General features: G+C 39.9%; 1 non-coding gene across 1 annotated transcript; it reads left to right on the top strand.

Annotated features, from left to right (window-relative positions):
* The first annotated feature begins 36,114 nt into the window (after nt 1-36,114).
* Nucleotides 36,115-36,221, top strand: LOC136121736 (U6 spliceosomal RNA). The gene has a single exon (XR_010655757.1). It is a non-coding gene; the product is annotated as a U6 spliceosomal RNA (small nuclear RNA).
* Nucleotides 36,222-72,089: the final 35,868 nt, after the last annotated feature.

Raw genomic sequence — 72,089 nt, forward strand, 5'->3', positions numbered from 1 at the left:
GCTAATGGGTACGAGGTTTCTTTTCAGGATCATGTAAATTCCCTGGAGTTAGATAGTGTTAATGATTGCACAATCTTGTAAATATACCAAAGGCCACAGAATTTTACACTTTAAGAATGTGAACTTTACAGTATATGGATTATATTTCAATTTTTTGAAGTGTATTTTAAAAAGCAGTGAGGAAGAATCATCTTCTAAATGAACTTGCCTCATGTGTGTTTATGTTGTGTGTATGTCTGAGTGTTGAAAATGAATATTCATTATGAGACTAAAATAGAAATACTGAATGTTAATATTTCAAACAAGTACACCATCAGAATCCCTTCTCTTTTCCCAGTCGCTATACCTAACCTTACATTAAGCTTTTAAGGATTTGTCATCCCTAAATAATCAATAGAAAAGACACAGGGAACTAATATGCGTGAATAAACCTTTTCTGCATCACATTATCAGAGATACACACATCTTCTCAGGTACATAGCTTATCTCACCTGTGCTTCTCTCAAGCTTTATGTTATCCAGGAAAGGGGAAAAAAAAGGAGAAGGAGGAGAAGGAGGAGAATAAGCAGAGGGAGAAGGAAAAGAGATCAAAAAAGAAAAGGAGGGGAGTCATCAACGTGCATCCCCGAAACTAAGCTTTCTGGCTTCGTGCTTTGAAGCTACTGCTGGTTTTCTCCAACACCTTCTTGAGATTAGGCATTTTGGCTGCAGAGCATATTATAGTACCTTCCATAAAACATTCTGCAATATTCATTTGTAGCTGTTGAGTTACATAGCCAGTAGTTTGGAAGGAGAGAAATAAACCAGAGAGAAATAAACTGCTTTGCATAAGAAAGAAACAGGAAACTCATGGGTCAGAGACAAGCAATTAAAACAGCCTAAGGAGGGGTGGGAGAATCTCTTTAAAAGACAGGGTCCCAATAAAATGGTGAGATGTCCAGCTCCACGGCAGGGACTAGCCATTGAGAATGCGGAGGGACTTTTTAAGAACAGGATTCTCTAATACTATTGAAAGTCACTTTCTGAGTGGTGCTATAGCAAATACCACTTGCTTTCCCTCGAAGTCTGCTGAATGCACAGCCTTGTGCATGTGGTAGTGTGAGGGGTGAATAAAAGCCAGGGGTCAGGGAGAGACATCAGTATACAGGTGAGGCAGTGTGTGGGTTGCAAATGAACTGCACATATAATGAGGTGAGAGAGTAGGGATGTGTAAAAAGCAGGAGATAAACCTGATGAGGGGATATCTTGACTGTATCAGAAGGACCCCTGCATTTCCCAGTCTGTGTTCTGCTCATCTTCCTTCTCAGAAGAGATGGTAATAGGGCCTCCTATGAGTCAACAAAGAGTAAAACTGAAAATATTAAGCTTATATGTTTCTTACCCTATGGACCAATTGTGATTATTTCTGGTCTGATCTTGAGTAAGGACTTGTAAGAATTCAATGTGCAGCATGTCACATACAGAGGATGACCCAAGTCCATGCCAAAAGACCGGGTTTGAGCCGGTACACCCTGGCCTGCCCATCCAGCCATATTCACTGGGCAACTACAAAGTGTTTAATGCCTTGATCCATGTTTTGGCATGAAGATCAATAAAAGATGGTCTCTGCTATTAAGGAAATAGCTGATCTGTGTTTAAAATGCAAATATAGCGTTAATGGTGCTCAAGTTCAGTGCTACTCAGAGTGTGATCTGAACACCACTGCTAGTCCACAGATGTTTATTGTTTCAAGATAAGTACAGAAATTGAAAATAAGTGTTTAAAACTTTTATTGTACATTGACAGAGTAATTTTGTATCCGTTGAATCTAATGATTAATAATTGTGATTGTATTTTACATCTTTTTATTTCATTTTTCTATGAATTTATTTGTATTGTATTTTACAAAATTATTAGTCCATGATAGATTGGAGCTAAAGAAAATACTAGTCCTTCACCACTGATACTTTGCAAAATTCTGTTCTAAAAGAGAGATGTGGGACGCACTATAAACTTTCCCTGGAGAGTCAGGGTAAACCTCCCAGAGGAGATGATTCTTCAGGAGAAACCTCAAAGATAAATAGATTTGTCAGTCAGAAGAGGGAAGAAAGGCATTGCAGGAAAGAAGAAGCGCTTATACCAAGGTCGAGAGTCATCAGACAGCAAGGTGCTCTCAGAGAACTGCAAATATTTCAGCATGGTTAGCATGGGTGCTGGGTTGGGGGGCAGGGGAAATTACCAAGATGAAATTGGAAAACGGCCTTATACCTAAGTTTGAATTTCATATTGCAGGCAATGTGTGAGGGTAGCAGGTAGGAAATATAGCTTGTCTTAGTCTGCTTGGGCTACCACAGCAAATTACTATAGGCTGGATGGCTTAAAAAACAGATGTTTATTTCTCACAGTTCTGGAGGCTAGGAAGTCCAAGATCAAGGTGCTAGCAGATTTGGTTCTTGGTAATAGCTTTCTTCCTGGCTTGCAGACCACCACCTTCTCACTGTGTCTCTACATGGCAGAGAGAGGAAGCTAAGGGCACTGATCCCATTAAGGAGGGGTCCATCCTCATTATCTCATCTCCCAAAGGCCCCACCTCCTAATACAATCACATTGGGGGGTCAGGACTTTACACATGAATGGGGGTGGGGGGCACAAATGTATCTCCAAACATTCAGTCCATAACATAGCTAATGAGTTGGCCATATCTTATTAGAGCAGTAATTGTACATCCAGAAGAGCTGTCCAGTAGGCAACTATGTATACCAGCAAGGTACACTGCAGAGACTCAACTAGGTTCAAGATTCGGTTTGTAAAGTCATCAACCTAAAGGTGATAGTTAAAGCCAAGGAAGCACTATGATGCTACAGATAAGAAATATAGAGTGAATAAAGAACAGGGTCAAAAACCGTGGCAGCTCCAAGGTGCAGACAGGGAAAGAGGAATCTGCTTAGGATTCCATAACACTCTGTCAGAGAGGGAGGAGGAGAATGGGAATGCAGAGTCAAAGAAGCAAAAGAGAATTCCAGGGATGGGGAAGGGCTATTCAGGAAGCACTAAGAAATTGATGTACCCCCTAGTGCCTCCTATTGGCTGGCCTTGTTGCTTAAAATTTCATCATCTGATCATCCCAAATGATGGCAACCTGGTGGTGGAAAGAGACAAGAGTATCTTGACTCGGCTTAGTTTCAGTTCAGACTTTGCTACTTATTGTGTCACCACCAGCAAATCATTTAGCCCCTCAGAACCATAGTGTGGTCATCTACAAAAATCAGGATACTATTGGGTTGGCAAAAAAGTTCATTTGGGTTTTCCCATAAGATGTTATAGAAAACCCCGAACGAACTTTTTGGCCAACCCAATATTTCTAGCCGTCTTCTCCTTCATGGGGTTGTCAGTATTGAGTGAAACCATATGTGTGATTATTAAAATGCTATATCTGCAAAGTGATAATATTTTAAAAGTCTCCTGCTAAGCTGCAACATCTTAACTGAGAAGAGTTAATCCATAATCATATTTATGGATAATTAGTTCTCATCAGCTTCCGCTCAGTGATGGAACATATGCTTAGGTGATCATAGGAAGTGTCCACGGCAGGGAATACAAAGCTGGGCATCAGAGGGACACTGCGGAGATGGATGACAACTAAGGACAGGGGCTGTTGAAGAGGAAAATGGTCCTGGGCCAGAATCACTGGCAATAGAATGGGTCATGAATTCACAGCATTCCAAAGTCCCTGCAATCTGGTGAAAGGACAGGTGGTCCTTTGAACTTAAGTTTTAAAGTTACATTTAAAAGGCACATGCAGTAGAATAGGCCCTTCAAAAGAAATAATAGCTTAACTGTTGGCACAATTACCAGGAGGTTTTCTAGTGTTAAGTATACATTCTGAAAATAGAAAGGACATTTCATAAAACTTCCTCTCTAGCCAAACAATCAAAAGCAAGTGTTAAAACTCTCAGACCTTTGGATGACAGAATTACTGAACTCAGGGAGGAGATACATTTCTTACCCTGGGACCTCTAAAATTACTGGTAACATGACTATGGAAAACGTGTCAAACAAAAGCAGCAACTTCAGACAACATAAGTTCCCAATTTCCCCATGAAGAATATCAAATGTTTTAGACTTACAGGGCCAAACATACGCTCAAGTTAGGTAAAGAGAGTGTGTTATAATATTTTTCATTTCTCTTGCTGTCCATTTATTGCTAATATATTACAAGGAAAATGAAGGTGATAAGTTGACAAAATACAGACTAGATGTCTTGATGGTCAAATTTAGTTCTGATTAAGGCAGCTGCTATTAGGGAATTTCCCATAAAGGGACTTAAGTCTTCCAGCCTTGGGCTTAAGGAGAAAAGAAGTTATTGATGTAGAAATAAATGAAATAAAAGAATAGGGAGATGCCCTGCCAAGTGAAAGATTCTAAAGGGAGACAACTTTTCTTGAAAGCATGTATTCATTCATAAAACAAATCCACACTACAATTATTAATTGAGCCCTTTTATGTGCCAGACATGTTGCCAGTGCTGGGGAGAGAGCAGGAAGAACTTGGAAGGGGCCCCTGCTCTTAGGAAGTTCACAGTATAGTTGGGAAGACTTAGATCAATCAAGCAATTAAACAAAGCATCACCTAACTGGACAGACAATGCAGTGTTGGTTGGAGATGAATGAAAGGTCATTTGAGGGTGTGGATGTTGTTAATGTCTATAGCATCCCCTTTCCCTCCGATTGCTATTTGCCTCACACACTGTGACTCTGTTCCAGCCTTCCTTTGCTTTTAACAAAAAAAATCTGAAAGGTTTCGGTTGCATGTCAGAAACCGAAGAAGCTCCTTGGCTCATCATAGAATCAAGTGCAGGTTCCCTCGCGGCAGCCAAAGTTAAGCCGTCAAACTAATGACATGCGTACTACCTATCGTGCTTCATAGTAATTAACCTAAATGGTTCAGGTAAATCACTTTAACTTGTATTATGCTGACAGACTCAAACTACTTTTTTTGCTATTTTTCTCTTTACCTTTTAGTTTAATCTTGTCTGTTGTTGACATCATAGATCATGCTAGGAGACATCACTGTTTCTCCAATTTGCTACTGTCTGAAATTCCTTCCAAAACGATAAGAGAAAGGAGTGGTGTCTTGTATCCCATCAGCAGGGCTGGAATGAGTGAAGCTGAAGAGTCAGAGCTCCATATGCATGGGCCCTTCCAAGCAACTTTTTGTATTTGTAACTGTGTATTCTTTTTTCTTGAAGAGTGTCCCCCAAACCTGGATCCACCCTCAAACAAGATTCAAACTAAAAAACTATATGCCCCCGAGAATAAAAAATGTTGACTAAAGTATATTCCTATCATATCAACAGGGCATCACAATAAAAGACGTATTTGCAGGTGGGTCAGGACTGTCCAGGGAGGGAGGAAAAGGTATAGAAATAAACTTTACTGGTCTTCTTTACTCTTGCTTGGGGCGGACACTGTTCAAACATTCAATAATTCAACAAATAGTTATTGTGTGCTCACTCTGTGCCAGGCAGTGTCCTAGAAAAGTGGGATTTATCAGGAAAATGAAACAACTAATAATACCTGACTTGTAGAGCTTACGATCTAGCAAGGGAAGACAGACAATAAACACTAAGCATAATAAGTAAACATCTATTACCTTAGAAGGTAATAAATACAATAGGGGGGAAAGGTAGAGCAGGATAAGGGAGATTGAGAGTGTAGAGTGAGAAAAAAAGTTCCACACTGATAGGAAAAGACTGGTTATTTTTGTAGCTCTAGTAACAAGACAACTTCAGTGAATCAGGGCAACTCACCTCTGTGAACACACTTTTACAAGCCAAGCAATCAGTGTCAATCCCTTTCTTCTAAAAGTCAGCCAATCAGAAAGGAACTCCTTCCAAAAAAACATACCTCTGAGTGCCAACCCACCAATCAACAGCAGTCTCTTGGAGTAATCTTTCTTCTACCAATGAATTCATGCCTCTGAAATTCTGCCAATCCTTAAACTTCATGTTTCCCAAAACTTTAGGTAAGATTAACGTTAACAGTCTGCTCTCTGCTTTGCTTGGAGAAGCTGTGGGTGATCTGCATAGCTCTCTCTGACCATAGTAAGCAAAACAGTTGAGCTTTGTCTTTTTAATCTCTGAGATCCTAACGAATTGATGGGTAGACAGTATCATGTGGTGGACAATTGGACAGAGTAGATCCCATTGAGAAGATGACATTCGAGCAAAGATAAGAAAGCTAGAGAGTTGGCCAAGCGAGTCACTGGAGGCAGTACTAAGAAGGGATGAAAAAGGAGTTCACTCTTCCCTAGATCAGTTCCTGAGTTCTTCTCAGCAGGAGGTTAATGTTTAAAAACGTGGACTTTTTAATGACACGGTTCTTACATGCAAACTTACTACGCTACTTGGTGTTTAATCAGAGAAACAGGAATCTATTCCAATATTGAAAGAAAAATTGACAGTGTTAGACATATTGAGAGATGGGCTGTGGGTCTCCAAAAAGGTAACTCCTTGAGGATTTTCATGGAAAATTTGATTATATTTAAATATCACTTTACTTACTGATTTTCAAACCTTATCACCAAGTAACATACAATTCCATTTGTATGGAGACATAATGCTGCTAACACTATATTTCAGGTACTATTAAGTAAGTTAATTTATTTAATCCTCATAATAACTCTATAAACTTATATGCATGCATGCCTATACACATACATAAAAATCCTATAAAGTTTTCATTTTACTTATGAAGGAACTGAGGAGCAGAGAGGTTTAGCAACTTACCAGTGTTACACATGTGGTAATAGCAGAGCTTGGGTTTCAGACCCAGGGAGTCTGGCTCTGGAGTCTGAACTTCCAGAAGACTAGGATATACTACTCTCTGAATGCTTTTATGATTAAGTACTGACTTTTGCAAACTCAAAAATGGTTACTTTCTTCCAAGCAAAGGAAAAGTGTCTTCTCACCAGGCAATCTGAAGTCACTGAATTCACTGTGTAGCCAGAAAGGTGGTTAAGTGTTGAGAGAGTCAAAAGAAATGTAGAATGTACAGACGCCTGATGTTTAGATAAAACGAAACTCTCTAAGACAATAGAGAAACCTTCCTTGGCCTCCCCAGGTACATGGAGGTAGCATTTTCTGGGAATTAATAATCTGCTCATTCACCATTCTCCATGCCCCTCTGCACCTGCTGCATCCACCCTGCCCCTCCAGAATGGGGGCATCTGAGAAGGTAGAAATCTGCTGTCTTCCTCATAAAATCCTAGGTGCCTAGTACGGGACCTGGCACAAAATAGAGTCTCAAAGTTGTTTTGAATGAAGTAATTAAATGAATGGGGAGAAAAGGAATAAAATTGTCATTTACATGATGATTGAACTTTCTGTTCTTTTTTATATCTATGTATGAGTCAAACATGCAACCATATATTATTCAGTAACCTTGAGGCTGCGGCTTGTCACTTTCATGGAGCCCCAGGTAATTATGCTGTCCTGAAAACACCCATTACTTATGTAAAATCTTCAGATGTTTATCTCTAGGGGCAGTCAATTTTAGGTGACCTAAGGCAATTTTTGGAAGCAGTAGCTACTAAAACTAGTAGAGAGTGGTTGCTCTCTTTTATGTATATGGTAAATTTGCTGTCTTTAGTGTTGCCTTCAGAATAAGAGAAAGTATGTGCTTTTAGGCTGAAGAGTAGAGATAATGAAATGGTGAGGAAAAGGCCAACTTCTTTGCCAGCTTCTAATGATAAGCGATAAAGACAGTTAAAGTTCAACGGTGTGGGTGTGCCGTCTGAGGCAGAGTCTTTCACCTCAGGGCAATCTTTGCTTCTTTGTGAAACCAAACTGCCTAATTGGTACCCTCCTCTGGGTCCCTGGAGCCCTGTAAGTATCTAGGGCTCCCAGCTATCTAGCAATAATGGGGACAAGGGGGGAATAAATTATCATTAAAGACTCATTGTCCTCCAAAGCTGGGAGTTTCAGCATTTGAAAACATCAAAATGTGCTAGGTCATTTAATAATTCACTTCCTGAAGTGCAATCTAATTTTAATTGAAGTGTATGTTCTAATTAGCACCTCGTGAGAAACCCAAAATAGAACCACACTTCTAAAGGTACCTCTTTGAGGAAGCCTGGCTTTCCTTTTATTGAACAGCTTTCCCTTCATCTTCATAACTTTGTAGTTCACATAGATTTTATAAAGATAACTTTATTTTATAAAGATAAATCTAAGGTGGGATTTTTTTCCTTAGGATTTGTTCTCTCTCAGAATTCAGATGCCCGGCTCTGGAACAGAAAGTGAACATGAGTGCTTTGCAGATGATTTTTACTTATACATATGGCTATTATGTTGTACATTCTAAACATTATATTTAATGCAGTAAATTCAAGTGCTTTCCATATATTTTTTTCCCTCCAACTCCATGTGGGTTAGTTCTTCCTCTACTATTTCATAACCTTGAGGGATATATTAATAGGCCAAAGAACGACCACCTACCAGCTGCAAATTGTATATAGTTAGGACTCTTTTGGCTGCAAGTAACACAAGACAGGTTAAAGCATTAGGACAAATACTGTCTCATTAAATGGAAAGTCCAGAGTCAGGGCAAACTCCGAGTTTGATAAGCAGCCCAACAATGTCACCAAAGCCCTAGGTTCTTTCTTTCTCTCCTCTCTACTTAATTCAGTGTCAATGTCATCCAAAGGCTGGTTCCTCTTGTAGTACCAAGAAGGTTGACAGTGTTAATCAGGCCTTTATTCTTTCTTATCCTTGTCCAGCAGGAGAGAGAAAAGAGAATCTCTACCCACAAGCAAGGTCTCTGCTGTCAGCCTGGCTAGGCAATCTTAGGCTCCAGACGAATTATAGTTTCCAAGGAAATGTAGTCAACTTAGACCTTCAGTGACCAATATGGTGGCTGCTAGTCACATATGGCTGCTGGGCACTTTGAAATGTGGCTGGTCTAAGATGATATGTGCTGTAAGTGAAAAAGATACCCTGGATTTCAAAGACTTAATATCAAAATTATATCACATATCTCAATAAGTTCTATATTGATTATATATTAAAATAATGTTAGATAAGATAAAATATATTATTAAAGTTAATTTAACCTGTTTATTTTTACTTTTTTTTTTTTTCTTTTTTTTTGCGGTACGCGAGCCTCTCACTGCTACGGCCTCTCCCGCTGCGGAGCGCAGGCTCAGCGCCCATGGCTCACGGGCCCAGCCGCTCCACGGCATGTGGGATCCTCCCGGACCGGGGCAGCCCTATTTTTACTTTTTTAAAAAATGTGACTACTAGGGCTTCCCTGTTGGCGCAGTGGTTGGGAGTCCGCCTGCCGATGCAGGGGATGTGGGTTCGTGCCCTGGTCTGGGAGGATCCCACATGCTGCGGAGCGGCTGGGCCCGTGAGCCATGGCCGCTGAGCCTGCGTGTCCGGAGCCTGTGCTCCGCAGCGGGAGAGGCCGTAGCAGTGAGAGGCTCGCGTACCGCAAAAAAGAAGAAAAAAAAAAAAAAGTGACTACTAGAATATTTTAAGTTACATATATGACTCTCTGTATCTCTTTTGGACAGTGCTAACTAATCTGGATTCCGCCTGCGGGGTGGGGAGGTGGGCAGGTATACATTAAAACAAAATTCAGGGATTTTTTAGAAAGAGAGAGAATTGGTGTTCAGTAAACATATGGCCTACTACATCTGGAGAACTAGTTCTTTAATTACTCTCACTATTTTTATTCTAATTGCTAATTGGTGGCTAGAGGATATAGGAAAATCAGTAGCCAAAGGTGGGTTTCATTTGGGATATGACAGTTTTCTCTAAGCATTCCAAACCTACAACCACTGTCCTGTCCGGAAGTTCCGAGAGAGCAGAGATTTCGAATACTCTTCCTCATTTACCTGCAAAACCACTTACACATGGGAACAAAACTGGACTGAACTCATAGGCTTGAGTTCTCTTTGACTACTGATGCCGAAAAGTTGGCCTTTGTGCACCAGTGCCAAATTGAATCTCGGAGATAGAGTTTGGGGTGAAGTAGCAAAGAATATCTTTATTCTTTGCCAGGCAAATGGGGGACACAGCGGGCTTGTGCCCCTCAGAATTGGGTGTCCCAACCCAGAGGGTATTTGGTGAGGAGTTTTATCACGATGGTTCCAGGGTGGGGTTTCTGATAAGGATCAGGGTGTGAGCAGGGCCTGCACTCCTTTAATCTGGCCTCAGGTGGTCTCCTGATGAGCTTCTCTGGTTCCTTTAATCTGATCTCAGGTGATCTCCTGCTGAGCTTCTTGAAGTTATCAAACTGTGGCCTTCTCTGGAATGAAGAATGCTAACATCTTCCATTTCTTCGGGGTTTAAGTTCTGTAGAAGAGCTCAGAGATATTGTTATGTGTATCCCTTGAGGCATAACCAGGACCCTGCCGCAAGGTTGCACTATTGTTTCTTGACTGCTCCTGCCTTGTCTCTGCATCCCCTCCCTTCCCTGATTAGCAACAGTTGGAATCTGCCTTTTGGAACTCAGGGAATGTCATGGAGGCTGGAGTCTATTCCCTACAAACAAGAAACAGGAGACAAAGAAAGGCTCCCAAGCCCAGGAGCCCCACAGGATCCTGCTCGGTTTCACTACTTAGGCCTCAACAATTTTATTTTGTTCATATGCAGTATTTATTGTTACTAAAGCTATATGTAACAGCAGCACCAAATGCATAACATTGATTAAAATGCTGTGGGGACTGGAAAATCATTGATGGGTATTGCTTCCTGCTTTTCTCCTCGGCACTATTTCTCTTTCTCCCCTTCTGTTTTCTTTCTCACACTCATAGGTAGAAGGGTTCTTTTCCACACTTACCTTATTATGAGGTTATCCTTGTCTCTCTGACAGCTAATTGCACAACTGTTCTAAGAACAAGGATTCAAAAGAATTTGTAATCAGGAGAACTTTAGAAATTGGCAAAGAAAAATCAGTGTGAATTCTCAACAAATTATATGTTATGGTCAAGATTCTCAGTCATAAAGTGAAGACACTTCCTTTGAGAAATTCTCCCCTCTCTCTTCATTCAAGAAGTGCACATGGAGCAGAACGACATTCTATTTTAGAGTCAACTATACCCAGAGCTGACATTCAGCTGGTGCAGAATACAGCACAGGCTATGCCATGAGCTACAATACTGAAGTATTTGTGTAGTAATCAGTAAGTAACCGTGGCCTCAAGCCCCCAGATGCCCTTTTTGCCACCCTGACTCTCCTGGCCTCTCACCTGCAACCGTGTTTTTTTCAAAAAACATAATTAACTTCCAAGATTAAAAGAGACCTAGTTAACCATGAGCATATGAATGCTGTAGACTCAGGTCATGAGGCCATAATGCCTGGGTCACTCTTCACCTAAGAGCTTCCTCATAGAGCAGGCAGACAGCTGTAATTAGAAGGAAAAGAATCAAGTTCTACAAGTGTGCATGCCAACCTAAGCCTGCAAAATGATGGCCAGCATCCCAACAATACTTTAGCTTTAAAGTTGGATTGAGAATGAAGCAGCTCTTTGTTAAAGCCAAAGTAGAACAAAGCAATTTTTTTTCAAAGCATTTTTTTAAATCATGCTTGATGTAGATAACAAAAGAAATAAATCCAAATTATAGCATTTGGTTGACCTTTTTTGGAGTGGGGGTGAGGATGGAAGTTGTTGAATGTAGACTTTCCAAATGCATGTTTGTTGCTTAGTAATATAAGGAGCAGCTTTTTACTAGAGGGGAAGGAAGATGCAGGTGGGGAAGGCTTGAATCTGCTTTCAATAGGAACAGACAGGATGTATCTTCTCTGACCTCTTGCTACTCTCCTATTTATGTCAGGCCTTCTGGGTGATTGTGCTCAGATTCTTATTTAAATCCAATTAAGTCTGAGACTTGAGTAAACACACATGTATATCATCTAGAAGATAGTATTAAAGGATTCTGCACTTAGGCCAGAGCAGCTGTATCTTTTCTTCTATTTAAGATTTGTTCTTTTTCTTGGGATCTTTGGGGGAAAAAACTTTGCAGTAAATATTGGGGGGTTTAATTTCATACAAAACCAAAGTGTTGCTCTTTTCTGGTCTTTCCCCCTTTTTGATCTAGGCCAGACTGATTATATTAAAACAGAGTCTGATTGGGTCTCCCTTTTCAGAGTCTCCCCATCACCCACAAAATAAAATCCAGCCTCCTAGGGGAACTTCAGATTCCCTTTATGTTCTAGTGTCTCCTTGCCTGTCTAGCTTTATGTCCTGCCACTTCTCACATAGAATATTTCATCAAACCCAGACTCTTGCGATTTCCCCTGCTCAGAGCTATTTCATACCTGCATGCTTTATCAGCCTTGTTTATCTTACCCACATTATTACCATGTGTGTTTGTGTGTGACTGATCCTCTTCTAGCTGGTGAGCTCTGTAAGGGATGGTCCTCCCTCCTAATTGCCTTATACTCCTCAGTGGGTAACAGAGTAACCAGTACATACATGGTTGATGTTCTGTGAACGTCTAATGAAAGAATAAGGAATCGTGTTCCTGAGGTATAGGAGCCTGTAGACACTTTCATTATTATTGGATAGTTTCTAGAAAGAAGATGATTGAGGGCTACCTGTGAAGGGCAAGACTGAATTTACGATACTTGCTTACTCGCTTTGTGCCAAAGTAAATGATAAAAGGTCATCAGAAACTACAGGACTTTAGCTGGCATACAACTGTTTTGCACTTCATGGACATGGATGTGGAGGGTATCAAGTAATCAAGAACTAAACTGGGAGCGTAACCATCCTGAGAACCAGCTAAGTGACCTTGGGCAAGCTGCTTAATCTCAGTATCATCTAATCTGTAAACTGGGAGCAATGATAGACTATTAGCATTCCCCACCTTAGGTGGAGGTGTTAGAAAATGAGAGAATATAATTTTTGTGGACATTTCTGAAAATGTAAATAAGGCAATTCCTAGCAAGGAGTGATCTTGCCCCATCCCCCAGAGGATCTTTGGTAACGTGTGGAGACATTTCTGGTTGTTGCAACTGTTACTGGCAGTGGTCACTGATGCTGGTAAAAAAAAAAAAAAATCCACAATTCACAGGACAGTCCCCGGACGCTCAAGAAATAATTACCAGGCCCCAAATAACACTAGCGCTAAAGTTGGGAGATCTCTGTGTAAGGGGCACTGTGACATTTCTTAACATTTGGTTCTGTTAATATTTTTTCTTACATCTTTATTAAAGACAACAAAGGATGACAATAGTACTTAAGTTTTACCACCTGTAACTTGGAGACACGCTGGATTTATTGAATTGTAGATTGTCAACATGGCATTCTCTGCCACCTTGGTTAACTAGCTGCTGTCATTGAGCCAGGTGCTATTTTAAGCACTTTACCTGTATTAACTCATTTAATCCTCACCACAACCCTATAAGGTAAATAATTTATTATTATCCCTCTTTGACAGATGAGGAAACTGAACCAAACTGACAAAGCCGGGTTCGAACCCAGTCTTGCTCCAGGCGTCATGACAAAGATTCAGCTAAGACTAAGTCTCTCCACCCTCCACTACGAGTATCTCACTTCTGGTCTTAATTTTTTTTTTTTAAGCTTGTGTGATTTTCTTTTCATCATCACCTTTGGCAGGGAAATTAACTCTGGTTTCTCAGGTCTTCTTAACGGAGGACCTACTGGTTTGAGGTGCTTGACTAACTGGAGAGGAAAACAGCAACAGCACGGAAAAGGACATAAGGAAACAAACCTCTGAAGAATCTGGGATTTGAGCCTGGTAATCTATGGAAAAGCACTTCACAAGTGGCAGGGCAGTGGTTTTCAAACTATAGCATATTCAATAATTACCGGGGGAGCTTGTTAAAAATGCTGATTTCCCAGCATTACCCTAAGAGCTTCTGAATCAGAGGATCTGGGAGACTCCCAGGAATCTGCCTTTTTAACAAGCTCCCACGTGAGCCTGATGCAGGTGGTCCAAGCGCACACCTTGGGAAACACTCTGGTATATGCAGTGCTTGGGAACAGGCACTAGCTGATCCCAGAAGACTTGGGTCTGCCTGCACATTAATTCAAACCACCTGCGAGGGAGCATATTCGTGCTGTTCTGGTCCTGTAATTCGCTAGCTTTAGGCCAAGGACGTTGATTGAGAGGGCAGGGATGGGGAGGACGGAAAGGAGAAGAAAGGAGTAGGGCAATTACAACCACTTCCAGGGAGGTGATTGTTTCCCTGCTGACAGAGAAGGAGCTGTCACTGGAGACCCTTCTTCCTTCAGTGTCCCCCTAATTGGCTGTTGTGACTATCGTTCTGCCCCAAGGGAGTTTAATAGAATCAAGAAGAGAGAAGAAAAGGATGCCAAATAACTTGGAGCAGGAACAAAAGAGGAGCACGGCTCATTTCCACCAGCATGGAGAGAAGCCCTGATTGGTCCCTTTCCCCAAGGTCCTCTTTCGCACCATCTCTGTCCGAGACCTTTCCCCTCTTTTTTCTTTTCTCCCTCCCAGGGACCAATAAATGCAGGTTGTCTGGACAAGCACAGCTTTATAATTATACAGGGAAAGATCCCGATGGCCCAGAATTCTGCCATGAAGTCATGTTGTACTATTGCAGCCGCAAAGCCGGGGACGTTTTAACCTTCTCTCTGAATCACATTGTTTTGCATATGAACACCAGGCAGAGGCTTTTTTATTCTGAGCATCTTTTCAAGAGATCAATTGAGTTATTTTGATTTTAATATCTGAGCAGTATATGACATGCGTTAACAATGTAGGCAACTTCCCTTTCCCTGAACTGAGTAATTTAAAGCCATTTCAGCAATATAGTGTAGCGCAGTGATTAAGATTGCCTGGCTTCATTCCTAGCCCTGCAAATCCCTGGCTGTGTGACGTTGAAGATTACATATCTAAGTTGCAGGTACTAATCTGTAAAACTGAGATAATAATAGGACCCCACTTCCAAAACACACAGGCGCGCGCACACACACACACACACACACACACACTTCAGTGGATTGTTGTGACCACCAGATGAGACAATATATTTAAGATATTCTTCCTCTTTCACAATAAACCCACAGTGTTTGCCTCCATCATTCAACTTGGTTTCCCTGAATTATTAATGTTTGATATTTTAATCCCATCTCTGGACAAAAATCAGCAGAAAAACGTAAGGAAAAGAGAAACAATGAGAAAGGTGTTTCCACTCTCTTCGCATTGAATTTCAAATGCTCGTTACTCACTGTGAGCTGGACAACAGATGACTTCCATCCGAAGGGAAGTACACAGAACTTGAGAAGCAGACAGAGGAGAACAAGATAAATCACTCAGTTGCCTACCACACACATCGTGAGATATTCAGTGTGGATTAGAAGTTTCTTACCAACAGTTTGGCCTCCATTTCTTGAGTGGTTTTATATTTCCAGACTGCAAACAAATGATTATATGTGTGAAAAAAATATGTAATAGGCTGGAGGACAGATTCAAGTGAGCCAGAAGACCAGGGGCTCTGGAGTTGCAGCTCTCTGCACAAGAAATCCTCTGAGTGCAGTGTTGCCGCCAGGCATCTCATTCATGGGCAGCTTCCTCCCGGTGGTAGCTCTTGAGAGTAACAGCCCCCAGTCAGTGTTGGGGTTAGCAAGCAACTCATTCCCACTTCGACATTCCAGGAGAGAAAGTCTTGATTTTAAAAACAAAAGAAAACCAAAAAGCCCTGCTGAGCAGACTTAATAATACACACACACCCCCTTCTCCTTTAAGTAAATTAACCCTCTATATTGTACCTTTACCAGATAGCACAACCTCCCAGGGAAATCGAGTTAGAAAGCAAGCTGCAATTTTACAAAGTAACTTCAAGCACTGTCCTAAATTACTGCTAATAAATTTTATTTTAAAGTGGAACCTCTTCTAGTGAATTATATCATATGCCTCATCTCTCAATTGGGTGCCTGAATGAAAAGCAACTATCGTCTGAATAATAGTTTTAGCAACTCAATTAGCCAGTTTTTACTTTTGGACTTAAAATTGCTCTATTTTTGTGTGTGTGTGTGTATTATCCAAGTCATACATGCTTATGGCAAAAATTATTACATTTAAAGTAGTTAATGCACAGATGATAACAATGAATAGTTGGCTGGATCATGAGCTTATTTTAAGAATTATAAATAGATCTGTACATATTTGCATGTTCCCTACATACCCCCTTAGGAGGACACAATGAAACATTTTTGTGTTCTAATTCTCACTTTGATTAGCGTTTATTAAGCATTGATGTGTGCAGAGTACTGTGCTGGACTCTAGGGTTGAAGTGGGAAAAGGAAGAAGAGACACCATGTAATGACATAAGGTCCAGCCGCTCTAGGAAGTGTACATTTCAATGGAACAAATAGACTCATGCATAGATAAAGCAAGAGGTGGTGGGAAGAGGAATGAGAAGGCTCTTACTTATGTCATAGTAATTAAAATTCCTAGCTTCAAATAGCCAAGTGATAGCATCACTGTTCTAACCTTTCCCAGGATTGGGCAGGAGAGCAGTACAGAGGGAGTGGGAGAGAATTAGAACTCCCAAGTAGAAATGAGCCTGGGCCTGACAGCAGGCTGTAGTACCTTCTGACCTTTTTCACATCATGGTATATTACGTAAAAAAAAACAAAAAAAAACGTAATTTCATTTTTACAACGGATCGCGGCAAAAGGACTTGTGTTGGAGGAGGATGAGGCACCAATGACCCAGGTCTTATCCAGCTGCTTCCAGGTCACCTCTGGAGCCAGACGTACCCATGGGAAGCCCTGCACATTCAAGACATGCTGCTTACGTGGCTTTGCCCACTGGGGAGCCAGAATCTTCAGCATAACGTGAAGGAATGTTGTCCCTACAGAGCTAACTATGGTCTGTGGGATGCAGTGTGCTTAGCAAGGCAAACCGAGCTGGGATGGAACCCCAGCCTGAACACTCACTAGTTTACATGAATTGGGCAAGTTAGCTCACGTCTCTAAATTTAGGAAAATGTCTAAATTTAGGAAAATAATATGTAGTGCCCTGTTGAGCCATGTTGGGGCCTGAAACAAAAGGAAGAATATACCGTCCTACATACACTTATCAAAATACCCTTCCATATTTTGAATCAAGTAGAAAAAGTTAGCAGAAGGTCTCCAGCGAAAAAACATGCCTTTTTATAAAGTTCTGTGTTGCCCAGTCCACTCACGCCATTACTAACTCTAATCAAGTGGCTGGTGGAAGATGTGCTGACCGGGAATGACTGTTCCTATTGCATAATAGTACAGGGTTGTGAGACACAACCTGAAATTTTTATTTAAAAAAATTTTTTTTGAATTTTTTAAAAATTAAATTTTTTAATTTCAAATTATGTTTTATTCTTCATGCAGTTTTTGTATTAGTTTTGATTTTTAAAAAACTATTACATGAAAATATTTTGTTAAGTACTGAGTTTTTTGATGCCCCCTTAATTTTTGCTTCTGTAGTGAGTACATCACCTGCCTCATCGTGGTCCTGAAAATAGGGACTTTGAAGGACTATTATAATTCGGAGTAAAGACTGTGAAATACCTTCACAAAATCAGTACTTAAAAAGAGTAGCCGTTGTGACTGTATTTCTACAAGACCTGCAGAGACTCTTGTAGCTATCACAGGACACATTGGCTGGGAATCCCTGAAGCAGCAGTGTGAGAACCTGCAGCTTAGTCAACAGCCTTGAGAAGATGGTCAGTGAGTTCTACGATCAGACCCCAGACCCTGCTCATCACGGAAGTGTTGATGATTCTTAACCAGAACCTGCAGGAGACGGGGTTTGGACCAGCTGGGATTTCTCTTAGGTTCTGGGGCATCTCTTGTGGATCCCAAGCTGCATGCACACCTGTCGCTTTACACCGTAATGATTACACTCAGAGAGCTCTCGGTCTTTGCACCCAAAATAGTCTTAAGTACTGAGTTTACCAGTAGACGTCTATAAAAAGCTCTGCTTCTCTCCTTCACATTCAGCAGAATGCAGACGGCCTGCTTGACTATGCTGTAGGCCTTCTGTCTCTCCAGCTAGGGAACTCTTCTCTCTGGCCCAATATTGGGTCTCAGTGGCAGACCTGGGGATTTTAAATCCCCCTTTGGCAGGAGGAACAACTCCCTGCTAGGAGTCTGCCCCGAAGCCTTCCCTGTTGGCAGCACTGGGCCTCTTCTTCCTCAGCAGGGGCAGCAACTCAACAGCTCTCCTGTCCAACCACTTCCCTTCGGATGGTGTGAAAGCTGCAGAAAACAAACTGACGCAAAACATCACTTACCTCTGCCTCTGAGAATATATTTTGGGGGGATTTGATGGAAAGCATCGTAAAGGCACCAGTGTGCAGTTACATTCAACAAACACTGGAAAATTTGCACACTGACTGCCTCTAACTACCTCCACTTATTCTCTAACGTGGTGTCTAGCCGAACAGTTCCTGGGTAATTTTGCGATATGCTACTTCCAGCTTAAGAAGGCAAACAAATAGGTACTTTAACTTTTCATTCCCTGGGTTGTTTGCAGAGAGGGAAAAAAAAGAAAAAGTCAACCTATTCAATACTGAAAAAATTTCAGGCATCAAGAGAAAGCGCTTACCAAAGGAAGGCCTTGACGAAAAGTAATATCTAGACACAACACAGGCCTTCTCGCTTCTGGTGCATTTGCAGCCTAAATAGTAAAATATGCTCTTTCCCATTTCACCTTGTTTCCTCAGAGATCAGGCGCACAAACAGCCCATCACCAACAGTTATCACACTTTGTCTGCCCCGGATGCCGAGGGCTCTGTAAGCAGAGAATGAACAAATGTGAGATAAACGTTAGCTGCTGATTTCATTCTCACTCGGAACCGTCTCTCTCTCACTTCTGAGTCACTATGGAGCTCTCAGATTTGCCTCAATCGGACTCATTTTACACTCTGGCTTTTCTTCGATCTGCTTTTTTCTCTTGGTGTGCAGTAAAGATAAAGTGCACTACAAGACGGTGCTGTGTTCTGCCTTTGCTTGTTTACGTTTTAATTCCAATTCCTTTATTATTTATTCTCTTTACGGAGGCAATCTATGTGCTATAAGCTGTTCCAATATACAAAGATGGGAAAAAAAAGTGGAAAAAATCACTGATAATCTCATCATCAAAAAATAATCACAAAAGGGCTTCCCTGGTGGCACAGTGGTTGAGAGTCCGCCTGCCGATGCAGGGGACACGGGTTCGTGCCCTGGTCCAGGAGGATCCCACATGCCGCGGAGCGGCTGGGCCCGTGAGCCATGGCCGCTGAGCCTGCGCGTCCGGAGCCTGTGCTCCGCAACGGGAGGGGCCACAACAGTGAAAGGCCCTCGTACTGCAAAAAAAAAAAAAAAATCACAAGCAACATTTTGATGTACATTCTTCCAGATTTTTCCCTACCTCCCCTTCTTTATTTATTTATTCTCTATCTATTTTCTTCCCCTGCTTATTTGAAATGCTAATTATATTACATAGCAAATTCCCAACGATTTGTCAGTGTGTTTTCTAGACTCCGTCCCAGTCATTTTTTTGTACTGACTCAGAGTTCTGAGGGCTCTTCAGAGCCCTTGGGGTGTGGGCAGGAAGCAGATCTGTCCGCTGAGAGCTGGAGGTTCTGGGTGTCCCAGTCCCCTTTTACCAGACCGATTTTTTTTTTTCCCAGACATTTGGGCTTGTGTGTGAGGTTTTGTTAGAATAAATAATTACGTGGCAAAACCAAAATCAAATTCAGACTTCACATATTCTGCTCCATTTTCCCATCAGGGTAGACTTTGATACTATGCTTTAGTAGCAGTCATTTTGGTGTGAATGCATTGATGTGACGATTTTGAAGTGAGGATGTTTCTCTGTGGCCTAAAAAGCAATCATTCCGTGGATAACTCATCAGTGAGTACTGTGTGAAATAGACGTCCTCACCAAATTCCTGAGCCATCCCTGGGCACGGTTTTCCTTTTCTGATGTCCCCTGTTGGTGCCTCTCTCCATCCCAGGCAAAGAAGAGTTCTCACAAGGTCTCTATTCGTTCCTGGCTGCTCTCCCCTCCCATTCGTGGTGGTGTGAAAGTTGGACACACCTCATAGGACTAGAGGCCTCCACAGTGGCTAAACCTGACTTGCTACCCGGGGACTACCCACCTGATACACTAGTTTTCTTGCTGTAGTAACTGCCTCCATGCACAGATGGGACTACAGGGCCCCAGTTGCTCTTTGTCTGTTTTCATAGGCCAGGGACAGCTCACCAACCCCGTTGTCATACCCTCCCCCATCGCATTCCTGCACTGGCTAATGAAACCTCTCAATGTCTCACTTCTGCCCCAAGAGTAACCGTTTCCCAGGATTACTGAGAGTAGGAAAGAACCCACTTTTATCAACCAGGATGTGGCCTTGCCTCATGACCAAGAAGGAAAATAACAGACAAGTTTTACATTGGTATATATTATATATTTAAAGTGTGGGTTATCTGTCCTACCCATGACTACTTCGTCACGTAAGCAAAGTAAGCAAAAAGTTTGTACGTTTTCTGAGAATTTATTTGTATATTAAATGGTCTACCTTTCAATACTTTCATTTCTCTATTTACTATGGCCTTATTCATGTACATTCAATTAATAAGTTATTGAACTGTTTACTAATGGCACTTATTTGAAGATCTAAAAGATATACCCCTCTTTTTGTAGACTTCCTCCTTATTCTAAATCTATCTAAATCAACATAACGTAGATACAAGAGAGTAGGTATGAGAAGGGGCGGAGAGGGACTCAGACCTAACACTAACATTTATACAATGCCTCAATGATATATGTGAATTATATGAAATTTATAAATGTGGTTAGAAGAATAGGATTAATATATTTGGGGAGGCTGGCTTACTTATAACAGGCTTTTGAAATATTTTATTGAATTGATATGACTATAAAATTAATGCATATGTAATTTTTAAAATCCCAACAGTGTAGCACTGAGTAAAGTAAAAGTTCTCCATTTTTGGTGTAAGGGTTAGAGATAGAATAAGGGTAAAACGTGTCTTTGGTACAAATTTCTTGGAAATAGAAGAAAAAAAGTAGGATCACTTTTGTAGGATCATTTTGGTGTGATTATGCAAGAATATTTCAGATTGGAGGTCTACACCAAAACCACACAGTTTTCATTGCTGTAGCTTTGTAATATGATTCAATATGTACCAGGTCAAAGACCCACTAAATTACTCTTGCCCCCCATCCCCCCACCCTCAGGATTTTAGTGATGACTCTTACTTGTTTATTGTTCATTTAGAATCATTTGGCTAAGAATTGAATTAAACTTTGACTTTACAGAAATAGCATTTTTAGCAGCTAAGAGAAATGACAATAAAGTCCTAGTCTTTCAATGCAACTCTGTTATAGGCTATAGGCATTTTGCTTCTGTGAGCATCACCAGAAACTATCTTGACCTTTAATGCTTAACATTTGTCCTCATGATAAATTAGAATTTGTGAACACAGTTGGTGGTTCATTCTATTTTTACACTGTTTTTCCCCCGGGGAAGGTTTGAAAGGAGTGAGTGCGTTGTCCTGATCAATTAGCACTTTATTGGCACATAAGTCGACTGCAGCTCTCTTAACAGGAATCGTTGGTTATAAACTGTTGCTGGGGAAAAGAGGAGGAAGAAACTTCACATTACAAAGTGGGAAGTGGTCTCTTGAAGGCTAATTTTGTTTTTCCTGCAGGTTGCTCTTTGTAACTTCAGAAAATTTATTCAAATGTATCTATACACACAGTTTCTAGGTGGCAACACAAACGTTTCACCCATTCCCCTTCCTCTTCTCCTTTATCTTATATTCTTGTAGGTTGCGATGAGCAGAGACCCACTCAAAGTACTCAGGTTATGGGATTTTATTTTAAAGATATATGGGAAAATGAGGACTCTTTAAGCTCTTTCAGGTTACAAGGAACAGAGAACCTTGCCATGGGGGTTAAATATAAGGATGCCCACTGAAGTAAGAATAACAGGGGGGGAAAAAAAGTTTTATATCAGCATATATGACATATTTTGAAGTATGCGTTAGCTGTCCTACCTATGAATATTTTGCTGCATAAGCAAAGCAAGCAAACAAAAGCATGAATTTTCTGAGAATTCATTTGTTTATTAAATGATCTGCCTCTCAAATACTTTGATTTCTCACTTGATTTTACCATGGTTTTATTCATTTTTACTCAACTAATAAATTGTTTGAATGTTTACTAATAGCAGCTACCCATTCAGGCCTCAAGGAGCTAGAACAGCTTCTAAAATGGCCTCAGAATAATGCTTCCTACCCTCATATGTCCTTCTAATGGGTCTCAAATTATCTCTGCTTTCACTTCTTCTGAGACAACTTCACCACTTCAGACCAGCGCTCTCTACTCTTTTTTATTTATTTATTTTTTTTAATGGTACGTGGACCTCTCATTGTTATGGCCTCTCCTGTTGCGGAGCACAGGCTCCAGACGCGCAGGCCCAGCGGCCATGGCTCACAGGCCCAGCCGCTCCGTGGCATGTGGGATCTTACCAGACCGGGGCACAAACCCGTGTCCCCTGTATTGGCAGGCGGACTCTCAACCACTGTGCCACCAGGGAAGCCCAGTGCTCTCTACTCTTATCCTCTTTGCTTGTGAGCACCTTCTTACTCCTGGTACATGGCATCTCCCCATTGCCTCCTTTCTCTGTCTTCCTCAACCCACGCTACTCTACACTGCCAAGTCTCTCTGGATATCTGGCGTTCAAATTCACCCAGAGGGAGAATCTGATTAGTTCAGCCTGTCACCATCCTTACTAAAAAGCTTTTGTAGTAGCCTCTAAACGGACTGCTTTTGTATCAGGCATCAGTCCCTGGCCCAGTTAACTGTGACCAGGGCAGGGTCACCTGGCAGAAAGCATGAGTCTCCATGCCCAGGGAATCCCCCTGCAGCTGCTTTTCTCTGAAAGACATCATGCGTATGACAGGCCTTCAGAGTGGAAGGGCCTGATTAGTATGGGAAATTTTTAGATTTTTATTCATGCTCACTAAAGGGGCCAACACTTATACGGCCACAAATACAGGTCTTGACATTGGTCATTGAAATGATAGAGCGCCACGAATGCAGCTCAAAGTAGCACATGTTGGCAGCAAAGATTTCTTGGCCTTTACCACTCAAATACAGCAGTGAGTGATTCCAGCCAGAAAGGCGTAGCTGGTGGGGAGTACATGGTATGTGATCTAGATTTCCCCAATCATACCAGCCTGGGAAAAGACATCAATACCAGTAGCAAAATAGCATTTGTCAGAGTCCATCGTTTTGTGCTCAGAAGGAAGTGTATTTTTCACCAATGGAGCTTGCATTTCCCAGAGGATTTCTCCCATGTGCTAGCAGAAATAAGCCTCTGGACTACTGTGGCGTATTTGAATTCTATCCCTCTTTTGTCGTGACTCCTTGTGATGAAGACCCTAACTGCAGCTGATGCCAAGAGTAGCAGCTGTGCCGCCTGCCAAAAACACCATTGCAGCTGCTTCTGCTGCTGCCACTGCCTTCCAAACAGAAACTGCTCCTGCCTGCAGAAAAAGACGTCACTACATCTACACCAAATGTAACTCTGCCCACTGTAAAGACATGACAAACAGCCACAGCTGCAGCAAACTCCACTTCCACTAATGTTGCTGCTTTCATTGCCAGCAATGTTGTCACCACCACCAGTGCCACTCTTGGTGTCTATGGGCCAGATGCCTTGCACTCTTAACGTCCCAGAGAGATGTAAGAAAAAATAGCTTTTTAACTTTTACTTGTTAAGTAAAAGTAACTTTTACTTTTACATTCAAATTTTATCCTCCATAAACTTGGCCATGAGTCCATAGGAGCTGGGCCAGGGCATAATCTAGGTGACACATTGTGTCCAGAATCATCCCTCCCTTCCAGTATCAGCTCACTGGCTCCTCTCCATCTGCTCATTACTTTGGGATGAGCTCTTTCCCACAAACTTCTTGGTGCCTCGTGTGTATTGGAGTATGATCGGCCTCAGGCAGCCCACAAGCTGCAGAGTAATTAGCCACTTCAGAGGAATTAGCTATACCTTGTTATGTGATTAAGTAATTTAGAGATCACCCAGACTAAAAGATAGAGTCTATAAGCATGTGTTTAAGGAGATTAGGGATATCTTAACATATATGATTGATGTGAACAAGAATTCGAATTTCATCAGCTGTATTCTTCCCAGTCTAAAGAAAGAAAGAGAAGGTAGGTGGTCTCCCTGCATTACAGAAATGGGAAGACCAAGATGCAGAATTTTTGCATTTGTTCAACATCTTTCAAAGGAAGAAGACGCTGAATCTGACAAAGATATCCCAATCATTACGAATGCATAGTCTATTTTAGCATAAAAATATCTTCTTCTTCACCATAGCCTGAGTAAAATATCAATACTTCCTCAAGATTATTCAAGTATTTGCTCTACTTCTGTGTTCATCAAGACATTCTTGTGGACTATTAAATACATTCACTTTGAGCATTAATAAATTTGGGACTCTGCAGGGAAATCCATCCTCATGTTTAGTGTTGGACACAGTATTAGTTTTCCGTATAATATTGAGTAAGTGTACACTATACTTACTGACTATATCATACTTTACAGTTTTAGAAAGTTGCTCAAACTAAACTCTTTACTGCGAATTACAGGCACTCTTGATTCATAAACATCGTAATCACCCTAAATTCATGTTCTTGTATATGATCCTTGTTTTAAATGGGAAATTAGAGAGGCATCACTTAGTTTCTTTAAAAATAATACTTTTTCTGAAACTATAGAGAATGTGTCTTTTGTGAAAAAAAGTATTTATGCTGTCTTTTTATTTCCCCTAGGGCTATTAAACACTGTGTGCTAGTCCTTTATCATCAGTGTTTATACTGCATGATTTTGTTTATTTAGATGCTTGTATAGAGTGTAAAATTATGGGTTTGGTGGTTTGCAGCTAAAATTTGCTTCCCCACTTTCATTCTTGCTTTTACTTGAATTTTGAAGGTTTTTTTTTTTTTTTTGGTATCTTTTGTTTTCCTCTGTAAAGCAGATAAAGAGTGTGTAAACTCCCCAAGGAACTCTCTGCAGATTGATAATTGGGGAGAATTCCTCTCCATTTGGGAGGTGCACAATTTTCAAGTCCAGTCATATCAAAGGAGCATAGCTTAGGTTAGGCTGGGAATTGGCCTTGTAATGTCTGTATCTTTTCCAGACCAGGGTAGTTCTGCTTGCCCTTCACCTCTCCCAGAAGAGATCCTATTCTCTTTTTAGTTTAGGAAGCAACTTAGGAAGGCTGATTGGCTCAAAGCTGTGGAGAATATGTTTTCAGTTCATTTATTCTTTACATGAGTCAAATATAAGCCTATTTTGAAAGAATAATCTAGAGCTGAGCTGTTCACCTCTACTCCTTTAAATGGGTATTTGTTATGCACCCTCTGACAGGGGAACACCAGCCTTTGTCAACTTCTTAGATTGTTCTCAGGCCATCCTGATTTTGTGACTTCTACACGTTTAAGTCTCATGGACTCTTCGGAGCTAAAGTCAATTTGGCTTTCAGAAGTCTACATGAAGTTACAATTGTTGAACCTAACTCAATCATGCACAGCTATACAACATCAATTATATCAGTTTTTATTTTTGTCTTGTTTTGGAGGGCTAGGAAGGTCTGTTTTTTGTTTTTGTTTTTTGGTTGCAACTAACAGAAAATCAACTTGAACTAAGCCAGGCAACCAAAATAGGAAACGGGATTTATTAGTTCATCGAGACTAAAGACTGAAGAAACAGAAAGGATACAAATGCATCTGGGTCTTAAGTCAACAGGAAACCTCCATCTGGATTTTGCAAGGTCTCTCTCATTCTCATTCTCTCTCTCCCCCTTTCCCTCTCCATGACTCTTCCTGGCTCTTCTCAGGGAGTTGCCTTCATTCTATTTCATGGAAGTCTTCTCCATGGGGCAAGAAACCACTGATGGCTTTTCATTTCCCTGTGTGGTTTCTATATACCAGAGAGGGGTACTGAGTCTCTTCTTGGTGGTTAACATTGCTCAGGGAAGAGTTCAGAATGGCTTAGCTGGGAAGGTGCCCACCCCTGGACTAATCAAAGGACTGATCAACAGTACTGCTTTGTAAGAATTTGGTGGTTTCCATGGGAACCACGGGTTAGATGGGGAGGGAAGGAAGGAGGAGGAACAAGTCCCCCAGAAAGAAAGGGAGTAAGGGTGCATGGTATCCACAGAAAGGAAACAGTATATGCCCATTTGAGATATGTGGTATAGATGTATGGACACAAGGTTATTCCTTTTCCTTATTGGAGTAAACTGACATATGTTTATTTGTCACTGCCTCACATTCAGTCCCAAGATTAGATTTTCCCCCTTTGCAGTATGTGGGAAAAATAGGCTTATCTGTATGTACTTAACAATAATTAAGATCTTTTTTGTATTGTGAGATAAGTTATCCGATTAAATTCAACTTTTTACTTCATGAATTTGTCAGCTGATTGGTTGATCCTGCATCCACAAAGGAGTTTGAAGTGGGTTAAAGGAAACGCATTCAGACTCCTTCCATTGTGTGTGATATGCCGAAAGTAAAACAAATTTTCCACATAGCCAGTGCTGAAAATAAACTATGATTTCAATCGCAGAATCAAAGCGTCATCCAGAAAACCACCCTTTAGAAGTCTCATAAAACTGCCATTTGAGTTACTTTTTATTTTCTTCTGACTTTAAAGGTTATGTAAGCATTGTGTAGCCCATGGCTCATCCAAATATTGGACAAAGGAAAACTTCAGAAATCTCCCAGGAATTTCCTCTGGTTGTAAATTAATAGAAAGGATGGAATTTTTGACAGTCAATGGATAAATTTAACAAATGATTACTCATTAAAAACACATACAAAAAGAAACCAAAGCCACCCTGGCTTTGAGCATTGGCCTCACTAGCAAGATATTTTTCCCATTTTCTTCCCCTTTTGCTCTTATTTAGATGGCTTTGGAGCGAAATGCACTGTTGGAGATTGAACAAACCAGTTATCTCTGCATACACTGCTTGCTTCCCTTTTCCCAAAATCCATCTTTGAATGCATGCTTGCAGAAAGGGTCTGTCTTGATAGGCAGAGGGACATTTTCCACCAGAGGGCAATTTGGCAATACTTCAGCCACACAATCTACAGACACTTAATGAAAGAAAGCCTACTCGGTCCCAGCGACAGTACTAGGTGCTGGGTTACAGCACTGAACAATCAGGATAAGGACCAATCTTCATAAAGTGCATAATATTCTCCAGTTTCTCTTCTTCCTCCTGCCATCAAAGTTCTGTCCTTGAATTTCTCTTTTTACTTGATCTCCTTTGATCATCACACGTAATGTTCCAGTTGTATAACTTCCGAATCTATAGCTTTGTGTATTAAATAGAGTCCCATAGATCTAATGGCACGTATAACTTGTCTGTGTTTCTTTTTACCACCTCACATTGAATATGTCCTGAAAAATGAATCATCGCCATCTGCCTTCAGTGTCCTCCTTCCTCCACTTCTGATCATTTCAGTCCCATTATTCCCACCCCATCACTCAGACTTAAAATCCCAAACGTCATTGCAGTGGGTTTAACAGGTCTTTTGCTCCCAATATTTCCTCTTTCTTTGATCCAGATTAAATTTTGATGTCAGAGGAAAATTCATGACTAAAAACCAATCATTAACTCTGATCACATATAGGAAAGAACTTAGTAAATTACAAAAGTGTACCGTGTTGGTTCTTTTCCATGTTCGTTATCATGTTACTACTCAGCTGAGGAGTTTTCAACAACTACCTACACTTCTCAAATTCTAAACTCTTGGACTGGACATTTGAGGCCCTATAAGATCTACCCCTTGTCTATTTTTCATACTTATTTGCCTTCGATTTTTCTGTGCATTGGGCAACTGGAATTGTTCACTGTTCCTTCACAGCCACATTGAAGAGCCTCGTCACGCATGCTTTTCCTTTGTCCTGGAACACACGTCTCCCAGTCTGTCCCTTCATGTCTCTCTCCTTGTGACCAACAATTGAACTCTGCCAGGAGGAGAGGCCCTAACATGGGAGTAACGGAATTCCACAGGGCATAGGATAACTGTGGCTTCATGGACCAGTTAATATAAACCTTTGTTTGAAAATGCCAGGCACGAAAAGCTACGAAGAAGTATTGTAATTCAGGGAGGGAAAACGGGCAAAAATTTTATGGGGCTTGAGGAGTAGGACGCCAGTCAGCATATTGCTACTTTCAGAAGTGGGAATAGAGGGACTGATCTTGGAGTCTGGGTGTTTGGACAGTCTGGAGTTTTGATATCAAGAGCTGTGGGGAAGATGAGTTAGGGGATACAGTCATTTGCGAGGAGATATAGGGGTGGGGAGGAACAGCTGCAGGGACCCAGGACATGTGAGAGCTGCCGTGGAAAATTCTCAAGCCTCAGGTCCTTCCGGGTCTCTCCCAGTAGACTCATATCTACTCCACTGTGGATTTGCCCTAGATCTGAGAGCTAATACGGCCTCCTCTGAATCACATAAACTGGCTACAGAATTTTCAGTAAAGAGAAAGATGAATAAATTAAACTCTACCCTTCTTTGTGTGTGTGGTTCATTTAACTTGCACAAAGGACAACTGAAATCTGGAAACTTCCCAAGGACTTATTGTTTGTGCTTGTCAGCACACCTGAGTAAAATCAAACTCCTAAGAATTATCTAATCTAACTTTACAGGTGGCTACAGGGAGGAATAAATATCTAAATGCTTAGGGGCAAGTCAAGTGTAAAATATGCTTTGTGAAAATGCCTGATGAATTATGACATGATATGCTTCATTATAATAATGAATGATCTGAGAGTAAAGGACCCTCGGGCTTTTGAAGCTCATTGGTGTCAATTTGGGGAACAAGGGTAAAAGATTTAATCTTCAAGCTTTGCTGTTACGCTTTATATTGGGGTCTTTTTAGAAATGTTTATAATTGTTATTCAATAAAAACAACAAAAAATAGATCTGCTATAGAATTTTTATATGAAAAATTATCAAGCTATAAATTTATCTTGTGATATTTAGTCTATGTCAACTCAATTTTGGAAAATAAATATAGAAAAGTTAGAAGTTTATTTCTTGATTATTCATATCAACTTTCCATTTGTAGTTGTGACAGATTTCTCAAATTTGGTATTTCTTACACTGAACTCCTGCTCTCCCTCCACCAGCCTGATCTACCTGAATACATACATGTCCAGCTCAGTAAATGGTGACTCCATCCTTCCAGTTGTTCAGGCCATGATCTTGGAGTCACCCCGACTTCTCTCTTTTTTATATCCCAACATTCAAGTGATCAGCATATTCCATTGATTCTATCTTCACAATAGATCCAGGATCCAATCAATCACTCCTCATGTCCTTCATCACCACCTTCCTGGTCTAAGCAACCATCATCTACTGTTTATTGCCGTAGCCTTATCCTTCTTTCGGCTTTCCTGCTTCACTCTTCTTCCATGTAGTCTACTCTCAAAAGGGCAGCCAGAGTGATCCTCTAAAATCTCATATTCTTCTGCTTAAAACTTTTCAATATTCTCCCATTTCTCCCAAAGTAAAGATCCTTCAAAGTCTCTCAGAGCCTCCAAGGCCCTGCGAAACCTACCCCCTTATCTCATATCCTGTTTACCTCTCTGACCTCACCTCCTGGGACTCTCTCCCCTGCTGAGCTTCAGCCACATTATCTTCCCCGCCCTTCTTCCATTCTCAAGGTGCTAGTGGTAGCCTCTGGGACTCTTCCCTCCAACGTGAGTTTTCTGTTCCTGACCCCATAGGAGATGCATCCCCTGCATAAGAACTCCAGCCTTGAAGCTAGCAGTGGACAGTCAGCAGGAGAAAATGGTTCCTACCATACTCCTTTAAATTTCTTCTATTGAAGTCACCTTTACTCTAAGTATGAAGAACAGCTAAATCATATGTGATGGAAAGAAAAGAAAGGGAAGGTGAGGAGACCTAATGGAACTATAAATTTATGAGAAGGGAGCCTTAAGCCACAGCTGAGATTAATTCCCAAAGTACTTCATATTATTTTATATTCTTACCTTTCATTAAAACCAGAAATTTCATATGGACATTTCTGTACCATTTAGAAGAGAGACATGAATATATAAACGTGTAGGCTGTGGTTCCTAGGCACCTGACTGAAGCTGCCAGAGTGGGTTCTCTTCCAGATTCTGAGAAACACTGGTCAGCTTTGGAAGATAGAAATATTTCATCATTGATACCTCTAGCCTAGGCAAACAACTGAATTAAGATTATGAATTTTAAGGTCCTAGACACTGACCGAAGAACAAAGGAAATCAAAAAGCAAAAAAAATGCATGTTCTATGAGGTCCAGATTAAGAAACATTGATGAAATTGACAAAGCAAGCCTTGCTATTTTAGTATGTATTACACATTTTCTTAATAAAATAAGACTGTCCACATGATTCATCTCAGGTTTCCAGCACTGACTGCAAATATGTTCATCCTTTGGGAAAACAGGAAAGGACATCTAATGATGCAGAAATAGTCATAGAGCAGCCAGGAAAGAAAGAGACCAGAAGGAGAAGTGTGGACTGGATGGCAAAAGCTACACCCAAAGAGCTTGAAGATAGCAATCAAACATCTCTTCAAACTATGCTTGATGATTTCAAGGGGTGGGGGGAAAAAAGGAGTAACAGACATTGAGCCTCACTCGTTTTTCCGATGTACTGTGATTTTTGCTTGACTCATCAGTAAAAGTATGCATTACCTTTTATGGTCTTTTATGGTCAATTCCTAGACTATTTTAAACTGATCAAATTTTGTCCAGAAACTGGCATTCTTTTCCTACAATTTCCATATTTTCCAAACTCCTGGAGTTTCCTGAAATTCCTACCAAGAATTCTATATATCATAGTATTAATTTTACTTCTTGTTAAAAATATTTTGCTCCCACCATCCATCCCAAATCCCCTTCACATTCCTTTTTTTACTTGTTTGTTTTATTGAGGTTTTGGTTTTAATAGACAAGATTTTAGGATATTGAAAGGTAAAGATATTTACCTTCCTTGATTCCTGAATAGAAACACTTTTATCTATTTTTTGATTCTTCTATTGTTTCGTCCTGTATCTCTAGATTATAAATTTACCTGCTAGCTTTTGATTTGTTCATTATAGTCATAATCTGCTATTAGCTTCCTGCTATGATGCATTATGATTTAACACATTTACATAATTATATTGCCAAATTTTATTTTTCTTTTAGTTTGCCTTTGTTGTTTATTTTTGTTTCTATCAACTACCAACAGTATTCTTGACTCTGCTTCACTACTGTTCTTCCCCACTTTCAACCATCTGTACTTGTTATACGTGTATATTGTCAAATTTAATAACATTTCATTTTGTTCTGTGTCAAGAAGTACTTCTATTTTTTTAATATATGGTTTGTTACTGTTTGGCTAACACCTGTTGAGGACTTTCTATGTGTTAAGCACTGTTACAAGTGCTTTGTGTAAATTAACTCAAGCCTCACGTGACTATAAAATAGATAACTTATTATTTCTATCTTACAGAAAGGAAATTGGGTAGTATAGAAATCAAGAAAATTTCTTGATTCATATAGCCAGTAAGAAATTTAGAGATGGTGCTCGTAACAGCTGTGTAATACTATCTCTTTAGGTTGTCTGTTCAAGTTGAAAGTCATTAACCGCTATTTACATTCTAGTAAGAAATCAAATGGAATCCATGGCAATGCCAAGTAGTGTGCTAGGATTGTACTTAGTTTCTTATCTGGTCTGTTTTCTTAGAGTTCCTAAGTGCTTTTTTTTTTTCTTACTTTACCTTCCTTTTCTGTCTCTTAAACTGTTTTAGGATCTCGAGAGTAGTATTAACTCTTTTTTTCCTTTGATACCTTTTCCCAAGCCTTCCATTATTCTGCTCCAAGTTGTTCTGATTTCTCTCTAGGATGGATCATCACAGCCCTCTCACAGATGACTGGATCATCTGTTTGCTAGAGATCACATTTTCCTCTTTCTTGGTTTACTGTCTCATTGTGCTATAGCATATTCTCAAGTAATATCCTAAGAAATAGGATAGTATCTTTCAGGGGATGTACATTTTTGAAGGTTTTTAAAATGTGTCCTTCTTTGGACAGTTGATTTGACTGCTTTTAGGATTCTAAGTTGAAAATAATTTCCATTCAAAGCTTTGAAGGCTCCATTACCTTCTAGCATTCAAAATGGTTGACTGGATAACCAATGCCAAGCATAAACGTATTATTTTTGTTGATATGCTGTTTCTTCTCCTTGAAAACTACTAGGATAGTCTTTCGCCATGGTGTTCTGAAAATCTATGACAATATGACAATTAATCTGGGCTCTAATACGTGAGGCACTCTGGATTCACTGGACTTATTTAGTCGGAAGACTTTTGTCTTCTACTCTAGGAAATCTCTGTTTTTGTTTCCTCCCTTCTATCTTTTCTGTTCTCTTTCTAAAATTCCTATGAACAGGCTGTTGAGCTTTTGAATAATTATATATGTGAATATATATCTTAAAGCTTTTTTCTCATATTTTCTTTTTAGCCTTTTGATTTTTATTCTAGAAAGTTCACTCAATACTCTCTTTTAACCCTTCCATTTTTTTGCTTTTCTATTTTTTAGTTTCAGACAACATATTTTTAAGTATCTAGGGATGTCTTTGGTGTCTGATTTTTCTTTTTCATTGCATCCTGTTTTGTTTTATGGATGCAGGATCTTCTCTGATTTCTCTATACTAATTAGAAATGTTTTGGGGTTTTTTTCTGAATTAACTCTATCTCCTCTAGGATCATGTTTTCCTGTTTGTTAATTTTGACCTTTCTCTTTTTTTGTTGCAGGGTTTTCTCGTGTTCAGTGTCCCTTGTTTTTCATTTATAGTTAAGCACGAGGCCACGGAAGAGTCAGTCTCTCTGGAGTGAGTGGGGCTAGTCAACTGGCCAGTTCTCACACCAGAGGACTCTAAAATGACGGAACAGAGGCATTTGCTCCAGTGCCCTTCCTGGCTGTCCTGGTTCTCCTTAGATTGTTCATTCAATACGATGAGAAAAGATCTTCCTCCTTTTTTCACTGGTGGGTTGGTTTGTTTAAGGAGTGTGTGCCTAGCTTCCAGGAGTGCTGTGTGCAGGGGAAGGGAAAGCTGCAGCAGGGTAGTCTATATTCTGTACTTCAATTCACTCCCTATTCAGTGCCCCCTGCTTCACCCCTACTCTCCACTGTGATTCTACGAGCCACATTCTCTAGTGCTGTGAGAGCTGATGAGTTTCCATCTGACCTGCAGCTCTCCCTCCCCTTTCAGGCTTCAGCCTCCTCTCTTCCACATCAACAAATCCCAATCATCCTTGCCCTTCCAGGAAAGTATTGAAATGTCTGTTCCCATGATGATGGCTCCCTTCCCATTCTCTTCAATGTTGAGAGTTCATACTTTCACTATTAATGTTCAGACCCTGCAGTCTTCACTAACAGAATGTGCTAAATGTTGTGGTTTGGCTATTAAGACATTTTATGTCGGCCCTTTTTTCTCAAAATATACCTCTCTTCAGCCTTGCAGGCTGAAGATATTCCTTTCTGGTTCTTCCACCACAGTGTAATGAAACCGGAAGTTCTGGAGTGAGCCTTAGTTTTGGGTGTTTTTAGGAAGCTCTGAGTGACCAGAACATGCAGCTGGGGCTGGAAGGACTGCTCTTGCTGGCAGCACAGAGGAGGCAAGCTGTAGTCCATCTCAGTGCTGATAGGTGTCTCTGCGTGACCTATTTCAAATTTTCTGCTTTGGAAGACATTTTTGAAAGACGTACTTGATAATATATTAAGTCATTAACTAAAGTTGAGAGAGTGCCATATCAAGCTACTGAAGTGTTATCATCAAGTTCTGCTACTTGTCACGTGCAAGTAACTGTGTATGTAATAGTTATAGGATCAGGACGTTGCCGACTCCTACTTCTCCGTGGTTCAATGGGACAGAAAAGCCTCCTGTGATGCACGTCCACTAGGATGAAGGTCTCTGTGGGCGCTCATGCAATAAAGTCATGTTATGTCACTTTTAAACTTCCCATAAGGAAAAGTATGTATTTCTAAGTTAAGCATCTATCCCAGTTCAATTAATCCTGCCAGTAAATTACCAGTATGATAAGTGCCCTCCAGATACCATTAGAACTGTTCATTTTTAATGTGCAAGTTTATAAAACTTCTTGAAGCATGATTATGTCCCCTTGGCCAAAAAGCTCTGAGTTCCCTGCCCATGCCCCACTTTTACATTAAAGCTGCCACTCCTTGGAAGATACGTTTTCCCAATATGAAAGAATTTTGAAATTCTAGTGTGTATCACCTGATGAGTTTATTAAAAATACAAAATTCTGGGCCTTGAGCTCAGAAAAACTGATTCAGTAGATGTGGCCCAGGAATCTGCATTGAATAAATTGTTCAGGTTATTCAAATGCAGGAGGTATTGAACCTTCCTTTGAGAATAACACTCTGAGGCATAGAGGAGAAAGAGGCAGATTAATTAACAAGCCAGTGTCTTTTGATAAATACTTTAAGAGGAAACAGAGCAGAGAAAATCAGTATGTAAAGGTCTCTAAAGGACCTGAGTCCCACTAGAGCTAAATAGATGGTAATTCTTCACATTATACATGTAAATGAATGAAAAAGATACGGAAATCATTATCAGGTTAATTTCATTTTTTAAAGAAAAACTCATTTACTTATGTAAAGAACTTTTAGTCATCAAAATGCCAAACTTTGAAATGACAGTATTTTCATTCGCTTTGTGAAACCCTGATTCTACAGAATCATGCTTCTTCTGCATGCAGGATTGACGTGTGTCTCCCAAACACAGAAGACACACAACCTCAACCTGCCCCCTTTTAAAATAAATAGCAGTTTTCATACTTGTCTCTTCCTAAGAATATCTCTTAGTCTCTGAACCTCTATGTGTTTGCTCGTTGTGTCAGGGCAAACCTCAGACTCAAAGACAAAAGTGAACAGGTGAACATGTTGAAACTGGAGGCCTTTCTTTGCTGTCAACTATTTCACTTGGAGGAAAGATCACCAAAGGGGGCTAAATGGTTGAAGACAAGTATTCAGATGAAGTCAGTATTACATTCAGGCCGCTCTATTCTTTTTTTAAAGAACCTGAGCTATTTTTCACTACGTTATCATAAATGTAGGCAGGTAGAAACCTGCAGACTCAAACTGTGAGGGAAGTAAAAGTGACAGAAGTATTTGTTAGATACTTAAGTAGCTTGGCCCATCTTCCTCTAGTGTATATCCACCAGACAAGCAGTTATGATTGCTTTACAGATATCAAATTCTGCAGGAAACGGACTCATTCCGATTGAAAAGCCTAGCATGATGGGGCCCAAAATAACCATGGCCAGATGCCAAGTGAAATTTCCCCTAAACATGACTGTCTTGCCCATTTCCACAATCCCAGACAAGGGTTGCTTCGAATCGATTCACCACCCACCCCATCCCTCTACTGGTTAGAGCAAAAGTCCTTGACTTACCTTCCCAGTCCCCTAAATTGTCCCTTCTAGCCTACATTTCTCATCTGGCTGTAAGTTTGTGGCCAGTATTTAGTGGCTGACCTGTGGACGGACTTAGCAAAGCTCAGATCTGCTCATCTTGCAGTTTTAAAGATATTTTGATTCCCAGAATGATTAGCTTCTTTTCATACATAGAAATGTCCTCAATTACTAGGCTTGTCACACAAGAGGGAGGAGAAAAGAGAGGAGGTAAAGGGAAAATAAAGGGGTCCCTGGAAGATGTCTGCTGTGAGCCAGCACTGGTTCTGCCTATGAACCCTTCACCCTCCTCCTTCAATAGGGTTTGGAAATTGGTACAAGTCTTTCCATTCTATTATTTACCTTGTGATTCAGATTATTTTTTTTAAAAAAGGATCAGTTTACCTATAACATATTGTGACCAAAAATAAAACTAAAATCAAGAGAAGTTTGCTAGTTGACTTATATTTTATAGGGTGATGAGAATATACTATGCCTTATGCCAAGTGAGTATCAGTGTATCAACCATCTTCATTAATTAAAACTGCATGTACTGATGGCCCATTCTGTGCCAGGCACTGAGTTGAAATAAAGGTCCCACTGTGCTCACTTTGGCAGCACATATACTAAAATTGGAAGGAAACAAAGACGATTAGCATGGCCATTGTGCAAGAATGGCATACAAATTTGTGAAGCATTCCATATTAAAAAAAAAAAAGCGGTCCCACTGATCATTACATATATATCACCCAAACTTAAAAAAAAAAAAATACAGTTAATGTTAATTTCTACATGCCACTTGAGTTTATTTATTTTAATTTTTAAAAAAGTTTTTCGGATTAAAGACCTAAATGTAAGGCCAGAAACTATCAAACTCTTAGAGGAAAGCATAGGAAGAACACTCTATGACATAAATCACAGCAAGATCCTTTCTGACCCACCTCCTAGAGTAATGGAAATAAAAACAAAAATAAACAAATGGGACCTAATGAAACTTCAAAGCTTTTGCACAGCAAAGGAAACCATAATCAAGACCAAAAGACAACCCTCAGAATGGGAGAAAACATTTGCAAATGAAGCAACTGACAAAGGATTAATCTCCAAAATTTACAAGCAGCTCATGCAGCTCAATAACAAAAAAACAAACAACCCAATCCAAAAATGGGCAGAAGACCTAAATAGACATTTCTCCAAAGAAGATATACAGAATGCCAACAAACACATGAAAGAATGTTCAACATCATTAATCATTAGAGAAATGCAAATCAAAACTACAATGAGATATCATCTCACACCGGTCAGAATGGCCATCATCAAAAAATCTACAAACAATAAATGCTGGAGAGGGTGTGGAGAAAAGGGGACACTCTTGCACTGCTGGTGGGAATGTGAATTGGTTCAGCCACTATGGAGAACAGTATGGAGGTTCCTTAAAAAACTACAAATAGAATTACCATATGACCCAGCAATCCCACTACTGGGCATATACCCTGAGAAAACCAAAAGAGTCATGTACCAAAATGTTCATTGCAGCTCTATTTACAATAGCCAGGACATGGAAACAACCTAAGTGCCCATCATCGGATGAATGGATAAAGAAGATGTGGCACATATACACAATGGAATATTACTCAGCCTTAAAAAGAAATGAAATTGAGCTATTTGTAATGAGATGGATAGACCTAGAGTCTGTCATACAGAGTGAAGTAAGTCAGAAAGAAAAAGACAAATACTGTATGCTAACACATATATATGGAATTTAAGGGGAAAAAATGTCATGAAGAACCTAGGGGTAAGACAGGAATAAAGACGCAGACCTACTGGAGAACGGACTTGAGGATATGGGGAGGGGGAAGGGTGAGTTTTGACAGGGCGAGAGAGAGTCATGGACATATACACACTAACAAACGTAGTAAGGTAGATAGCTGGGGGGAAGCAGCCGCAAGGCACAGGGATGGGATATTAGCTCGGTGCTTTGTGACAGCCTGGAGGGGTGGGATGGGGAGAGTGGGAGGGAGGGAGACGCAAGAGGGAAGACATATGGGAACATATGTATATGTATAGCTGATTCACTTTGTTATAAAGCAGAAACTAACACACCATTGTAAAGCAATTATACCCCAATAAAGATGTTTAAAAAAAAAGTTTTTCATTTCTTGCCCTTTATTATCACTAAAGAATGTTTTCAAAATCTTCTATGATGGTTCATATGTCGTCAGACAGTGGTTGGTACACGCTGGGATGGAACTGCCATCCAGGGGCTTAGAGTCTGGTTGGCGAGAGAGATTAATCAAAATATGATGATCTAACGCAGTAACCATGTCTGTGATCCTAAGTTGAGATTTCACCTAATAAGTAATAACAATAATTATTTCCTCATTTTTTTCCTGGGTACTAATGGTCAACTTTAGAGAGATGCTATATTAGTACAATAACACAAAACACTCAAAATATCTCCATTAGATTTTAATTTTTTTCTTTTAATTACTATAAATAGACTTTGACTTACAGTAATTGATTTATAGTAATTTAATTACTATAAATTACTACTATATAGTAGAATATAGGTTCAGCTTTCTTCATTTCCCAATACTTTAAATTATAATACATCTAATGAATGAAAACAGGTGGTTCTCCCTGGCTCTGTGATTGAGTTTTCTGGGCCCAGGAGTAGAAACAGGCTACCCTGTGCAGACAGCTGAGAGCACCACAGCAAGTGAAGCTGAGAAGAGGAATTGAGGAGATAATTAGGCCTATGAGAGTGAACCAAGTAGTGTCAAGTAAATAATTTAATTCTAGCCTTTTTTCATTAATATTAAAAAATTAGACGAAAGGGGAGTTTTGGCTGTCTCCTTCTAGTACCCATAAATTACATGTGTAGCATTAAAAATGTCTATTGCTGGTCTAGGCTTTTAAAAAGTAGCTCAGGGATTAGATTAGCCATAGGAGGTCTGAGACTAATACCTAGGATTCTGACTCCTAAGGCAATGTTTTTTCACTACCATATACAATAGCCTGATCGTCAGCAAGAGATATCTTGCTGAAAGGGACTTTCTTATAGGACATAAAGGCGAATAATGATCTGTTCTGGAATGCCCAGCAGAATCCTTTAGCTTTAGTCTTCAAGATTCAAGTGTGAGCAGCTGTCAAAAAGAGCGAGTTCTCAGCAGAAACAAGGGCATGGGCACAGGGCGAGGCAGTGGTGGGAGGGGTAAGGATTGTCTCTTTCTTCTCCCCTGTCCTGCCCCAGGCCAAAATGTTCCCTTGACTCTCATTTCAGAATCAGAAGTCAGAGACAGCACTTGTAGAATGGCTGGATATTCACAAAAGCACTGCTCTTCCTTTCAGTACCCATCCAATCTGAAAACCAGAATGATTGTAATCTTTGATCTCTGGATTCAGCCACAGGGTTTAGAAACAGCTGTACATGAAGAGAGACGCTAAGCTGATCAATTATTTTTCTAAGTCATTTTCTAACAGTCATATGAGAAATCTCATGACAAAACCTGACACAATTTAAACACAACTTTAAAAATTGCTTTCAGATATTATTATAAAAACACATCAGTAATTAGTTGATAAAACTAACAATGTAATAGGGAGGTCAGAAATTGAGTTTTTACAATTAATAATACAAATCACAGAAAACACACCATTCAAAGAAGGTAAGTACTATTTAACACATTTTTCTCCTTTTCTGGAAATGAAGGATGACAGTCTCAGAACTTCAAGAAGTAGAAGTATTTCTGTGAAAAACAATCAATTAGATGGGTCAAATTAAGCTATCAATCATTTACATCTAGGTATTCCCATTAACATTTACAATCTGATCAAAGTTTTGGCTCTCCAGCTGGTCCCCATAAATTATATTCACAACACCCCAAATTTGTAAAGTGTTCAGTCTCAATTAAAAATAATTTGAAATTAAATTGGCAAGGGTGTGGTGGGTGAGGATTGAAATGCAAAGCAGTGCAGGCCAGAGGGTACAGTTAAATTTGAACCAAAGCCACAGCATCTTGTTATAAATATGCTTAAAATGTAAAGTCTTTGTCTTTGCCAAATGATGTGGGAAACTGAGAACATTCTGTGGGGATAATTAAAAGAAAGTAAAGAGAAATCCAAAGTTACCTTTGATTTGAGGTATTCAGAAAATGCAAGACCAAAAAGATTTTTGATTTTGTTTTGGCTTGAATTATCTAAACATAATTGCTATAAATTTCTCCACTTCAGTTATTATGTTTCCCTTAGAATAAAAGATACAAGGATACTATTTAGAAGCATGTTTGTTGAACAACAGCTAGAGTGAATTAATAAGTATAGTCTATACAAACACGTAAATCCCCACAATATTTCCTTTCTTCTTCTCACTTCTTTATTGAGAATATCTGGAATTTTAATTGCCAATTGTTCTTTTTTAAAGTAATCAAATACTATTTACACTTAACTATATGTTCTATAGTTTTCCTTGCTCACTTATTATTTTTTAACTCATAGTTTTTCTTATACTCATTTTTTTATTTTGCTGTAACCTATCCTCTAGAAATTCTTTCTGAGAAATTCTTTGGGTGGTAAACTTCATGACTTATAGGTCTTAGCATTAGTTTGCATTCTTGATTCAAAATTATTTTCCCACAGAAATCTTGAAGAAATTGTTTCACTATTTTCTTGCATTCAGTGTTGCTGATGAAAAGTCAGTAGAACATATTGATCTAGCACAAAGTAGGTAGGTTCTGGAATTTAAACAATGAAAGAGATAAAGGAGTTTAGGGTTTTTACAGTGAGTGATTAATCTGAGCAAGGAGTGAAGGGTGGACAAAAGGGGAGTGATGAGAGTTTGAAAGTGGTAGGATCAATGGACTGGACTTCTTGACAAGGTCAAACGATAGATGGAGTGGTCATACAGAGTAGGTTTGATTGTTAATTTGATGTGTCTATTTGACTGGCCCATGATACCCAGATATTTGGTCAAACGTTATTCTAGATGTTTCTGTGAGAGTGTTTTTGGATGACATTAACATTTAAATTGGTAAATTTAAGAAAAGCAGATTTGAGTAAAGCAGATTGCCCTCTGTGATATCTGTCGGCCTCATCCAAGCAGTTGGAGGCCTTTGGACTTGAATTGCAACATCAGCTCTGCCCTGGGTCTCAGATCTGCCAGCCTACCCTGAAGATTTTAGACTTGCCAGTCTCCATAATTGCATGAGCCAGTTCCATAAAATCTCTCTCTCTCTCTCTTATACCTATCTATCTATCTATCTATCTATCTGTGCATCCAGGTTCTGTCTATTTGGTTTCCCCGGAGAATCCTGACTAACACAATAGGTGAGCTGGAAGGAAACACAGAAAGTCGTGGTCAGAAGGTAAAATTGAGGATTTCTGATTGAATTATCTGAATAAATATATGTAATCTCTGATAGATTAAAAACATCAGTGAAATTTTTCTAAAATGCTTAACCCAGTCACAGGGCATTAATAAAGCAGAGGGAGTGTTTAGTTATACGCAGTATCCCATTTCCTTAGGATGTACTTAAGGTTAAGCTCTGTTCTTAAGGTTATACTTCAGATGATAAAAATAAATAATAGTAACGGTGTGAATGGTGATGACATTGGTAGCAATAGTGATATTACCAGCTAACAATAACAAGTGTTTTGTCTATGTCAGGCTCTATGTTAAACACTCCAAGTGCATTACCGCATTTCAACTTCACAGTAATTATGAGATAAGCACACTAGTTAGCGTTATTTTAGAGATGAAGAAACTGAAACGTATAAAGATGAAACAAATTATCTAAGACCATATAACAACTAAGTGGCGATGTGGTCCTGGAAAGCAGATCTGCTTTATCACTCCACTTACCTCTTTGTATATTTAACTTGGACACTAAGGTAGAATAATCTAGAATCACTACCTTCCCCTCTACAATATCTTGCTCACGTGTTATTCTGTCCTCAGTCTTCTTCCTGGACTCTAGTGAGCCCGTGTCACTAACTAGATGCTCATCCTCGGGCAATTCACATCAGCCATGAAGACCTCGCCGTCTCATTCTACAATGTGAGGCTATCTTGGCCTCTGTGCCCCTTCTTGCCCCTCATCTTGTGAGCCTGTGCATTTACCTAACATTTATTTCAGTAGCTGTACTTGTTTTCTTTCACTGCGTAACGAATCACCACAAACTTAGAGGCTTACTACAACACAAAGTTATCATCTCAGTTTCTGTGGGTCAGGAATTTTGGCAAAATGTAACTGGATGCTCTGTTCAGGGCCTTACAAGACTGAAATCGAGAGTCACCTGGGGCTGTGAGCTCATCTGAGGCTCGGGTCCTCTCCCAAGCTCACCAGTTGTTGGCAGAATTCCGTTCCTTGTGGTTGTAAAGTCCCTGTTTTCTTGCTGGCTTGTGGTCGGGGATCACACTCAGCTTCCAGAGGCCACCTGCACTTGCCTGACATGTGGCCTCTCCACAGCCACAGTTTGTGTTTTCGAATCCACCAGGAAAATCTCTCTGATGTGTCTCTCTGTCTTCTAGAACCTCTATTAATAGGGCTCATCTGATTACATCTGACCCACCCACACTCAAGGAGAGATTTTTTTTTCCCCAAGCAATATGATTTAGAGGGCCATCCATTCTGATACATGTTGTTTCTGCTCATTTATTTTTATTTGCTATATTGAATCCCATTGTATGAACATACCAGTCATCCTTTGGATCTTAGTTCACACATTTCTTCAGGAAGGACTTTTCAGATCTGACAAACTCCCCCCAACACCTCATTGCCGTGTAAATAGATAGATAGATAGATAGATAGATAGATAGCTATAGATCAATCAGTTCCCCTGATGAGGCACTCTCATAGCACTTGGTAGTTTTCTTTGTAATGCATTTTTACTACTCATCGTTATTTGGATTACTTGGTTAATTTCCCTCTTCCCCACCAGTTTATAAGCCCCGTGAAAGAAACAGTCATGTTTATTTTGCTCACTATCACGCCCTCAGTTCCTAGCATGAAGGAGTTCAAGACATATTTGTTAAGACTGTTCTGGTGCAAACGTTTCTAACAGCGTGGTTCTGATAGAATTATATGGCCGTGGGCATTGGTGAAATGTGGAAGAGCACTTCAAAGTCAAACCCTCTGTCAGTGAGAGCAGGAAACTGGAGGTTGGTGCACACAGGGCGACAGACTTTGGAGCTTCAATAATGCTGGATTCCTGCAGTGGAGGGACAGTCATTGCTTCTCTTTTCTCCGTCAATAGGGAATTAAGTGTGTGTTTATGGGGCTCAGGGTTATTTTCTTTTGAGAGAGTTAATTGATGGAAGGTCAAATAAAGCCACAAGTTTTTACTTAAAGAAAACAGAGAAAATGAAGAATTACTTTAATTATGAGCAATGTGTCAAAAGAAATGTTTCCGAAATTAATCTTTTTTGGGAGTGTAAAAATTCTTCCTATAATTCATTTTAACTCCTCTTAAAAAAGGAGGGGGCCACGTTCTACCCAATCCTTCTCTTGTAGACACACACACACACACACACACACACACACACACACACACATATACAGTGTTCAGTTAGCTCCCGCTCAGATTACAACAAACAACATGAATTAATTACAGGCATTAAAGCTTTTCTTTCCAAGGTGTTTGTTTTCCAAAGATTAGTTTTTTCCGTTAGCTGCAGGAGGTACCCCTTTATGGTTAAAGAAGAGGCTCATTCTGGAAAATGACTATAAAAGCCTTAGCACTGCTCCCCTCCTTCAAAACACCCCAAACCCAAGAGGTCAAGGGTCAGAAATGTTACACATCCAATTGTGTCTTTTAAAGACAGCTCAACTGAAATTCTCCTGGAGAAAGAGAGCAGAACAATCTTGGAATGGCTTGACTGTTAACATTTGTTCTTAATATATCAAAATTCTCCTACTCCTGTTCACAGAGTTTCTGAGTATTCTGTGAAGCCTTTTCAGTTGAAAATCAGTCCGATCCCAGTAGTATTGGAGGATTTAAAAGAATGGAGAAGGTGTTCCGTTGGATTTCTTTTTTCCCTTCAATGTAGATTAGTGAGAAAACTCTAAGACGTTGTGTCTTACAGGTCAGGGTTTGTTTGTTTGTTTGTTTTTCCTTCTTGGTCTCCCTAAGGGGAATGTGTTGGTAGGGAAGGAATTGTAGAAAAACAGGAAGGAGGAAGCGAAGTGTGGGAAGAGAAGGATCTAAGATTGAAGATGTTAAGTGTAAAGTGAAATTGTCAGGATTTAAGTAGCTTCATCTAACTAACCTGCCATGAGCTCTGTGTGGTGACATTATAACGGTCCTGCAATCTGAAACCCAGGAAAGGCAAGGAAAAACAGGGGGAAATTTGAGGTTTCCTATACAATAAATTCTGGCCAAGAGCCAGAAGCTTTGAGGGTTTTGCAGTCATTTTCAGACTGGTCATGTTTCTTTTTTGTTTTAACTTTACACTCATGCAGATTTTCTGGAAGTTCAAGGAGAGAGTTCACAATATATTGGCCTTGGCTTCAATGATTTGTGATAAACAGTAACCTTCTGCAGGGTTTAACAACGGTGGGACAAAGCACACTGTAAAGAATACAGGGTAACTTCATATAGTATTAAGGAGTCATCGACATAAAAGTCCATGAAATGTTAGGTCTGTGAACAATGACAGAGCAGAGTAGCAGAAAAACTGTTACTGAAGATAAGTGGCTAAACCTAACGCTGGATGTAAGGCAGGCAGCAGGGGATACAATGTCAAAGAAGCAGGTCATAGATCTCTATCTCTTGTCTCAGCAGAGGAGGTCAACCAGATGTATAAAAACAACTAAGGATTTGGAAAGAGAACAGCGGGTCCTTTCCTTCTCCCCACATGCAAGGGAAATGGATGTAGTTTTAATAGAAATAAGTGAGGAATAGATATTCCCAGCTCCCCACATACCAACCCATTGTACTGACACTGATGATTTGCTCAGGGTCAGATGAATATCTTTAGAGGCTCTTAACATGGAAAATATTATGAGGTCCTTCCCACTGGCAATTTAAAACAATACCTAAAGAGTGAAACACAACTTGCAGGAATGCTGAAATTAAAATAGCCTCTTTCTAGATCTTTTTTCATAAGAAAAATAGCTTTATTGAGGTGTAACTGACATACAATAAACCAGATGTGGTTTTTTTTGTTTTTTGTTGTGTTTTGTTTTTTTGCGGTACGCGGGCGTCTCACTGTTGTGGCCTCTCCCGTTGCGGAGCCCAGGCTCCGGACGCGCAGGCTCAGCGGCCATGGCTCACGGGCCCAGCCGCTCCGCGGCATGTGGGATCCTCCCAGACCGGGGCACGAACCCGCGTCCCCTGCATCGGCAGGCAGACTCTTAACCACTGCGCCACCAGGAAAGCCCAAACCAGATGTTTTGATTGCAGAATCTGGCTGAGTTCACTGGAGCTTGACTTCTCTTATTGGTGTGGGGCTGGTGGCTCAGCTTTGTTGGTGCCCTGGGCCCACAGTGAGTCTGCTTGTTGGTTGACCCACCCCTGGACTCCTTCCAGATCCAAACAGGGGCTGGAGAAGGCAGAGGGAGAAGACCGGGGCACAGGAACAGAGCTTACACTGGATAACTGTGGAAAGCCTTCCAGAATCATCTTCCCTCTGAAGTGGCCGCTGGTCCCGGGCCTCAACCCTCCTGGCCAGTGAGGAGGGTGTGAAGCAGTCCTCTTCCCCACATGGGCTGGGCTGCTGCATCTGAGGTGGGGTGAGCGAGGGGAGAGCCCTGATAGTGCCATGGTGGTCACTTAGCAGTTGAACTTCCAGGCTGCAGAGTCAAGCCACTGAAGGGAAAATGTCTGTACTTGAAGTAATCATAGGCTTTCTCCTCTAATACCAGCCTGTCCTGCCAGAGTGTCAGCAGCACAAAGGGCCCCAGTATTCTTCCTCCATCACAGAGTACATGGCACATCCCCCTGCTGCTTGGCTCCCAGCTCCCTGTCTGGACAGGAACACAGCTGGGCTTTCATCTAATAAGGGGCGGATTCAAGCTGATTACTTTTGTTTGGCCTTCACTGAAGACAACAGAGCAGGAGGCATTTTACATTTGCCTTGTATTCGAAGCCCCAATGCAGGAAGACTCAAGAACATTTTCTTCTCAGAGCAAAGGCTGCTAGTGAAAAATCACATTAAGAAAATGCTCAGAATTTTGTACAGAAGGCATGTATTGCTTGCATCATCAGAAAAATAAAACAGGATTCATTTAAAAGAGGCAAAAAGAGAAAATCATCTGAATACTTTCAGTAATTGCCCAAAAGATAAATTGCTCTCTTTTCCTTACTCTCTCCTTGGCAATATCCTCTACCCACCATGGCCCCAACATTCACCCATAGGCTGATGGTTCCCCAAATCTATATCCTCAGCCCAGTCTTTCATATGAACCCCAAACTCATATGTATCCAACTGACTGTTTGTTGTCTCAATATATAAATATATCACAGCTTCCTCAAACTTAACACCTGAGACACTGAAATTCTTTCTTCTTTCATGACCTTCCCCAAATCCTCACCTCCTTCTATATTCTTTCCTTATTTATCATGCACTCAATCAATAATCCAGTTGTTCAAGGTATCCTTCTCTCCTTTTTTCATTTCCCTTTATCCTAGCATTTCCTATATCCCATCAATTTTCTCCTTCTGCTAAAATCATACTTTCCTGTATAATAATACTAACACTTACTTAGCACTTGTGTTGTTCCAGATACTATACTAATTGCTTTGTATGTATTAATTCATTTAACCCTCACAATGACTCTAAGAAGCAAGTACTATTTTAATCCCTATTTTACAGCTGAGGAAACTGAGGTACAAAGATGTTATATAACTTGCCATATAATATCATACAACAGATAACTAAAGGAGGAAGGGCTCAGACCCAAGTGAGTAACGCCACGGCCTATGCTCTCAATCCCAGTGCTGTTCTGCCTTCTCAAATTATTTATTATATACATTATATACATATGTATTTACATATACACCCTCCTCTCCATCCTCACCACTTAGATAAAGCTCTGACCATAATGTATCTGAATGATTCCTCCTCCAGAATTAAGTTCCTAAACCACAAATGTGCCACACTCCTGCTTAATCTCAATGGATTCTTAGGAATGATTCTCAGTCATTTTCTCAACTGGTCATTCTCACAGATGTGTTGCTGAATTTGAGGCAACATGCACATGTTTTGCCTTATTGGTTCACCAGGGCTAATACTGTGGCAGTGACATCTGTCACACAGAACACTGAATTGAGGTGATGATGGAGAAGGGATGTGGGTTGCTAAGTAGCCTAGAGAAATGTTAAGTTGGGCCAAGGAAAGCACATGTCCACGGAACACGAGGGAACTTTGCCATCTTTGTATAATCAAGGCAGGATGCAGTTCTACTCAAACAGTTGACAAAAAAGATCTGCCATAAATATGGATGCAAATTCATTTCTCTCAGGTGCCACCAGAAATCCAGTGTACAAACAGATGTGAGAAACTCAGACCTGTTAGGAAAAGCAAGTCTAGAGGATAAAGTTCAAAGTCCTTCTCACATCGACAATGCCATTTGTCTCTTCTCTGGTCCCATCTACCATCACCTCACTTCTCCCTTCACCCCAAACTCTGCTCCAGCTGTAAGGATGTTATGTCTGAGCACATATTCCTCCTTCATGCCTCCCCGCCTAAAGATTCTATCTCCTCTGCCTAGACGGCCCTTTCTTGTCTTTCTGGAAGGTGTGTTTTTGTTTTTTAGGGTTTCACTCAAAGACCATCTCCTGTGCCTCGCCTGCAATTTGCACTGCATAGATAAGCTACTATTCTCCCCTATACTGTGTTCATATACTCACCTAAATCAAATTCAATTACAGTGTTCCACAGAACATCGTAATCGTTCATTCTTATGTCTCCCTCACTAGACCGGGAGCTCCTTAAAAGTAGGGTCTTTGCTCTGGTCATCTTTATATAGCAATTCCAAGCATACTGAATAACATATTGTAGATGCCCCATAAATACTGGAATGGAGGAAGATACACTGTTTCTAAACTATTTAGTGAATCAGGTCACAGATGTGTTGTTTTGGCTGAAATGACCTGTATAGCACATTCTCTTTGAATTTATCATTTTTATGCTACGAAGGAGAAAGCACCAGAAAGCTTTATTTCAGCTAGTTGTCCTTTTTCCTCAAATAACATGGGAATACCTATTATAAAAAGTGCCAGTAAAGGGCCAGAGATGCTTTAATGGAATCTGAGGATGAAGGGAAGGAGTTTCCGTGTGCCAGCAACTTAAGATTTTCCTGCTTCAGCTGTCCTGCCAGAGAGTATAATTCGGGAACTGATCTCAAGCTGAGCAGAGGAAAAAATTAGTTGCTTAATGAAAATGGCCAAATGTTATCAACAGCTATTTTGTGAGAGGAGCTGTGTCAGGAGCCATCCCCAGGTAAAATGGACTTCTGCTGAATTCCAGCCATCTGCAGGCTTATGAAGCCTCACACAATACATCTCCTGAGGGAGCCTTTTCAGTTTTGTGTTTTTTCTGATGCTAAGAAATCAGACCCTTGTGATTTACTACAGGGCAGTTATAGGGATGAAGTCAGCTATTTCCTAGGAAATCGAAAGACTGAAATGAGAAATTCAGAAAATAAAAATATTTTCTATGTTAGAAAAATATATATCAGAAAGCTTGAAAAGTAGAAAAAAAATAACTCCGCTTAATAAGATGTAGAGTAATGAGAGTCTGAAAATCCTTTTGTTTCCAGTATATTTTTGAAATATCTAAGCTTTATTAGTTTTCATTTTTGCCTGGGGAATTACAATATTGTGACTCTGTAAAAGAGTATCATTCTAAATAAATATTGTTAATTTCATTGAATATATCTTTGAAGGTTTAGTGTTTTGATGTTTGAGGTCTCCATAGCATATTATAGAGAAGGAGTATAGCACAGAAGAAGTATCAAAGGGCTCCAAGTAAGAAATGCTAGAGTCTGGCTTTATCATTTACAAATTCTGTGACCTTGAGCAAGTCATTTAGTCCCCGCAAAGTTTCAGGTACTTCATCTATAAAATAATTTTTAATAGTGTTTTTTAATTAATTTATTTAATTTAGTCATTTCTAGCTGCACTGGATCTTCGTTGCTGTGCATGGGCTTTCTCTAGCTGCTGCAAGCGGGGGCTACTCTTCGCTGCAGTGCACGGGCTTCTCATTGCGGTGACTTCTCCTGTTGCGGAGCACGGGCTCTAGGCACGCGGTCTTCAGTAGTTGTGGCTCACGGGCTCTAGAGCACAGGCTCAGTAGAAGTGGCGCACAGGCTTAGTTGCTCCGCAGCATGTGAGATCTTCCCCGACTAGGGCTCGAATCGGTGTCCCCTGCATTAGCAGGCGGATTCTCAACCACTGCGCCACCAGGGAAGCCCCTATAAAATAATTTTTAAAGATATCCCTACCGTTCCACTCCCTATGTTCCTATCTCAGCTCATAAGGTGGAAATTGACCAGTACTTCTCAACTCATAGGCAATTCTTTGAGGCCAAACACAACTATTTTCTCTGCATTTTACTTTTCCTTCCCCTGAGAGGAAGAAGAGATGTAATTGATTGATGCAATTAGGGAGAGTCTAATATCTATTAGTCTTGGTTCCTTTTTTGGAAGGGATAATGCCTTATTTTTTTCTGTTTAAATGTGGCCACTTTTTCGAGGTGGAAGGCTATTATCTTTGTTTTCAGTTGTTTCAGAATCAAGAAGAGGGGATGCATAATTAACTGGTAATCTCCAGGGATTCCCAACAATAATACTTGTGATGTTAGTTGCAGATCAGGAGGGCAGAACAAGCAGCAAACCTGCCATTGCTCTAAGGACTCCATGGAAATCCCAGTGATTTTAAGATATAACACAGCAGTACAAAAAAAAAAATAATAATCTTATTAACAGAGAAGATAGTGAGGGGTTAGAGGTGGTAACATCAGAACAGAGACTCTAACAAATTTTTGAAAATCTGAAAGGGTATAAAAGGCAATTGACATATGAAATAGAACACAGCAAAATGCAGGTCCAAATCCACTAATCCCAGACTGCAGTGGAGATGGAAGTGGGAGTCAGTTTTCCCATTGGAAGCCCCAGGCTGAAGGTGGCAAATAAGGAAGAGTGTGGGAGAGAGAAACAGAGCAAACAAAGATTATCTGGAGGTCTGTGGACCAAATCACTGCCCAGTGTACCTCTCGTCTCTCCTTCCTCGCACCAGAAATAGAAGGTCAAGCGGCCTGAACTGCTTGAACTGCTAAGTCTTGTGTTGTGGTATACAAGTTTGAAATCTGTTTGTCCTAGCATTTAGAGAAACTGCAACCTATCAGCTGATGTCCAGATCACTCACCCTGAATCACCAAATCATTCTATTTGACACACCCTTGTCCACATACATAAAACTGTCAGTCAAATTTCAATGTAGTGGAGGGTGCTTTTTGGGAAAAAAACCTAGTCACACACCAGCGGATGACACTTATAACCAATCACTTAAAATAAAGAGCCTCATTCTTTTTTTTTTAAATAAATTTATTTATTTATTTTATTTATTTATTTTTGTCTGCATTGGGTCTTCATTGCTACACACGAGCTTTCTCTAGCTGTGGTGAGTGGAGGCGACTCTTCGTTGTGGTGCGCAAGCTTCTCATTGCGGTGGCTTCTCTTGTTGCGGAACATGGGCTCTAGGTGTGTGGGCTTCAGTAGTTGTGGCATGTGGGCTCAGTAGTTGTGGCTCATGAGCTTAGTTGCTCTGAGGCATGTGGGATCTTCCTGGACCAGGGATCGAACCCGTGTCCCTGTATTGGCAGGAGGATTCTTAACCACTGCACCACCAGAGAAGTCCAAGAGCCTCATTCTTTATTCTTAAAGGGGTTGAATAACAAAAAATTATAGGAAAACTAGAAGTAAAAGGACAAAATAATAAAACAGAAAAATCAACTTGGCAGAAAACAGAAGAGAGTTTAATAACAGCACTTGTATAGCACTTGTTTGATGTCAGGCATTGTTTTAAGGACCTTATATATATTAACTTATGTATTCCTCACAACTACCTTGCCAAGTATGTATCATCACCATCCTCATTTTACAGATAAGGAAACTGAGGCACAGAGAAGTGTGGTGAGTTCCCCAAGGGCATCCAGCTGGTACGTGGTGGAGGCATGATTCTAACAGGGGAGCCTGGTCCCAGAGTTTGCTCTCTTAATCAGTCTGCCAATTCTAATATCCTACTGTGATGTGAGAAGACATTATATTCATGTAATAACAATAGAATGCAATATTTTAAAGGAAACTCCCCCAAAGTTGTCTAAAGATACAGAGGCAATCATGAGCAAGAGATACTGCAGCTCCAATCTATTTGCCCAATTATATTCACAAAGTGAATGTACAGACATTTTAGAAAAATTCTGAAGTACTCTACTTAAACCATCCTACACAAGTGGAATCCATCCTAATATGGAAAGGTTGCCACAGAAGGAAATTCCACAAATTTCCTTTGTAAACCTTTGCAATATTTAACAACCCATATTATTAAGAAATTCTTCTTTATATCTAACCTAAATCCCTCTCGCTACATTTTTAAACATTTCCTTGTTTCCTTATTTGGTGGAGATGGAGAACAGCTGGCCAGCATTTTGCATATTTCACCTTTAGGCCAAAATAATGACAGTTGTTTTAACTCTTCCTGGAAGGCTGTGCTCTCTATCCCTTTATTCCATTTTCTTAGATCTCTTCTGAATCCCCTTTCCATCTTCTCTGCATTTTCGATTCACCTTTAGGGCTCGTCTGGGAATTGAGCAATGCGAAAAAATTAACTCAGTCCTTTTTCAACATTATCAACACCAGTTTCTAATTTGTAAACAACACTGTTAGAAGTACTTGAATTCACACTGAGTCATAGTGAGTAAGTTACATCCTGAGAACACCTATAGTGAAAGAGAAATTATACTGACGCCTCCAGGACATGGGAACATTATTAAGGGGCAACACGGACAAGAGGGCAGCAGGAAAGAGCAAACCGTGGGTGTAGAGCAAGGACAATGAGTAGTGTTGGATGGGGCTCTGCTGAAAGTGGGAGCAAAGCTACACTCCTATGTCCTGGGTGTGTGTGCTTAGGGAGGGAAGCTCTGTGTGTGGTGAGGCAACTGGGTCACTTCCCCGGGGTGATAGCGTCTGCTCACAACAGATGGGAGCTGGCAGAGGTGGGATAAATGAGCCATTTGAATGGGAAACACCAGTTCTGAGGATGACTCTGTCTTCTGGCTGCCAAGGAGAGGGCTCTGCTGCTCTGATGGGGTGAGAGCAGGTGTAGACAGTGGTGGTGTGGAGAGACTCAGATCAGCCAGGCGAGGGCCTCCGTCGAATCCAGGACCAGTAACACCTTGTATTTGCCCCGCACAGGATGGCCAACAAAGCACTTCCACATTCTTGATTTATGTCACACTTCGCCCTGTGATATTAACAGGCCACACATATTATCACCGCTCTACTGGGAAAGAGAGGCACGTACAATCACATGACCAGAAAAAAAGTGAGGAAAGCCCCTTGCCTTTTTGCCTCCTACTCTGGTGCTGTTTGCTCCACACCACCCTACCTTTCCTACGAGAGTGCTCAGGGCAGGTATCAGTGAGCATTTTGTTGAGATTCTTCTGTAAGGAAGAGGGTGCCGCTTAATTAGCTAAAGACTTCTGGTACCTGAACCCAAGATGTGCAAAGAGCATGCTCCATAAACACTGAAAGGAGATAATAATATGATGAAATGGCAAGGAGGAGGTAGTTGTTTCATTGGCACATTGAATGGCAGCCTGTAGACTCCCCCCCAAACAACTGATTACCCTCAGGGGACACCGTTTACTCTGGTTCAGGATTGGACGAAGCTACCTTAACCACTGTTATACTCCTTGGTGAATAAACACTGAACAGAAAGAAGACAAGTTCTTTAAATACATGTGCTCTTTAATCATATAAAAGAATATATTCAAAGAATTATTAACGTTATTTCCTATTCACAATACCCTAAAACCAAACATTATCCCCATCAGGGTAAACTGTGTACATTGAATTGTTCATCAGTCAGGTAAGAACTGAATACTGTGTTGAAACCAAAGAAAAATTAGTTGTTTTTTTTTTTCCCACGGTAAGAAAGGGCTTCTTCTTCCCACTCCCGGAGTTTCCACACAGATTAGAGAATGGTCTATTTTATTTTAACAAAGCTTTTGGCAAAATGTTAACCAGCCACAAATGTGGCCTCCAAACCCAGGCACCAAAGAAACTGATACTGTTCCTTTGAGAAATACATAGTTTGTCCAACAGATGAGAGAAAGTAGAAAACCCTAGTTTGTAACACGTAGTAAATTAGTAAATCCAACTATCCCAATTATAGTGTGAAATTTCTCATAAAGCAGCTGCCATTAAGTCACATTACACCATATCTCTTTTTATTTTTACCATATTTTGTGATGCTTCCCAATATAAATTAATGACTAGCTTAGTGTGCTCAGTTGTTTATTCATTCAATACTCTTACAGAAACATGGAAACATTCGGCCTGTGCAAGTCAGTTAGACCACATGCAACCGCCAGTAAAGAGCAAGACAGATACATCTGGTCCCTGCTCCACAGGGCGGTCATATAGGTGGCCAGATCCAGCTCTTCCTGACCAGTCAGAAAGAACAGCTATTAGACATCTTGGAACCAACCGTGGAAGTATAACTATGAGCAATAGAATAGAAAACTCATTCTAAATCCCATGAGGCTATCCATGGAAAAGTACAGACATTTTTTGTTTTGTATTTGACTTCATAGTTCTGCCATTTTAATCAAAAATATATTCTTGGTCCTAGGAATATAACTTCTCTAAATGATATTCCTTATTCTGTACAAATGTTCTTCATGTATTCTGATTACTGTAGGCTTAAAACTTCAATCATGAGATGACGGTGTTTATGGTGCTTTGTGGACCTACGTTCTCCATCTCATATATGTCTGAAGAATATTCAGTCTTATTTGCTCAGGGCGTCAGTAGTTATAATCTGTCTATGCAGTGTATCAAGGCATTCATTTATCTTAGTTCATGGTATAAATGAGGCCAGGTAGTATGTTTGGTCCCTCTAAGAGTCATTCATGCATTTTACACAGTGACAAACTCCTGCTTGGTCACCCTTGAACAGACCACAGAGGGAATTGGGCATCTTTGGATGGTTCATTCCAAGACCTATTGCCTGCCAATGAAAAGTGAGCTCTTGGGATCCACTAAATGTGGGTTTTGTTCTATTATATTCATCTGTAACCTTCTAATCTGCTTGTGTAGCCATTGAAATGTTTGCCCATTTCACACAGCCAGTGACCTCACAAGGAAGGCCCTTGGAGGGACCAGGAAATCAGTGTGGGTCCAGAGCTTCCACAAAGAGCCATCTTCACTGGCTGCACCACTCCTCTGTCCTGGCCTGGACTGGGTACCCTTTTTTGAACTTAGGCTGGGATGGCAGAGTTTCTCATCCCCTGTGATTATTTTTCTACACAGCTTTTATTAACTGAGCAGAGCAGAGAAAAGCAACTTGCATTACAGCCAAACTAATATGTGGTAGAAATTCCCTGAGGGATTAAGGTGAACATGCTGTCCCCTCCCTCTGAGAGACAAAGTCAGGAGAGTGACAAATCTGAGTTCTGCTTCATTACGCAAAATATACAATCCCCAAGGGCTTTATCTGAAAGGAATCTAAAGACTAATGAAATATCTTAAAATTCCACCCTATAAATAAAGAAACTGACAAACCAAGAAGTTAGCAAAGTGATTGATGTAGGTCAGTGGTGGAATAATGTATTAGCTTCTTATTACCATGAGCTTAAAATACAAATTTATTTTCTTAGAGTTCTGGAGGTCAGAAGTCTAAACTGAGCTGGCAGCCTTGTGTGCCTTTTGGAATCTCTACAGGAGCTTTTAGAGGCTCCTGGCATTCCTTGGCTCATAAACCCACAGTCCCTCTTCAAAACCAGCTACTCAGCATTATCAGGTATCTTTCCTCTCTGACCTCTGCATCTCTTGTCACCTCCCCTTCTCTGAGTCATCCTCTTACAACGACCCTTAGGGTTAATAATTTCCCAACTCAAGATCTTTAACTTAATCATGAACGCAAAGTTTCTTTTACTGTATAAGGAAGTATATTCACAGATTTTGAGTATATGGGGTGGGGGTCAGGGGGGAGACAGGATATTATTCTGCCTACCACAAATAGCAACCAGAAAGTCTAAACCTCATTAGTGACTAAGGACCTAGCAAATACACGTGTTAATTTTGTTTTAAAAAGTTTAATAATTATTTACTAGATCTAGAATACTGTGATTGACAGACATGGCAAAGCAAATAATAGACCTGAAATTCTCTTTATTTACTTTGCAAAGGTATATTTTAAATGTAATTCGCAAGTAGAGAAGCCTTCTTAAGATCCTTAGAAAGGAAAAAAAAATTAAGAATAAAACTGTGCTGACATATAGGAAACAAAGACCTCATAATCCCAATATTTTAAAAAATGATCTTACAAATCAAAAAGAATGAAATGGGGCTTCCCTGGTGGCGCAGTGGTTGAGAGTCCGCCTGCCGATGCAGGGGACACGGGTTCGTGCCCCGGTCCGGGAAGATCCCACATGCCGCGGAGCGGCTGGGCCCGTGAGCCAGGGCCGCTGAGCCTGCGCATCCAGAGCCTGTGCTCCACAACGGGAGAGGCCACAACAGTGAGAGGCCCACGTACCGCAAAAAAAAAAAGAATGGGATGAACAACACAATAGAAGACATGGATAAAATGATACTTACATAATAAAACACACAAATAGAAAATGCATATATAATAAGAAATCCTGTTTTACTTCTCAGATTGGCAAGATTAAAAAGATAGGTGAAAATAATCTTTACAGTGGCCTACAAGACCCGCATGATGTCTCCTCTCCCTCTCTGATCTGACCTTCTCATCTCCACCTCACTTGTTTGCTCCAACCAAAAAAAGATGCCCTTTCACACACTGTAATAAAACAACCTTGCAATGTCTACTAAAACTCAAATCTATATACCATTTGACCTAGCAATGCACTTATAGGAATTTAACTTTCATAAATATTTACACAATGAGGTTATATTACAAAAGTGTAACTAAAAAAACTTGGAAACAACCTAAATGTTCCTAACTAGAGATTTGGTTAAATAAATTAATGTAGGTTCATAAAACAAAGTGCTATGTGACAACGAATTTGAGTGTGTGCGGGTGTATGTGTGTGTGTGTAAAATATTTCTCAAATATACCGACACGGGAAGATTTCTGAATTGTGTCATTTAATATAACTAGTAACATGTCTATTTTAGTCCTTCGGGCTGCTATAACAAAAATATCGTAGTCTGGGTGGCTTATAAACAACAGAAACTTATTTCTCACATTTCTGGAAACTAGAAGTCTATGGTCAGAGTACCAGCACGGTTGGGTTCTGGTGAGAACCATCTTCCAGGCTGTAGGCTGTCCGTCTTCCCATTATCTGCTCACACAGTGGAAAGAGAGATGAGAGAGCTCACTGGCATCTCTTTAATAAGGGCACTAATCCCATCCATGAAGCCTCTGCCTTCATGACCTTATTACCTCCCAAAGGCCTCTCCTCCTAATACTATGTCATTAGGGGTTAAGATTTGAAATTATGAATTTGGGAGGGGTACACAAACATTCAGTTCATAACAATGTATGTTATGTATTATATACTTGTTATACTTTGTATTACTTATAAAACAACTGTATCCTAATACACGTCCTTTCCAAAATACCTGAAAATGGCTGTAAGAGGAATGAATATTGTTTTCCATTTAGCTGATTATCGACATATATAAACTGTCTTAGTCCGTTCGAGTTGCTCTAACAAATTGCCACAGAATGGGTGGCTTATAAACAACAGAAATTTATTTCTTAACAGTTGTGGAAGCTAGAAGTCTGAGATCAAGGAGCCAGCATGGTCAGGTGAGGGCCCCCTTCTGAGTGGCTGATTTATCATCATATCCTCACATGGCAGAAGGGGCTAGAGATTCTCTGGAACCTCTTTTACAAGACACTGCTCCTATTCATGAGGATTCCACCCTCATGACTTAAGCATCTCCCAAAGGCCCCATCTGGTAATACCATCACATCACTTTTGGGGATTCGAATTTCAACATGTGAAGTTTGGGGGGACACACACATTCACACCATAGCATAAAGCCAGAGGAAACATTTCTTCAAATCTTTTTTTTTTTTTAATTTTCCCTTCCAGTCAGAGAGAAAAGACCTAGCAAAAACTGGCTTTGTCAAAATATTGGAAGAACTCATTCCTTGTAGTCTCTGTTTTACTAGTCAAAGTCACCACCGTCTGTTATACACATTATACTCAAAGCCCTTTGGATGTTTTTATTACATTACATATTACATAGAGAAGACTTAGGCATCCTTAGAATTTTTATAAGCATATGTTCTTCCTTCCTTATGAGGAAATGTAGATCTCATTAAAGTAAATTTTTCTAAAATGAAATATTTTGATGTATAAGCTTAGCGAGACTGCATCTGAAAGCCACAACTTTTGCTACAATCTTAAGTATGACCAAATTGACCTACAGCAGATTTTATTAAAGACAGAGCAAAAACAACTTTGTCTTATTCTTTAAGAAAACTCAAAGACAGTGGTCTTTGTGTAATTTCTTCTAGTTTTCACATGTATATTATTTTTGTTCTCACTAAAATGGTTTCCAATCATTAGTGTCACCAGTTAAAATTATTTTAAATAACCAAATTCTCTATTTTTACATTTAATGGAGTCATTTCCAAACCATCATTTTCAAGGTTGTTTTTAACTTTTTTTTCCCTGCAAATCCATACATGCAATGTTATAGACAGTTTCCCTCTGGACAACATCCTCCTAGCCATGCATGTTCAGTTTGGTCTCAATGTCCTAAAAAAAAAAAAGCACTGTGTAAGGTCAAGTTGAAGCAGATTAAATTTGAATTAGAAGCACTTCTGTATTAACATGGAAGTGTTAGTCATATTTTCCCCCTTCTACTCTTGGAAATCAAAGAGACAAGAAATATAAAAAGAACCCACAAACTCCATTTTGGCAACACTAGGTAGCAGATTTAAATTACAGTCTCAAAAATAAATGTGAAGGCTACCAAAAGCAGCCAAGACCAGGCAGAAGCCACACATAAAACATGAGGAAAATAGCAAAGAGAGTCACAAGATGATCCAATGGCAGCAGATTTCAAAAAACACTTCCTGCAGGCGAGGGGTTCATTGAGAGGTGAGGAAGCTGTATCCATGTTGGCAGAATTGGATGTAGGACCTGTGTGAGTAGGGCTGGCAGCAGAAGTCTTCGTGAACATGGTTAATTAGAGAGAAGCAGAGAAGGCAGTGTTACATAAAAAACAACCAGCTAAGCCATATTAGAAGGAAGAAGTCTGTCTCTGAGGAAGCAGAATAGGAGAGAGCACTGCATTAGGAAGCCTGAAAAGCTACAGTTGTGTTTCTTCTCCTATAGGAGCTTTTTATGAAAAGTTGCTCAGGAAAATTCAAATGGTTCATTAACAAAAGGAATTGATACAGTATTGATACAAAGGTTACATAAGAGAAGATATGGAAAATAGCACTAAAACCTTCAAGTACGAGTACCATTCACCAGAAAATGTTGCCACAAAGCAAATGAAAGTTGTAGCCAAATGCTTCATTGTGAATTTAAAAATTTAATAAATCAGTTTTCTCTATGAAAGAAAATCATAAAGCAGAAATAAATAAGTAAATAATAAAGATATGGAAGACTGAAGTAACATGATGAATAAGACATCTCGTCAAATGAACTGATAAAGTGCTACATGCAAGAAGAAATTTCTGACTATGGTAAACAAATGACTAACCTTTCTTTATATCATTTAAACATTTTTTCAAACATCTGTTTTATGCATTAGATTATTTAGTTTTCTCAACAAAGAGAATTATTTTTAAATAGTTAATATTTCTGTTTGGTTTACCATCACTTTGAGGAATTTGGTGCACCTAGGTCAGTGTTTCTTGAATTTCAGTAATATAACATTACTGAAGAGAAAAGTTCTTGAAGCATTAATGTTAACTATAATTTTTATTATATTCTTTAATTGTACATATACCAAAAAATTAACTGTAAGCTTGTTGTCTCACGGTTGTGCTACAACTATAAAACCAAAGCAGACAAATCAATGTAAACAAAATTACAAAAATGAAAAAGTCAAAATTGAAATTAACAGATTATATGATAAAGTACATTGTGTGGAAATGAAGTCACCATTCACAAGACCAATAGAGAGTTCACATGCCAACACCTCTGCGCGCCTTTTGAAGACTCAAGTTTCCTTCCAAGTCTTTTTCAATTTCAAATTATGCCTAATGCTGTAATTTGTTCTTTACTTAGTGGGAAGCCATCATTTCTAAATTAAGTTATCTTTTGTCTTTTTCTAACTAGCACACAACAATGACAAGGTACTTTTTGGTGCCAATAAGAACGTTGAAAAGAATGCAACTGTAGGCACTAAAATCAGATGGTGCTATTAACTATAATCATTCAGAATAGCAAACTAAGCTTCTACTAATTTTATTTTAGTTTTTTGTTGAATACAAAACAGAACTTTGAAAGTTATTTTTAGTGTTCTTTCAAACCCCTGTTTGAGAAACATTATTCTAAATATTTTAGAAACCTAAAAATTCCGTATAACCACCTCTAGATAACCATACTTGGTGTGTTCTTGGCAATCCAAGTGTGATTTTATAACATCCCAGAATTCTTGCTGCCTGAGTCTCACATTACACACAAGAGTACTGTTTTGTGTCTTGTTATAAGACTTAACATCAGTGTGGAAATCTCAGGAACTTAATGTTTCACCTTTTCTGAGAGTAATAAAGACTCCAAAAACTCAGGGTATGATTCTTTAGATTTAAGGGGGAGTCAATTAGAAGACTTCAAGATTCCAGAATATGTAGTTAGGGGTCAGAGTCTGAACCCAGTGGACAGATGGAGAACTTTGGAGCTGGGAAAGAATGAGAACATTAAGAACTATAAAGACATATAGTTTTATCTTCAGTACATATTACATACTATAGATGCAGAAGGGGAGATATGCAAATAATCAGTGATAGACTCAGAGTCACCACCCAAAACAGATTGAGATTCCACCAGTCTCTTCTCCAAGCACTAAGGCTATAGAGCCTCTAGGCTTTCACAAGGTGCCCTCCACATAGAAAATTCCCCTGGATACAGGAACTCACAAATCACTTGCTGGTCACCGTTAAGTTTTCAAAGATGCCTCTTTATGAGAATTATCATGCCCTCTTCTTTACCTCCCATACTTTCTCTGTCCACTTGTTCTAGAAAGAACTGTTCTGGAAGTCCCTTCAAGGTACTGTCTTTTCTGAAGGAAAATGGATAGCAGCAGGTGCTTGAGAGGTGTTTTCCCCATGAGAATAGACGGGAAATATTCCAGGTCTCTCTTCAAAACTATAATAGAATTAAGTTAACATTTAAGGCGTGACTAAGAGCTATAGGCAGAAGCAACTAGTTCTTGGCCATATTCTACATGTGCTTGTAACTGACTATAAAAAAGAAAAAAGTGTGCTCAGGTTAAGAGTTCCAGGAACTGGTTAGTCACTGCTTTCCATGCTTTGTCATGGAGAGCACTTTTAAGCAATGAGAACAAATCAAAATACTGATCCCAAACCATATTGTTTTTATCATAAAAATATGGTAAAAACAGAGCCAGTGCAGTAAAAGTGAAATAACTATACAAATGTTATCATGCAACTCTGGTTTATTGAAGGAAAACCTCAACAAAACTATCATGTCTAGATCCAGAATCTAGGTTTCCTAGTCATAATGCACTATAACTAACAGAAGTGAGGGTTTATCCCTGCATTTGCTTAAATTTGCTACACTAACTTAGCTTTTTGTTTTTTTTAATGGTGTATCAAAATAGGTTTACTCCCTTTGGGCTTTATCTCCAAATTATGGTATTTAGTTCAGTGCTGTACCCAGCCTATAATACACTAGCAATAACATGTGGTGTACTGCTAATATCCTGGAGAATTCTACTGGCTGTGTTCTTGAAGCAATGTAGCAACTTAGCACCATGCATGTTGAATAGTTATGGATCACACATGGGAGCAAATATTATCCTGTTACCTTTTGTTCTACTTTAAGTTTTTTCATCATGATGTCTCAAGAAATTTTACTATGAACTGCAAGTTTTCTTCTTTTCCTATTCTAGATGAGGAGATATTGTATGACACAGGTGTTTTCAGATGCATAAGTACACACATATTTTTCTCATCGCCACAATCATTTTAACTGTCTGGACGGTATACTACCCCTGCACTTTACTCTTGGAAGTGGTCCTTGCTAACTAAGAAAATAGCTTTGGTTCATGTATTAGTCTGCTAGGGCTGCCATAACAAAATACACAGACTAGGTAGCTTAAACAGCAAAAATTGACTTTCTCACAGTTCTGGGGGTTAGAAGTTTAAGATCAAGGTGTCTGCAACATTGGGTTATCCTTCGGCCCTTTTCCTTGGCTGGCAGATGGACATCCTCCTGCTGTGTCCTTGAGTGGTCTTCTCTGTGCATCTCTGGTGTCTCTTCCTCTTTCTGTAAAGACACCAGTCCTGTTGGATTAGGGCCCCACCCTTATGACCTCATTTAACCTTAATTACCTCTTCAAAAGCTTTATCTCCAAATACAGTCACATTGAGGCTTAGGCTTCAACATGTGAATTGCTGGGGGCATACAATTCAGTTCATAACGGTTCATAACCTTAAAGAGATAATGGGCAGGTGTCTCAGTAATAGATAAAAACAGCCACACATTTCTCCTCTAAAGTCTCCAGATCTTTTCATGATATGTATAATCTTAACCCCAGGGTACCGCATCACGTCATGTGTCTTTCCAACCAACGTTATAATGGACACAAACACTTCCAGATGTTCACTGCTGGCTGAATCAGCCTAGAGCTGGATTCATGAGCCCTTTTCATGCCAGAGATTGGAGAAATAATTCTATTCTGTGCTCCAACTGGATCAATGCGTAAGTGGCTGGAGTTATTTCAACTGGTATCATTTGGTCTAACCAAAAGTTAAAATATGGCCTCATGAAACAAACAAGCAAGCAAAGAAAGTTGAAATTATTCAGGTTAGAGGCTATAGACCACTTGACAGCATGATCTCTGATGGAAGGAATGCTCAGGCAAGCAGATAGAGCATCTCTAATTATGAGGGTGTTATAATATCACTGCTCTAACAAGTGTCCTTTAAGTTAGAACTGGAAAGTCTCCTTTTATGAAAATGGAAAGTTTGCTGGGATTATTAAATTTTCATAACATGGTAGAGTTAATCCACTTGTTCTAGAGGGCAGGGACTGGGTAAAACATGAAGACAAGGATGAAATCACTCAGTAGCCTGACTGAAGTCAGGAGAAGAAATCTGTGCTCTAAAATAAAAAATTTTCTCTGAGTACCAAAAAAATGTAAACTCTGTAGACTCCTTCTATCCCTTATCAAAGTCCACTGGAAGATACACAGTGGACAGGCCAGGTCAGGAAAACAGAAAAGAACAAAGGCAAGGCTTCAGTTCCTCTTTATTAACCACCTGAGTTTCATTTTGAAGTAGAAGAGAAGAGGAACCTCCTCCAAAACAATTTCACCATTGTCGTTGACTCTTCAGATCTCAGCCTGATTCCCTCCTCAGTTCTCTGAATCAGAAAAGAGCCACATAAGACCGTGAGTGCAAATAAAATCACACAGACCAGTAGGCTGAATGTTGATTTGGTGTAATTAGGCAGTCCTGAGAGCTCTCAGTAGAAACTGCTTTGATTTTTGACTTTTAGAAAGTTGTTTTACCAAAGGATTATTATGGTAATTGAAATTAGGAATAGAATTATGGTTGGACCCTAAATAACATGATGTGGATGCTAAAGCTGCTATTTAGCTGTTACACTGAACAATTTGGAACAATGGAAGGGACAGGGTGTACTCGTGAGGGCTCTAATTTTAATTTGGGGATTGCCAATTTGTTAGCCTTTCACTGTTTCCTTAAAGGAAATGCAGGGTCTTAAGGAACTTGCTCAAGACCTATATTTAAGTAGAAAATTATGAGCTTCACTTCCTAAGGAGGAGATACTTACTTAACCTTTTCTTTCTTTGAGGGTAGTTCACATTCACAGTTCTCAAAATCTCTGCTACAAAATGAGAGATACTCTATGATAGATCAGTTGTAAGAGCTCATTACTTAGGGAGCAATCCGTTTTACAAGTGTTTGCGTAACCCATTTTTCTGCAAGAAGGGGGTACGGGTACGTAGGGGTGCTACTATAAAGACATGATTTATAGGCAAATGTATGATAGAAGATCAAGACTAAAATTCGCTTGTCATAAGGCATAATTCTGACAGTTAATTTGCTCTTATCTTCACCTGCAGACATTTGAATGAATGTATATCAATGGCAAAGAGTTGTTATATATCTTCATTAAATGATAAAGAGGATTATTATGATAATTGAAATCAGGAGTCACAAAGAATCAGATTAGAAATTAGAGTCACAAGGAGCAAATCAGTGAAAAGTACGGAACATTTGTCTTGAAAAACAGAATAGGCGTGGCCTGTTATGTTTTCCCCAAATTGACAGTGCATCTCCCTTTTGTCCCTACCTTTTAAAATAATTAAAAAAAAAAATACATACATGTTGTGATACTCATACACAGCAAAGCTAGGGGAGAAGTCCTTGTTATCTCAGCCTCTGAGAGAGAAGCACTATTAACAGTGCAGTGTGTTATTTTTTCAAATTTATTTTATGTATATACTATCATATTACTATTGCTGTAAGAATGGGAGTATATATAGTACATGTGGCTCTGCGATATTTTGTCAGTAAACGTATCATGGGTGACTTTCTATGTCATTTGATGAGAGAGAAATGTACAAATCACAGACATGTGCTAATAAATACATTAAAAGTTTTTGGATGGGCTTCCCTGGTGGCGCAGTGGTCGAGAGTCCGCCTGCCGATGCAGAGGACACGGGTTCGTGACCCGGTCCGGGAAGATCCCACATGCCGCAGAGCAGCTGGGCCCGTGAGCCATGGCCGCTGAGCCTGCGCGTCCGGAGCCTGTGCTCCGCAACGGGAGAGGCCACAACAGTGAGAGGCCCGTGTACCGCAAAAAAAATTAAAAAAAAAAAAAAGAAAGTTTTTGGAACAAACACAGGAAACTATAAACTGTGCTTTGCTCTACAAAGTGAAAATAGAGATGAGGACAGTGACTGCAAGACTTTTTTTTTTTTTTTTTTTTTTTTTTTTGTGGTACGTGGGCCTCTCACTGCTGTGGCCTCTCCCATTGCGGAGCACAGGCTCCGGACGCGCAGGCTCAGCGGCCATGGCTCACGGGCTCAGCCACTCCGTGGCATGTGGGATCTTCCCGGACCGGGGCACGAACCCGCGTCCCCTGCATCGGCAGGCGGATCGCAACCACTGCACCACCAGGGAAGCCCACTGCAAGACTTTTAATTCTCCATTTTGTTTTCTTTTAAATTATTAAAGTTTTATTTATAGCCATGAATTATTTTTATCATAGAAAGCTAGAAGAGCAAGTGAGCAAGAAAGAGAAAAAGAGAAAGGCTAAATTTAAAAGGATAAAGTAGAAAAACAACCCAAGTTGCTTGGTTGTGATTTTTGTACTAAAAAAAATAATGAAAGGTCAAATATTTAATCTATTAAATCTTTGGCTACTTCTAGAAAAGTCCATAAGCAGTAAAATTTTATCCAAACTCCCAGCGCAAATCATTAGCTTTGGTACAAACCAAATCGACACCCCTCTCGTCCTCTGAGACGTGTTTTCATCGTGAGCTGCCCGATCTTGCTTTATTCACGTACTCTCCATGACAGGGAGGGATAATTCTAATACAAAGCATTGTTTTTTTGTGGCCAACCTAACTAGTGACTCTAATGAACAGAAGGCCCAGTAAATTCCCTGAGAAGTTTGATTTCTACAGCCTACTTCTGGGTTCTTTTTTATTCCAAGGTAATGCCTGGACCCAGTGGAGGGAAATCTGTATTTCCTTTGATCTTCCTAAGAGCTCATTTAAAGCAAAGGTCCCAACTGGGGACCTGCATGTGAGGACAAATATACTAAAACGTATGATTCCTTGGCATTGCGCATCTTTCCGGTACATTGCACAGCGTCTCCTCTATGAAGACTCCAGGGAGAAATTTCCTTCTGGTCTCAAGAACAGTTGAAAGCACCTGAGCAATTGATTTGTTTTTACATTATGGACAATGTGGATTTTCCAGTAAGGCCTGTTTCTGGTTTTTATATTGTTTAAAATATGTAACCTAGATGTCCCTAGATCACACTAGCCTAGGGGCACAAGTGAGTCACATTAAGATTAACTCCCAAATACTACTGGCTGATGAGCCTCAACCCCTTGCAGAGAAGACCCCATGCTCCAAGCATTTCTGCGTATCCCTCAGGGGGAATCACATGTGTTTACATTCATTGATTTTTAAGTAGAAGAAACCAACTGTGTTAGTTTAAGCAAAGAAAAACAAATTTATTACAAGCATTAGGACATGACCCGCAGAACCTAAGGGCAAGAATGCATCCTTGCCTCAGAAAAGACTGGAACCAGAGATTCCAGTGTCATCAGGATGTTCCCTCATCTCTGTTTCTTGCTGCCTAATATTCTCTCTCTCTCCCTCTCGCTCTCTCTCCTTCCCCCGCCCCCAACCCCTCTCTTCCTCTCTCTCTCTCAGCTTCTCCTGCTGATCCAACTCAGTAACAGAAAATAAAGACAACTTAGGGCTCCCAGGTTTATATGATGCGCATCCAGCTACCTGGAAAGAGACTGAAAAATATTTCTGTGTCCCAATTCTGAATTTCTGGGGAAGGGATTGAGAGCTGATAGTCACAGCTTGAAGAGAGTACTCACCTTTGTTTGCTCCAGCCCACTGTGGCAATAGTGACAAGGACATGTGACCTTGCAATGGCCTTGTGGCTAGGTGGGTGGGAGAGTAGTTCCCAGAGAAGGGGAAGAGCAGAGCTAAGCTGACAGCAGAAGACAGCTTCGGGGAAAGAGACTGCCCTCTGGGTATGGCCACCCTGCCCCATGGCCCCAGAGTGAGCTGCTGGGCTCATGCAAAACTCTGCTCTGCATTGCTCATCTGACCCAATTGCTGAGCAGTTTTAAAAGAGATTTCTTTTAAATGAAAGCAATATTTACTGAAGATGTGACCTTTGATACTGCTGATTGGTGAAAAACCTTTCTGGAAGAAAATTTGGAAATAGGTATTTATGAAGAGCCTTAAAATGCAAAGATCTTTTGACCCATTTCTGGAAATGTATCTAAGAAAACAGACAGATATATGTAGAGGTTTATCACATAACGAAATTGTTTATAGTGGAAAATTGATATGATGTTAAAGTGTTATAGTAGTTGGATAAATTATAGCACATTTGTATCATGGACTATAACGTCCATCTAAACATACAGTATATTTATTGAGCTGGAAAGATGGTTGTGTATAATAATAGATATGAAACAGAACAGAACACACAGCACAAAGTTAAATAGTCATTTCTGGTTGAGCAAGTATAGTTGATTTCTATATATTTTCTCCAGATTGGTTTATTTATGTTTTCTAATTTGTCCTCAATAATCATGTCACTTGTATAATATTTTTTTAAGCTTTTGAAAAATCACACTAGTGATACAAGTTTTTTCAACACATAAATGTTACCCCAGCATTAGAGATAAATGTTTGTACATCCTTCTTTAAAAAACAGAAAGGACAGCTCTCATAGTTATAGAGACTATGCTATGTAGCCCTCTGTATATTAATTTCATAGTCAGCATTCAAAAATAGGAGAAGGAGGGTGAGAATAAAGAAAAAGTGCACAGAGATCTAAGGAAAAAACTTCTCCCTTTAACACCTTTGTCAGCTCTCCATCCTTCCGTGGCTCTCCAGCAGGGGTGGTACCACTCCTAGGGGCTTTTGGGAGATATTGGGCAGAGGACATTTTTGGTTGTCCAGGGACTAGTGAGAATGACTGACATTTAGTGGGTCGAGGGAAGAGAGGCTGGCTACCCTACAAGGCTTGGAAAATCCAGAACAAGAAAGACTTGTCCTGCTCAAATGTCAATCACACCCTCCACTGAGAAACCCTGCTAAACTAAACCTCTCTGAATAAAATCCAAGGCCTTCACTCGCTAACCCCTGCCTATTTTTCTAATCTCCTCTCTCCCAGCTTCCCTTCCTGTTTTATACCCTGCTCTGTCCCACTTTAATTCCTTTTTCCTCTGTCCCATGCCTTAACCATATCAAATTCCTGGCAATTCTCATAGAGTGCCAAGAAGTATTATGCTTCTCAGCTTTCATTTGGTTTAGATTATTTGCTCTGCCTAGAATACTCCTTTCATAAAGTCCTACTTATTCTTGAAGATTCAGCTTAATCATCTCCTTTGTGGAGCCTTTTTTGGATCATAATTCTTCCCCTTTTTTGCCCTCATTGTTACTTCTGTGCATCGCTATTGTAACACTTAAAACACAGTACAGTGTTTCATGTCCGTATTCTCCTACTAGAGGTACAAGTTCCTTGTGGGCAAGGAGGGAATACTTATTCATGGCTTAACCCCAAACAAGAGGAAAAAATCTCACGTTGCTCAACAAATGCTTGTTAGCTTGGAGAAAAAAATGGAAATCAGCTTTTCTTTCTGTTGCCATTGAAAAAAAATAGAAAATTAATTCAATCAGTAAAAAAAAAAGTTTGATTTCTGCCTTCAAATTATTTTCCATTTCAATAAAAATAATGTTGACATCTGCTTCATTACCATCACACAAAATGATTGGGGGAAAGAAAGGCAAGAAAATATATTTATTGGCTCCAAATGTGTCCAAAGGCTTAAATGCTAAGAAATCCACATTTGTGTATGGTATGTGATATATATGTGTATCATTCTATTTGTAGTACAGTTTATTCTATTATAATGTAGACCTGCTGGCAAATGCAAAGCAAGTTTAGGCTAAGAAGAAATTTCAATAATCTTTATGATTGAAGTTCAAGGAACTCCGAGGAGATTCATTTTTACTGACAGTTGCCTCTTTTTGCTTACAGAACATATGCTATGTTATTGTGATCACTGAATTTAGGGAACTGAGCTATAAAAACATACTGAGCAAATTAAAATTAAGAGTGGGGGTCAAAGACAGTGATCTCACTTTTGTTTTATGTGTCTTGATCTTTAAGGTTAAATGTTTTCCTCCTTCTGTTAATATAAAGTGTTTAGAAATATATTAGTCATTTATTAATAGGGCATCTATTAATTATGTTCATATTTTAGGAAACAAACACAGTTCTCTATTCTTTTTTTTTTTTTTTTTTTTTTTTTGCGGTACGCGGGCCACTCACTGTTGTGGCCTCTCCTGTTGCGGAGCACAGGCTCCGGACGCGCAGGCTCAGCGGCCATGGCTCACGGGCCCAGCCGCTCCGCGGCATGTGGGATCTTCCCGGACCGGGGCACGAACCCATGTCCCCTGCATCGGCAGGCGGACTCTCAACCACTGCACCACCAGGGAAGCCCCAGGTCTCTATTCTAATTAACAACTTGAAGCAATTAAAACATCAGATTTGTGAAGGGTGTCATAACCATCTAATGTTTCAACTGGCTATTTTATTCCACATCAGACACTACTCTTCCCCCTTGAAAATGATATAACTACAATGTACTAAGCACTGTGTATATTACTGTGGCAGAAGCAAAAAATAAGAATCTGAACCCTCCCTTCTAACTGTTCAAACTTTAGTAGAAGGAAGAAAATATACACATAGATAAAGTAAAAAGAGTAATGACAAATCAGAGGAGAATCTTCTGGTTCCAGGAAACGTGAGAACATCTGAGGTAAAAATTGAAAGGTGGATAAGTTTTGGACTGCTTCATTCATGTGGATGAAGACTATGACAGATTCAAAAGAAACAGTCCTTGCAATCATAAAGATTTCACAAATAGTAAATTATTTTATTTGAAAATTAGGATGTATCTGTTCTTTATTTTAAAAATTATGAGTAGGATTTTTGCTTCAGGTCAAAATGGAATAACAGGGACTGGATCTACCCTCCTGCCTGAAACAACCAAAAATCAGAAAATACCTGAAACAATGGTGTTGAAGACACTGAACATCTATCAATAAAATACAATGATTCCTGAGAGATGGGAAAGAAACAAAGTGAGCAAATTGCCCCAGTTTACTGCCAGGGACCACAGCACAGAGAAGGAGAACTTGGGCGGAGTAATGCAGATTCCCTGAGTTGAGGAAATAATGAGAGTCTGGGGAAATAAAAGCAGCAAGACCTTGAAGGACAGAAAAACAAAGGAGAAAATTGCACAGAAAAAGAACTCCGGAGGCTCTTCAGATTATCTCCATTGAGTATTCAACAGAGTATTGATAAGTGCATGCATGAGGAAACCACCCGGAGCTAGGGAAAAAACTACCCCCAAAATAAAAAAGAATAGTACATGGCACTCACACAGGGCAAGAAGTATTGTCTGTCCCACCAGTCAGACAGAAAAAACTCATAATTCAGAGGGCATCACAGAATACTTAGAATAGTCTTACTAAATGAGTGAACAATTAGTCCTAGTTTAAACATGGATCTAGTCCTGTTAACAAATCTTAAAATCAAGACCCAAAGGGATCATACTATTTCCTAAGTAACTTAGCAGCACCCCAGAACAAACTTCAAGAATATTCATAGGGGGCTTCCCTGGTGGCGCAGTGGTCGAGAGTCCGCCTGCCGATGCAGGGGACACGGGTTCGTGCCCCGGTCCGGGAAGATCCCACATGCCGCGGAGCGGCTGGGCCCGTGAGCCATGGCCACTGAGCCTGCGCATCCGGAGCCTGTGCTCCGCAACGGGAGAGGCCACAACAGTGAGTGGCCCGCGTACCGCAAAAAAAAAAAAAAAAAGAATATTCATAGGAATATAAAAATGTCTAACGCCAAACACCAACTTGACCTAATTAATATATGTGAGATGTTGCTAAGGAAAATATATACACTTAAATGCCTATATTAGAAAAGAAGAGAGGTCCATCTTGGAAAAAGAAAAGCAAATGAAACTGAAAGAAAATGATAAGAGAGTATGAGAGTGGAAATCAATGAAAACCCAAAGCTAGGTTTTTAAGGTGTTTTTTTGTTTGTTTGTTTTTTGCAGTATGCGGGCCTCTCACTGTTGTGGCCTCTCCCGTTGCGGAGCACAGGCTCCGGACACGCAGGCTCAGCGGCCATGGCTCACGGGCCCAGCCGCTCTGCGGCATGTGGGATCTTCCCAGACCGGGGAATGAACCCGTGTCCCCTGCATCGGCAGGCAGACTCTCAACCACTGCACCACCAGGGAAGCCCCGGTTTGTTTGTTTTTTTAGGAAGATCAAGAAAAGTGATCTATCCAGACTGATTAGGGAAAAAAAGAAAATATAGATATTACTGATACAGATACTACCAATATTCTGACAAGATTTGCTCTTTTTTCCAGTGAAACTGTTACTTCTTACTTGGTAGTAAATGCTAAATGATCTTTGAACACAAGTATTTTCCTACTTGTCTTGCCTCTTATTGAAAACAGAAATGTCTTTACGTTTGTGTGTACTAAAAACATTTAAAATATATAACAGATTGTCTTATCAAAGAAACTGAAATCTCCCAGCACCAGGAGATTATGTCTGAAAATGAAATTGCTTATGACTACCATCATTTCAAAAAATAATTGCTCTTCATCAAGTGACAGTAGTTGAAACCTGATTTTTCTTTGAATGTACATATGCTTTACCTCAAAACCCTATGACACATTACTATGAATTGAAGAAAGTCTTTAAGTGCTCAGACCTCAAGTATAAAAATATGTCCACATTTTCCTCTGATCTTGAAGATTGACCTGTACATCTTCTAACTGTGCTCTAAACATTTCTATCCGTATTTGATTGCTCCAAATAAAAAAAGAAAAGAAAAGAAATCCTCTGAGATTAGGTAAATAACACGCAATCTGTTTAGGGTTTATTTCCGTCTTTTGGGCTTTGTGAGGATGGAAGAAGCTTGTGATGTAAATTTCTCAAGTAAATATTCCTTGATTATCAAAATGAGATTTCTCACCAGCATTTTGCTTTTAACATCAGAAAGAAAGATGAAGGGAAGAAAGGCGATGTTTATACAGGGAAGCTGGGCAGTTGTTCAGGAATGAGTTCCAGATGCTATGGCCTTGAAGACCTTGGCCTCCATGGAAGGCCTTATGTCTTTCATGGTATGAGAAGCTCAGGAGGATAAATTTCCTTTCAAAACCAAATAACTCAATCTCTTCAGTAGTTGCAGCTTGATGGAAGAGGGTTTATTTACCCTGTCAGGTAATGTCAATACACCTAACAGGACCATGGTGCAGGCAGGTTATCGGAGAAATTGGAACATCTCCAAGGAATCTAGATGTATATAATATCAATTTATTATAGATTCTGCTGCTATTTCATTCATGATGCTAATTTATCACAATTCAAAGAATGAGAAGTTTCCTCTAAGCTTATGTATGAAAAATGGGAAAATCCAGACTTTTTTGGATGATGTAAATCTTCAAAACATTTTTGAAGATGTTTTCCTTAAAGAAGAGTTTAATGGTTCTATAGGTGCTTGTTAAATAAAAGATAATAGATACAAACACATTGAAATGGCAAAGACTTGATCCTATGAGAAACTTTCTGTGAATTATATCTTGTCTACTATGAATTTTGTGTATATTATTAGGTTTAGATGAAACATTCTTTGTGTGACTCTATAATTTTGTTAAGAAGAAGGCTTTCTGGTATCAGTTTTATAGACCTGCCAAATCATGACAAATGTACTGAGCAGTAACTGTGTGTGGAGCACTGACCCTTGAACTTGTAGCTCATCCCTCATCTCTCAGTTTCCACCACTGCTCCCTGACAATTGATTCTCCAAACAAAAACAGTCAGGGGCTTCCCTGGTGGCGCAGTGGTTGGGAGTCCGCCTGCTGATGCAGGGGACACGGGTTCGTGCCCCGGTCCGGGAAGATCCCATGTGCCACAGAGCGGCTGGGCCCGTGAGCCATGGCCGCTGAGCCTGCACGTCCGGAGCCTGTGCTCCACAGCGGGAGAGGTCGCAACAGTGAGAGGCCCACGTACTGCAACAAAACCCAAAACAAAACAAAACAAAAAAAACAGAATGATCTTTTCGAAACGGAAACAATTCGTATCTTACTTCTGCTCAAGACCCTCCAAAAGGTCTCCATCACATTCAAAATAAAACCCAAACTCCTTATTGTAGCTTTAGAAGTTTTTCATATTCTAAACCCTGCTTACCTGCCCAAAGTCCTTTCATTCTTCTCCCCATTCACTCACTCTGCTCCAGCTACTTGCACCCAATCAGCAGTGGGAGAAGAAGTTTCCATTTTTTGTGTGCAAACATGGAAACTTGGTATATATTGCATATTAACAAATAATATACATTCAAAGGAGTT

This window comes from Phocoena phocoena, chromosome 3 (genome assembly GCF_963924675.1).
Source record: "Phocoena phocoena chromosome 3, mPhoPho1.1, whole genome shotgun sequence".
Taxonomy (NCBI): Eukaryota; Metazoa; Chordata; class Mammalia; order Artiodactyla; family Phocoenidae; genus Phocoena; species Phocoena phocoena.